The sequence below is a fragment of the Nicotiana tomentosiformis genome, chromosome 7 (assembly GCF_000390325.3).
Source record: "Nicotiana tomentosiformis chromosome 7, ASM39032v3, whole genome shotgun sequence".
NCBI classification, from domain to species: Eukaryota; Viridiplantae; Streptophyta; class Magnoliopsida; order Solanales; family Solanaceae; genus Nicotiana; species Nicotiana tomentosiformis.
The window spans coordinates 74,090,661-74,162,749 of record NC_090818.1 but is presented as its reverse complement, the minus strand read 5'-3'; the positions used below and the strand labels follow the sequence as shown (position 1 = coordinate 74,162,749).

The 72,089-nt window shown below is 38.4% G+C and overlaps 4 protein-coding genes across 4 annotated transcripts; 1 reads left to right on the top strand and 3 right to left on the bottom strand.

Annotated features, from left to right (window-relative positions):
• Positions 1-3,605: 3,605 nt before the first annotated feature.
• Positions 3,606-3,965, top strand: LOC138895818 (uncharacterized). Its single transcript, XM_070180555.1, has one exon. It carries the CDS (start codon positions 3,606-3,608, stop codon positions 3,963-3,965), a length of 360 nt encoding a protein of 119 aa, XP_070036656.1.
• A 30,170-nt stretch (positions 3,966-34,135) lies between these two features.
• LOC138895817 (uncharacterized) lies at positions 34,136-34,708 on the bottom strand. The gene has a single exon (XM_070180554.1). It carries the CDS (start codon positions 34,706-34,708, stop codon positions 34,136-34,138), a length of 573 nt encoding a protein of 190 aa, XP_070036655.1.
• Positions 34,709-35,405: 697 nt separating this feature from the next.
• On the bottom strand, positions 35,406-35,915 carry LOC138895816 (uncharacterized). The gene has a single exon (XM_070180553.1). The coding sequence runs from the start codon at positions 35,913-35,915 to the stop codon at positions 35,406-35,408; it is 510 nt and encodes a 169-aa protein (XP_070036654.1).
• Positions 35,916-63,791: 27,876 nt separating this feature from the next.
• On the bottom strand, positions 63,792-66,413 carry LOC104112653 (omega-3 fatty acid desaturase, endoplasmic reticulum). The gene is made up of 9 exons (XM_009622639.4): positions 66,277-66,413; positions 65,404-65,730; positions 65,193-65,282; positions 65,045-65,111; positions 64,877-64,969; positions 64,616-64,801; positions 64,468-64,548; positions 64,246-64,383; positions 63,792-64,165 (listed from the first exon to the last, which is right to left on the bottom strand). The coding sequence occupies exons 2-9, from the start codon at positions 65,697-65,699 to the stop codon at positions 63,977-63,979; spliced, it is 1,140 nt and encodes a 379-aa protein (XP_009620934.1). The 5' UTR covers positions 65,700-65,730; positions 66,277-66,413; the 3' UTR covers positions 63,792-63,976.
• Between the last annotated feature and the right edge of the window lie 5,676 nt (positions 66,414-72,089).

The following is a 72,089-nucleotide window of genomic DNA, read 5'->3' as shown; positions in this document are numbered from 1 at the left end:
CAACCGCATACTTATTGATGACGGTTTGGATGTCAACATCATGCCAAAGATGGTGCTAAAAAAGCTTGGGATCTCTATCGATAAACTGTCCAAAAGTAACCTAACAATCCAAGGTTTCAACCAAGGAGGACAATGAAACATAGGAATGATCCGGGTAGGATTATCCATTGGTGAGATAAAGTCAAACACCCTGATTCACACCATAAATGCTAAACATCATATAACTTGGTGGTTGGACGTCCTTGGATTCATGAGAATGGAGTGGTATCATATACTTTGCATCAATGTTTGAAGTACAGAAAAGATGGAGAGGTAGTCAAAATTGATGCAGACATCAATCCTTTCACTGAGACAGAATCATACTTTGCAGATGCAAAATTCTACCAAAATTCTTGTGAGCCGAGTGTGGAGAAAAAACCATAAGTCGACAAGCCCGATGTCAATTTAAAAAAGGAAAATAAGGCTCAATAGAGTGCCGTCAAGCTATCTAAGAAGAGAACTGAAGAAGTCTCCATTAAGCTATCATCACCTGAAAGTGACATACAGAAAAAGACTGGTAAGGAGCATCCAGTTTTCCGCTGTGTTCCGCGTGAGCGTCGAAAGAAAGGACAACATCTGTTAGAAGAATGTACTCCAAAGAATAAAATGAGTCACATAGCGATCCAAGATTTGAAGGAGCATATGACCGTCCTAGTTGCACAAATCCCATCCGTGACTTGTGAGTCTGCTGAAGGAAATCCCCAAGCTGATAAAATAAAAGGACACTTTGATCCTACGGCCTTCATACTGCTTGAAAATTCTGGTTACAACTTCTCCAATACATCAATACTAGGAGAACTCAAAGACTAAGTCATTAGTGAAAAGATACATGGGCTTATTGAGTCCCAAATGAGGTTGAGAAAGCAAGGGCACTATGTCGCCACTCCTAAGTTTGGGTTAGGGTTTTGTTTGGTAGAGCCTCTTCGAATTTCATCTAAAAGGAGCAAAGAGATGGGTTTATCACAACACACGTCGGTAGAGGAGGCGAATGAAGCTAAGGACAAGAAAATAAAAAACGGGATTTAGTGTTTGATCGCATTGGAGGCTCAACCCACCGTGTCTCGGTGTTTGAAAGGCTGAGTCACAAGGGTGAATGTGTAGCTTCCAAACATCTAAAGGAAGTTCTCACCATATCAAAGATCTCCGTCTTTTGTCTCCTGGGAACTATAAAGAAGTCACCATCTAGAAGGATACTATCAAAACATGAGGATCAAGGCCATGAGGAGAGAGGTCGTTATGAAGTTGTTGATGACAAAGAAATTTGTACTGCTTTCCCATCAAGTATGGAGAGGAAGTATATTTTGTCAATATCCACAGATGGTCCACTAAAGGTGCAAAGGAGAACCATTGTTTACACTTGCCAGCCTTGTAAAGAAGCAGAGAAAGAAAAAGAGGCCATGCCAACCATCCAAGGATGTCAAAGAGAAAAGTCAGACTTTGTGGAAACATCCTATCACATAATTGTGGAATCTAGCCCATGTCTTGACGTTGATGATGAAGTCCACGAGGCTCCCCCTCAACTAGAAGATGGTGGGAAATCAACTGTAGATGAACTTAAGAACTCAATTTAGGCATTCTGGAAGATCCACGCACCACCTTTATTAGTGCACTTCTTACACCTCAGGAGGAGGCGGAATACTCCAAGTTATTGACCGAGTACAGAGATGTCTTCGCTTGGTCATATAAAGAAATGCATGGTCTTTGTCCTAAGGTATCCGTTCATCATTTAGGGATCAAAAGTGGAGCACGCCATGTGAAGCAGTCGCAATGCATGTTTCAACCCAAGCTAGTACCACAAATTGAAATCGAAGTCAACAAGCTCATCGAGGAGGGATTTATTTGAGAGGTGAAGTACCCATCATGGATATCGAATATTGTACATGTCAAGAAGTAGAATGGTCAAGTATGTGTTTGTGCTGACTTTCGAGACGTAAACAAGGCATGTCCGAAAGATGACCTTCCGCTACCAATTATTGAACTCATGGTTGATGCTACAACAAGGCATGAAGCTATGTCATTCACGGATGGGTCCTCCGGATACAATCAAATCAGAGTGTCTCCAAAAGATGAAGAGTGTACTGCTTTTCGAACCTCAAAAGGGATATACTGCTACAAAGTGATTCCCTTAGGTCTGAAGAATGATGGTGCCACCTACCAACGCACAATGCAAAAAATCTTTGACGGCATGCTTCAAAAGAGGGTTGAATGATACGTCGATGACTTGGTGGTGAAGACGAAGAGTAGGCATTACCACCTTGAAGACCTTTGAATTGTTTTTGAAAGGTTAAGAAAATTCGACCTGAAGATGAATACACTCAAATGTGCATTTGGAGTCACCTCAGGAAAGTTTCTTGGCTTCATTGTGCATCATCATGGAATTGAAGTAGATCCCGCAAAGATTGACGCCATTCAAAAAATGCCCGAGCCAAAGAACTTGAGGGAGCTTCGAAGCCTCCAAGGAAACTTAGCATTCATCTGGAGGTTCATCTATAATCTGGCCAGACGGTGTCAACTCTTCAATCATCTAGTGAGGAAGGATATCCCTTGGGATTAGTCATGTCAAAATACTTTTGAAAGCATCAAAAGATACTTTCTGGATCCGCCTGTGTTAGGGGCGCCAATGCTTGGGAAGTCATTGATACTCTACATCGCCACCATGGACAATGTTCTTTAATGGATTTGCACGTCGTAACGGTGTGGGGGCGGGTGTTGTGTTGATCTCTCCAGAAAGACAAGTTTTGCCATCCTCTTTTGTTTTAGGTGAAACATGCTCCAACAATGCTGCAGGGTACCAAGCTTTGATCGTCGGTCTCGAAATGGAATTAGACATGAAGATTCTATAGTTGGAGATCTACGATAACTCTAAGCTGATTAGCAACCAACTTTTGGGGAGTTAGGAGGTAAAGAAGGAAGATTTCTTGCCATACCATCAATATGCTTCTAGTTTACTTTAAAGATTCGACCAAGTGTTCTTAAACCACACCCCAAGAGAAGAAAATCGCAAGGTTGATGCTTTGGCTAACTTGGCCACGACGCACTTGGAGAGAATGAGTCGACAAAGGTATATGTTTGTCATTGATGGGCTATTCCTAGACTTCTTGATCTTCAAATCAACGGAAGCCATCATACATTTGTTCGAGTGATTGAAGAAGAAGATTGGAGGCAATCACTTATAGAGTACCTTGAACATGGAAAGTTAACTGAGGATCCACGACAAAGAACAAACATCAAGTGAAGGGCACCATGATTCATCTTTTGAAGGACTATTCTTGCGATGTCTTGACAAAGAAGAAGCCCACCAAGCGATGGAGGAAGCGCATTCTGGCTCATGTGGAGCACACCAATCTAGTCCTAAGCTCCAATTTTGCTTCAAGAGGATGGGCTACTAATGGACGACAATGGCGAAAGATTGCATGGAGCATGCCAAAAGATATCATGGGTGTCAATTTCATGCCAACTACATCCACCAGCCTCCATAGGCTCTTCATCTAACTATAGCTTCATGGCCTTTTGATGCATGGGGACTTGATGTTGTTGGACCGCTTCCAAAGTCATCAACGGGATAGATGTATATATTAGCTACTACGGACTACTTCTCTAGATGGGCTAAAGTTGTTCCACTCAAAAAGCTGAAAAAGGAAACTGTTGTCGATTTTATCAAGCCAAACATAATTTTTAGGTATGGTACACCAAGATACACAATCACTGTTAATGAGACGCCATTTGAAAATAAGCTCGTAAGGAGTCTATGCGAGAAGTTTGGTTTCAAGCAACATAAGTCCTCTGTGTACAATGTGCCTGCCAATGGCCTTGCTGAAACTTTTAACATAACGCTTGGTAACCTTTTGAAGAAAGTTGTTGCAAAGAACATGAGAGACTGTCATGAGAAAATTGGTGAAGCTTTTTGGGCATACCAAATGTCATGACCCACTTTCCCTCCGTAGGATGTCGTGATGGCACCTAGTCTCTAAGACTAGGTAAGACTAACAAGAATGCGGAATAACTGAAATATTAAACTAAGACTCAAAACGTCAACAACTGTAATAAATAAAATTTGCAACTCAAAGTATAAACAACTCCCAAAACCCGGTAAATATAAGTCACAAGCTCTAGATACAGTGTTGCAAATATCCTATATATCACTCTCTATCAAAACATAAAGAAATAAGGAAAAGACGGGATAGAAGGAGACTCCGAGGCCTACAGACGCGGGCATGTGTACCTTGAAGTCTCCAAGCAACAGCACAACCCTCTAATATCGAGGCTGATACGATGCACGTGGATCTGCACAAAAACATATGCAGAAGCGTAGTATGAGTACACCACAATGGTATCCAATAAGTGCCAAGCCTAACCTCGGTAGAGTAGTGACGAGGTCAGGTCAGGGCCCTACTGGGACTAATAACAAACAAGGCAGAAGATATAATGACATAATAAAGTGACATGGAGGTGTAACAATAGAAATTTACGGAAGATAGCAACACGGAATCAAGAAGACAAATACAATACGTAAGGAAGCAAGAATCTTACAAGTTAAAGAACAACAACAACAACAAACAATACAGCAAGTGGAGGAAATCAATAGGGGCACTCCAGAGGTACCGCCTCGTAGTCCCAAAAGTAAATATCTCACCATATCTCTTTATAATAACAATCGCACGACAGAAATCTCGTGCCACAATAACAATCCACACGGCAGAAACCGCGTGCCATAATATCAATCCGCACGGTAGAAACCTCGTGCCACAATAACAATCCGCACAAAAAAGACCTCATGCCACAGTAACAATCCGCACGGTAGAAACCTCATGCCACAATAACAATCCGCACGGCATAAACCTAGTGCCATAACCAAACAAATCACCTCAACAATAATCACGAGAACCAAAATATAACAAATGAAACAACGATATTTCAGGCAAAGAATTCCACAGTTAAATAATGAATACAGAATCAAGGAAGCAGCTAATTCAACTAATCATGTTGTACAAATTGCAAATAAGAGATAAGACATGTAGACATATGAAATTAGGCTAAACATAATGACTACACATGCCGGAGTAACTCAATTAAGAAAATAAAAGGAAACTAGTTAGCAGAAACTGGATTTTAAACATTTAGCCCGAGTACGCACTCGTCACCTCGCGTACACGACCTTCACATATTACAAATTACCATAACAGTACCAAATCCTAAGGGGAATTTCTCCCACATAAGGTTAGACAAGTCACTTACCTCAAACCTCGCTCGCTCAATCAATAAGAAGGCCTTTCCCTCGACTTTACGACTCCGAACGGCTCAAATCTAGCCAAAAACAATTACATACTATAAATATAACTATAGAAAACTAATCTAAATAATGAAATTATGATTTTAGCAAGAATTGGAAAAATCGCCCCAAAAGTTGACCCGGGCCCACATCTTGGAACCCGACCAAAATTATAAAAATCCAAACACCCAGTCAATATCGATTCCAATCATACAAGAATGATCAAAATCCGACCTCATTTAGTCTTTCAAAACCGAAAAACTCGGTGTAAGAACTTCTACACTTTTCCCCAATTTTAAACTCCAAAACCATAATTAAAAGGTATAATTAACAGTAGATTCATGGGAATTAGTCAAAAACGAGTCAATAATCCTTACCCAAATGCTTCCTCTGAAAATCCCTCAAAACCTCGCCTCAATCCGAGCTCTCAAAATCACAAAATAAAAATGCGAGCAAACCCTCGATTATTCCCCTTTTTGGCCCAGTGATTCCGCATCTGCGGCCCAAGAAGAGCTTCTGCGATGCCGCACCTGCAGAAAAACCATCGCAGGTGTGAAAAGCACTTAAGTCCAGGGGTACCGCTTTTGTGGTCAATGGCTCGCACCTGCGAGCCTGCTTCTGCGGATGTAACGTCGCACCTGCGACCACTGGCGCTTCTGCGCACCCGCCATCGTAGAAGCGAAGGCGCTTCTACTGATAAACTTTTTGCTCCTACGACCACTGATGGGCAAGGCCAGCTTCGCATCTGTGACTCAAGCTCTCTTTTGCGAGTCCGCACACGCGGCCAATCCCACTGCAGGTGAGATGTCACCAGAAGCTGGGAGCTTCAGCAATTGCATAAGTCCAAAAAGGATCCGATATCGATCCAAATCGCCTCCCGAGGCCCCCGGGACCTCAACCAATTATACCATCAAGTCCTAAAATACGATACGAACTTAGTCGAGGCCTCAAATCACATCAAACAATATCAAAAACACGAATGTTTCATCGATTCATGCCTAATAAACTTTAGAACTTCTAACGTCCACATTCGATGCCGAAACCTATCAAATCAAGTCTGATTGATCTCAAATTTTTCACACAAGTAATAATTGACATTACGGACCTGCTCCAACTTGCGGAACCGGTCAAATCTTCCAAAATCTTCCAACCTTTCCAACTTTCGCCAATTAACGCCAAAATGACCTACGGGCCCCCAAATCAACATCTGGACACACTTCTAAGACCAAAATCACCCTACGGAGCTATTGGAACCATAAAAAACTCCATTCTGGAGTCGTCTTCACACAAATCAAACTACCGTCGACTCCTATGACTTAAACTTTTGATTTAGGGACTATGTATCCCATTTCTCTCTGAAACCAAAAACCAAACCTCCCGGTAAGTCACGTAACCACAGTATAACACAAAGAAGGAAATAAATAGGGGGTCGGGGCTAATACACTCAAAAACGACCGACTGGGTCGTTACGTCCTCGAACGAGTATAGAGACATACTTGAAGTGGTGAAAAGATGAGGATAAGGGCTACGCATATCATGCTCGATCTCCCAAGTCACCTCCTCGACTGGTTGACCCCTCCACTGAACCTTCACTGAAGTGATGTTCTTCGACCTCAACTTTTAAACCTGCCTGTCCAAAATGGCCACCGACTCCTCAACATAAGATAGATCCTTGTCCAACTAGATTGAGATGAAGTCTAACACATAAGATGGATCGCCGTGATACTTCCGGAGCATGGAAACATGGAACACTGGATGAACTACAGAGATACTAAGTGGTAATGCAAGTCTGTAAGCCACCTCTCTAACCCTCTCAAGAATCTCAAAAGGTCCGATATACCTAGGGCTCAACTTTCCCTTCTTCTTGAACCTCATAACACCCTTTATGAGCGACATTCGGAGCAAGACCTGCTCCCCAACCATGAAAGTGACTTCGCGAACCTTCCAATCCGTATAACTCTTCTGTCTGGACTGGCTGTACGAGGTCGATCCTGAATCAATTTAACCTTTTCCAAAGCATCCTGAACCAAGTTTGTACCCAATAGTCTTGGTTCACCCAGCTCAAACCAACCCACCGTGGACAGGCACCGCCTACCATACAAAGCCTTATACGGGGCAATATGAATGCTCGACTAATAACTGTTGTTGTAGGCAAACTCCGCAAGTGGCAAGAACTGATCCCAAGAACCCCTAAAATCCATTACACACGAACGAAGCATATCCTCCAATATCTGAATAGTACGCTCGGACTGTCCGTCTGTCTGAGGGTGAAATGCTGTACTCAACTCCACCTGAGTACCCAACTCATATTATACGGCTCTCCAGAACCGCGATGTAAAATGCGTACCCCGGTCAGAGATGATAGATACTGGCACGCCATAAAGCCTGACAATCTCGCGAATGTAAACCTGAGCCAGCTGCTCCGAAGATTAAGTAGTAACCACATGAATGGAATGAGCTGACTTGGTCAATCTATCCACAATCACCTAAACTGCATCGAACTTCCTCTGAGTCTGTGGGAGCCCAACAATGAAATCCATAGTGATCCGTTCCCATTTCTACTCCGGAATCTCTAAATTCTGAAGCAATCCACCAGGCCGCTGATGCTCATACTTCACCTGCAGACAGCTTAAGCACCGAGCTACATATTCCACTATGTCCTTCTTCATCCGCCTCCACCAATAGTGCTGCCTCAAGTCCTGATACATCTGTGAGCCTCCTAGAGAATTAGCTCACACAAGCCATCTAAATTGGCCACACATAGCCTGCCCTGCATCCGAACATAATACACCGTCCTCTCCAATAGTGACCTCTTTGGCATCACTGTGCTGAATCATTTCCTTAAGGATAAGCAGATGGGGGTCATCATAATGAAGCTCTCTAATACGATCATACAGAGAAGACTGAGAAACCACACATACCAAAACTCGTCTTGGCTCAGAGACATCCAATCTAACAAACTGGTTGGCCAAGGCCTGAACATCCAAGGCTAGTGGCCTCTCTGCTACCGGTAGATATGTTAAGCTGTCCAAAATCTCCGCCTTGCGACTCAAGGCATCGGCCACCACATTGGCCTTTTCGGGATGATAGAGAATGATGATATCATAGTCCTTAAGCAACTCCAACCACCTCTGCTGCCGCAAGTTAAGATCCTTCTATTTGAACAGATGTTGTAGACTCCAGTGATCGATGTAGACCTCACAAGGAACACCATACAAATAGTGCCGCCATATCTTCAAGGCATGAACAATAGCTGCTAACTCAAGGTCGTGGACATGATAGTTCTTCTCATGCATCTTCAGCTGTCTAGACGTGTAGTCAATCACCCTACCGTCCTGCATCAACACCGCACCGAGACCATATAGGACCCCGAACTAGTAGGCAATACCAATACTGGGGCTGTACTCAAAGCAGTATTGAGATTTTGAAAGCTCTCCTCACACTCCTCAGTCCACCTAAACAGAGCACCCTTCTGGGTCAGCCTAGTCATAGGTGCTGCAATAGACGAGAAACCCTCTACAAATCGACGGTAATACCCCGCCAAGCCAAGAAAACTCCGGATCTCCGTAGCTGAGGACGGTCTGGGCCAACTCTGTACTACTTTAATCTTCTTCGAATCTACCTTGATCCCCTCACTCGATACTACATGACCCAAATATGCCACTAAATCTAGCCAGAATTGACACTTCAAAAATTTTGCATATAACTTCTTTTCTCTCAAGGTCTGAAGCACAGTCCTCAGGTGCTGCTCATGATCCTCCCGACTCCGCCCGGCTCCGGGAGTACACCAGAATATTGTCAATAAACACAATAATAAACGAGTCAAGATAGGGCTGAAGTATACTGTTCATCAAGTGCATGAATGCTGCTGGGGCATTGGTCAGCCTAAAAGACATCACAAGGAACTCGTAATGACCATACCGAGTCCTGAAGGCAGTCTTCGAGATATCTGGCTCCCGAATCTTCAACTGATGATATCCTGAACGCAAGTCGATCTTAGAGAACACTCTGGCACCCTGAAGCTGATTAAATAGGTCATCAATACATGGCAATGGATACATGATCTTCACTGTAACCTTGTTCAACTGGCGATAATCAATACATATTCGCATAGAACCATCCTTCTTCCTTACAAATAAGACTTGAGCACCCAAAGGCGACATACTGGGCCGAATGAATCCCTTATCAAGGAACTCTTACAACTGTTCCTTTAACTCTTTCAACTCTGTTGGGACAATACTATGGGGTGGAATAGAAATGAGCTAAGTGACTGGTAACAAATCAATACCAAAGTTGATATCTCTATCGGGCGGCATTCCCCAAAGATCCGCTGGGAATACATCTGGATAGTCCCTCACTACCGGAACTGACTCGATGGTAGGAGTATCAACACTAACATCCCTCACATATGCCATATATGCATCACACCCCTTCTCATCCATCCCCTGGGCCTTTAGAAATAAAACAACCCTACTAGGAACACAATCTAAAGTACCTCTCCACTCTAACCACGGTAAACCTGGCATAGCCAACATCACCGTCTTGGCGTGACAATCAAGGATAGCATGATAGGGAGACAACTAGTCCATGCCCAAAATGACATCAAAATCCACCATACTGAGCAACAATAAATCATCTCTAGTCTCAAATCCACTAAGAACAATCAAACACGACTGATACACATGGTCAACAACAATAGAATCTCCCACAGGCATAGACAGATAGACAGGAGAACTCAAAGAATCACGGGATACCCCCAAATACAGAGCAAAATAAGATGATATATAGGAATAAGTGGAGCCTGGATCAAATAAGACTGATGCATCTCTATGACAGACGGGAACAATACCTGTGATGACAAAATCGGATGTAACTGCCTTCGTCCTAGCAGGAAGGGAATAATATCTGGCATGACCTCCACCTCTAAAGCGACCTCTACCTGCTTGACCTCCACCTCGAGCTGGCTGTGCAGGTGGAGTGGTAGTTGGTGCTGTAACCATAGCCTGAGGACCCGGTGGAGCACGCGGTGCCTGAGTGGTCTGTGGAGGTACACCCCTCCTAAGCCTGGGGCAATCCCTCACATATGACGAGTGTCACCACACTCAATACAAGCACTCAGAGGACGTGGCTGTTGTGGCTAGTTCGGGCCGGATCGGCTAGACTGACCGCTGAAAGCACCCCGTGCAGGAGGTGCACTAGACAATAGTGGTGCATAATAGGGAGCATGGGACCTAGGAGTGGCCGGAATACCACTGGTGGTTGGAAGTGCTGAATGAACAGAATGACTCACATAGCCCCTACCCTGACGGGCTGCAGCTGGAGCATGAGTACCACTATAAGTGCCGGACTCTCGAGACCTCTTGGCCTCTCTCTCCCGAGTCAGCATGCCCTCCGATATCCTAGCAATCCCCACTACCTACTGGTATGCAATGTCCATCTCTAACTCTCGGGCCATGCTAAATCTGATACTGGGTTTGAGCCCCGCGATAAATTAACGGACCCGCTCTCTAACAGTAGCAACCAAGGCTGGTGCATATCTAGCCAAATCACTGAACTGGACCGCATACTCCGACACGGTCATAGAACCATGGCGCAACTGCTCAAACTCTGCACGCCATGCATCTCTGAGACTCTGGGGAACATACTCCCTCAAGAACATATATGAGAACTTAGTCCAAGTGAGTGAAGCTGCCTCGGCCGGACTACCCAACTCATATGCATGCCACCACTGATAGGCCACTCCTCTAACCTAGAACGTAGTGAAAGCAACCTCACTAGACTCCGCAACACCCATAGAACGGAGGATACGGTGGCACTCCCCAAGCAAACCCCGGGCATCCTCTGACGCCAAGCCATTGAAAGTAGGAGGGTGGTACTTCTTGTGCCTCTCGAGCCTGAGATGCTCCTCCTCAAAAATCGCTGCCTTAGCCTCGGGCTTAATCTTTGTCTTTATAATTAAGCGTTGGACATGCCCGTATATTGTGGCTCTTACTTCCACACCAAAAACAAACACTTGTTCTTACACGATAGTGGCCGGCATGTGCCCGACCGCACTGATGACACACTAGTCGAGGCAACTCTACTCTACCTGTACTAACCCAATATTCTACAACCTACCACCACCCGGTAATCCTCTATAATTATCAATCGTCCTGGCCCTCTTAGTCCATCTCATAGCTTCATTAAAATCATCTCTTGAAAATATAGACGGCTTTCGCTCTCTGAACTCCTTAGGTTGTGAATTTCATGAGCCTTTAAGGGCTTTATTACTATTAGGGGCCCTCCGGTGATGCCAATCCTATGAGATTACCATCTGCGTCAATACTTGTACTGCTTTTCTCACATGCTGATCTCTCAAAGCCGCTGGTGGAACTCGCAGAGCTAATGATGCTAGAGCCTTCATCAGCTCCTCTAGTACTAGTTGAACCGGGGCTATCTGAAGGGGGACTCACCCTGGTCCTCGGACAGATCTATCTCAATAGAGGACGTACGTCTCATACCCCTTCCCAATCCTTCCTTAACATCCCGACTAGTTGCAGCTCTTCCGGGTAATGACATATTTGTATCACCTACATCAACGTATAGGTTAGACTCGATTACCTACAACTTCGCTCTTTTGCACGATCGCGAACATAAAAGGAAGATAACCATCCTAAATTTCCCGCAGCCTCCTGTTTATAAGTGTGACATGCAACACACCCATAAATAAGACTTTACTAGACACAGCTTGTAGACATCCCTAGGACAGACCTACTCTGATACCAAGTTTGTCATACCCCAACCTTGGGGGGTGTGGTCGGCACCCGGTGTCACGACCCAAATCGAAGGGCCGCGATGGGCACCCGGTGCCTTACTCAACTGAGTACCAACATAATATATTTTTTTTATCATTTTATCATGTGTAAATGGGCCAGAAGGACATCTTGAGATAACCAAAATAAAATATAAGGGAATACTCGACATAGGACGACCCAACATGATATACAAACTTATACATGTGATATACTAGCCTATAAGGCTGACATGATCATTTGTACACTCAAAACAGAGGCTGACAAGGCCATATAAGTATCCATATACATGAAATCTGTCTACAAGCCTCTAAGAGTACATAAACATTATAAAGGATGAGATAGGACCCTGACATAAACGTAAATATATGTACATAAATATACTGACTCGAAAGGAAACTCCGAGACAAGGGGAGTGCAACAACACTTCCTGTTGCTGGTAGCCTACTGGGAGGATCATCAATCTGTCTATCTAGACCTGCAGCATGACATGCAGCATCCATAAATAAAAGTGATATCAGTACGAATAAAGTACTGAGTATGTAAGGCAAGAAAGTATAAATAAGAATAGTAATATAAAGAGAGATAAAGAAGATACAACCTATAACATCTGAGTGCCTCTGAGAACGATTGATATGAAATTCATAATACACACACACACACACACACACATATATATATATATATATATATATATATATATATATACACATATATACTTTTAAAATCATACTCCTTTATGGGCCTCATCATCATCATATCGTACCCGGCCTCGAAGAGGACTCGGTAAAAACGTGCTCAGCCATCATAAGGCTTAGTAGAATCGTACCCAGCTACGTGGAGCTCGATAAAATCCAACTGATAAGTGGTTTCACAATAGGTGTCATACCCGGCCGACTATAGCGCGACTCGGTAGAGTAAAATAGGTACAAATATATAATGAATGTTGGACTAATGGAAATAACATTTTAAACCTTTCGGAGTGATGTAAGGTCGGTAACCTCCGTATACGTTATTAGGGCTAACTCTTCATCATGAATCTTATAAGAATCAGGAAATACCAACAACATTGATAACATAAAAATAAGAGAAGCAACATCAACATCAATCATTCCATAATAAGGGAAACAATATAAGTACTGCTAGCTTTTAGGAGTGGAGTATCTTTGGAAGCTCGTTCGATACATTATGTACAATAGGGGTCGTGCAAAATAAAGAAAGGGATAGCCTCAAATACCTTGTATATACTTGCCAACCTCAATCTATTGAAATTTCACGGCTCTTAGTCTACAATAAGAGAAAATGATACTATCATTATCGTTTAAACGTCGTTACAATTATATATCGACTGTAACCTATTTTACGATAAAACAGGCAACACCTACCCTATTTATATGAATTCCCACAAGTTAAAACAATCACCAATCATCCCAAACAACATCAATAATAATCATATTAAGCCTCCCAAACAGTCCACCAATCAATAACATTACTAACAAGCCTTTCGATAGATATCTCACAAGTTCTAGTTTCAACGACTTAGCCGCAACTTAGATAAGCTTAAATACATGTAGAGTAAGAGGTTACTTACCTTTAAACAGATATAAAAACTCCAATTTGAGATTACTTCACCATGAAGTATCCTTCCAATGCAGCCACAGGAAACAAGGAAGCGAAACTAGCAAGCACTTCGGGTTTGTCAACACTAGAATCACTTTGGAAGACTTGAAATCATCTTGGGTTGATATGAAAACCTTGGGAGAGTATTTTATAAAACTTAAACCACTTAAAACCCCTCGGCATGAGCTATAACCACACCAAATTCAGCAACCATAAGAAGAACAAGAAACTCACTAGCGCCACAGGATTCCCGACACTTGATTTGTGTTGTTTGTCCTTTGTTTGGGTCTTAAATCATGAGATAACTTAGAGAGAAGGTTTTTAGGTGTCTAGGGTCTGAATAGAGTGAAAACGAGTGAGTGAAAATGGGTTGTAGGCGTCACATATATATCAAGATATCTCAACTGCCTAATTGGGTCCTATAGGGAGCTGCTTGTGCAGTCTCGTGAAAATGCAAATATTTCTCTACTCTGACGTTGTATCGATAAACAGTTTAACTCGTTGGAAACTAGACTCATTGATCTTCAATTTTATGGGTGGATCACTCCATAAAACCAAGTATAATGAGAGAAAAGCTCAGTGACATTTGACCTAAAGTTCATTAAAATTTATGAACGTAACTTGTGACGACTTTCGTCGACATTTGTTTCACAACTCGCTTGACTTCATAACATAACACACGACTGTCATATGACTAAAATACCTCATAATATTACCTTCTTATCATCTTAATCACCCTAGTCTCACCCCACAAATACGGGTTATAACAATCTGAACTTGCCGACTTTCTACAAAACTTATTTTCTTCGATTCGATTAACTTCTTAACCTTCCAACCCTCACGATACTTCCTTAAAACTTGTTTTAACCCCAAAATTATCTTTGGAAAGGTCCTTCAACTCTACGGCTCATATTGATTCACTTAAGATGAATTCTAACATGAAACTACGGGGTGTAACAATATTTCATGCTTTCATTCTTTCATTTTCAAGGGTCATCATAAGTCCTCAACATAAAGAACATTTGGAAATCATGACTGTAAATACATGAGAAAAAAGAGTCTTAAACACATTGATTTTTTCATCCCAAAAGAGAGCACAATGATTTTCAATTGAAGCATGGATTCAACTCATAAGCATTAGATATAATAGTCGTAATTGAAACATTTTCCTAACAGAGAGTTACATGATAGGGCAATTAGAACATGATTGATTACATAAAAATTCGGATAAACAAATTGGTAGATGCAATTCGGAAACATAAGAATAGGGGCTAGAGCAACCCACATTTGGATTTACAAGGAACTCATGGATTCCGATTCTATAGAAGGAGTTTAGCCAACATACTTCAAATTCACCCATTAATGATACTACAATGATTCACTACACTAAACAACTTCAATCTACAATAACAACATCCAATGGGACACATAATCGCCTACTTCGGTACTACAAAAACCTCGGGTTCTAGGTAAACTTTTTCGGGGCCTTACAGTTAGCTTCGGTCATGATTCTCTCTCGGAGACCATCCATATTTGGAACACATAATCTCCCTTGGCACCTTAACGTACCATCATTTGTGCCAAGAGAAAAAGCCATGGTCTTATGTTTGTGAACCCCCTCCTTCAACTGCACCTATAACGGATCATCATATTGTTTCTCCTTGACTTCTACTATGAGTGATTATTTAGTCTTTTCTTGCACAATCACCCCACCTTCACTAGAGTCCGTAAGTCAAACTCCCAAACTAGCCAACCGGTGAATTTCCTTGGCCAACGGCCTTTGGTATGCCTCCAAATGAGCCAAACTACCTATGGATTTCCAGCTAAGAGCATCTGCCACAACGTTAGCTTTCCCCAGATGATATAGAATATCGATGTCGTAGTCCTTGAGTAACTCAAGCCATCTCCTTTGTCTTAGATTCAACTCTTTTTACTTGAAAATATATTCAAGACTCTTATGGTCCGTGAATATGTCCACATGGACCCCATACAAATAATGATGCCAAATCTTCAATGCGAACACCATCGCCGCAAGCTCTAAGTCATGCATTGGTTAATTATCCTCATGGTTCTTGAGTTTCCTAGAAGCATAAGTGATCACCTTGCCATGTTGCATTAATACGCCCCCAAGTCCAACCCTTGAATCATCAAAATACACAACAAACCTATACGTACCTTTCGATAAGGTCAACACTGGCATCGTGGTCAACCTTTACTTCAACTCTTGAAAGCTCTTTTCACAAGCATCCGACCGCTGGAATTTAGCTACCTTTTGGGTCAATTTAGTCAATGGAGAGGCAAGAGAAGACAACCCCTCCACAAATCTCATGTAATACCTAGCTAAGCCCAAGAAACTATAAATCTTAGAGTTCTAGATATGGGCCAATTCTTCACAGCTGCAATCTACTGAGGATCGACCTTGATTCCCTCGCTGGAGACAACGTGTCCCAAGAAACTGACAGACTCGAGCCAAAACTCACATTTCAAAAACTTTGCATACAACCTGTGTTGATGTAGAGTCTGCAAAACTGCCTTGAGATTATCAGTGTGGTCCTCTCGACTCCATGAATACACAAGAATGTCATCAATGAAAACTATCACAAAAGAGTCGAGGAAAGGCTTGAAGTATATTCATAAGATCCATGAAAGCTACCAGGGTATTCGTTAGCCCGAAAGACATCACCAAAAATTCAAAGTGACCATACCGGGTTTTGAAAGCTATTTTTTGGAATATCATGCTCCCTGATCTTCAATTGGTGATACCCCGATCTTAAGTCAATCTTGGAGAAGTACTTAGCACCTTGCAACTGAGTAAACAAGTCATCTGTCCTTGATAACGGGTACATATTCTTGATTGTGACCTTGTTAAGCTACCGATAGTCAATACACATCCTCAACAAGCCATCCTTCTTCCTTACAAAGAGAACTGGTGCACCCCAAGGTAGAACACTCGATCGAATGGAACCCTTCTCTATCAAGTCCTTCAACTGCTCCTTTAGTTCCTTCAATTCTACCGGATCCATTCTGTAAGGTGGAATTGATGTAGGCTGCGTGCCTGGCAACACATCGATTCCAAGAGCAATCTCTATGTCTGGTGGGATCCCAGGAAACTCATCAGGAAAGATCTCTAGATATTCCTTCACAATTAGCATATACTCAAGTGTTGGTGCCTCAGCATCAATGTCCACGACTCAGACCAAATGGTAAATACACCCTTTATTTATCATCTTCGCGGCCTTAAGGTAAGAAATATACCTACCCTTTGGCATAACATCATCCCCTTTCCACTCAACGACTGGATCATTAGGAAACTCAAACCTGACGGTTCTAGTTCGGCAGTCAAGCTTAGAAAAATATGAATAAAGCCAATCCATCCCCATTATTACATCAAAATCCACCATCACCAATTCAATAAGTCGGTCATGGTGTCTTGACCATGCACTATGATAGTACAATCCCTATAAACTCGTGTGGCCACAATAGACTTACCAACTGGAGTAGATACGGAGAACGACTTATGAAGCTATTCCGATTCTATCCCGAATTCCATATCAACATAAGGAGTGACATATGACAAGGTAGAACCAAGATCTATAGAAGCATATGCATCATGAGATTGGACAATCAATATATATGTGACAACATCTGGAGAAGCCTCTGAACTCTAGCGGCCCCTCATAGCATAGAATTACCAGGTCCTCTCGAGCCATGTGCACCACCTCTAGCTGCACCGCACAAAGCGTTTGTTGGAGTACCTCGAGCCGAAGGAGGTGATGCAGAAGTAGTAGCTGCTAAATTGGTCGGCAGCGCCATACCCCTACCAACATTTTGACGGGATGAACGACAATCTCATTAAATATGACCCCGAAGACCACACCTGTATCATATGGGAAGGTCCATGTAACAGACTCCCGAGTGCATCTTCCCACACCTAGGGTAGGAGGGCCTCCGATGCGGTTGAAATCTCCCGCCCGACTGACCCTACTTCTAAGGTCCCATGTTTCCCTGACTAGGCCTAAAGCAACTCCACTGATGCTGAGCTGGTGCTGATGGCAGTGCACTAGCTGAAGACTAAGCAAAGGACTTTGTCTGTCCAGATGACCCTCCCCTGAATACTAACCTTCCGCTACTACCACTACTGGAAGAACCATAAAAGTTACCCACGGATCGGGCCTTCTGTTACCCTCTCTCTCCATTATGTTCTTCTACTTTTGGGTCTCCGTGGATTGAGCAAATACCACCATCTTTCCATAGTTCATATCAAAATTAAAGGCTGCCGTAGCGACCTCATTAATAACTAAAGGGCTAAGGCCCTACACAAACATGCGAACCCTAGTGTCCATAGTGGGCATCATGTAGCTAGCATCCTTGGAAAGATCTGAAAACCTGAGATGGTAGTCCTATAAACTCATACTACCTTGCTTCAAGTTCTCAAACTCGGCGGCACGGGCTGACCTAGTCTCGGCAGGCTAGAAACGATCAATGAAAGCATCCGCAAACTCACTCTACTTTGCTGGAGGGCTCCCCTCCTCATGGGACTCCTCCCACACTTCAAACCATAAATACACCACTTCCTTCAGGTGATAGGAGGCCAATTCCACTACTTCTATCTCAGTGGCACACATCACGCGAAGGGTCTTGTGCATCTCATCAATAAATGCCTAGGGTCCTCCTCGGGCTTGGTACCCGTGAATACTGTAGGATCTAAATGAAGAAACATGTTCACCCTTGAACTAGCTGTATCCCCTTGTTGGCTAGAGGAAGTAGGTGTACCATTCAATCTCTAGGCCTGGGAAGCAACGATCTGAGTCAGCATTTGTATGGCTCCCCTAAGGTCCCCATCAGAAATACTAGGACCGGATGTTGAGGCTGGAGGTGGAACTGGAATATCAGTTGGAGGAGGAATCGTTGTATTCTCAGCAGGAGTAGGAATCGGTGCATTCCCGACAAGAGTAGTAGAATCAGGAGGTGTTGTGGTTGGGGGAATATCCCCACCCCTCGGGTGCTCAACCGCAACATCATGTATAGTATCAATAGCCACCCCTTGGGTTCCATTGGCCCTTTGGACACTCCTTGCCTCCTTCTTAGGTTCCATGTACTGAAAGATTAGAACAATGCATGAGTTTAAACGAGGACAGTCGTACAATCAAGCTCTTTTGCACGATCTAGAATATCAAGAAGGGTGGCATTCCTAAATGCCCAAGTAGTCTCTTAATTATAGATGTGGTCGATAACACATCGATAAGAAGGACTCTACTAGACACGGCTCTGAGATATCCTAGTACACCTTTAAACCATAGGCTCTGATACCAAGCTTCCCATGCCCCATGTTTGGGGAGCGGGACCAACATGCAACCGAAATACCCCAGTCGAGCAAGCCTACTCGATGTCTACTATCCAGCCTTACCCATGAACGATTTGAGAATCAATAATAAGAGATAGTCATGAGAGGATTAAATGTGAAGTACCAATTTCATTACTTGTAGGAGGTTCGTTAATAATTACAAAAATATTACAAGTCCATAGTTTAAAAGTGGAAATATCACCAACGACTACAACATTTCTAATTTGTTTTAACCAAATCAAAATGCAACCCACAACATGTCTACGGAGCCTCTAAGTGAACATGAGTGCAAATATGGAAGTGCCGGTGGTAAGGCACTGGCTATACCTTAAAAGTAACATACATGAAGAAAAATATACCATATGGGCCCCGGTATAGAATAGGGATCACCAAAATCCATTGAGAAGAAAGTATGATGCTATCAACGATCACTGCCACCTGCTGATGTACCACCTGCATCCATTAAAGATGCAGCGCCCCCCACAAAAGTAAAGAGACGTTTGTACATATGGAATAGTACTAGTATGTGAAGCTAAATACCTTCTCATGGAATGGAATGCCAAGATAAAAGGATGAGAAACATAGAAAACAGTAAGTAAATCAATCATATTTAAAATGCCACATTAAAACATATAAAGCTTCAAGTGAACATTTGCATTTTACATTGGGATATCTTTAGCACTGACACACCACCACATCCATGGCATGGAGTCTGATCTTTGCTCAATCATCTAGTCCATCACACCCCAATGTATGCGGGTTGACATAAAAACACAATACCACCATGTGCACGGCGTGGCGCCCGATCTCTACCCGATTGGCTTGGCCGTCTCACCACAATGATGTGTGGGTCAACATGTCCTCTCTATCTATCAGCTCATCCCAATTAAGGGGAATAATGTCAATATAATATAATGGGGAATCACCCCTCAATCAACTTGTAGACCAGCAATTGTAGTTTTGGGCTTTGGAATTTATAACCCAGCCTTCTTTGGTGATCTAACGACACTCCCTAAAACATATGCCATATAAAAGAATTATATTTGCTTCAAATCCTTTTGTACTTCCTTTCATTTCATTGGCACTACTGCCCACACATGTAAATCATCATTCTTCGCACGATGGCCGCATTTCATATTTCATGCTTTCATTCTTTCACTTTCAAGGGTCATTATAAGTCCACAACATAAAGAAAATTTTGAAATTATGACTGTAAATACATGAGCAATAAAAGTCTTAAACACATTGAATTTTTTCCCAAAAAAAGAGCACAATGATTTGCAATTGAAATATGGATTAAAGTCATAAGTATTAGATTCAATAATCGTAATTGAAATATTTTCCCAATGGAGAATTACATGATAGCGCAATTAGAACATGACTTGAGCACATAAGCATTCGGATAAACCAATTGGTAGAGGCAATTCGGAACAATAAGCATTTGGGCTTGAGCAACCCAGATTTAGAATTTACAAGGAACTCATGGATTCTGATTCTATAGAAGGAGGTTAGCCAACATACCTCAAATTCGTCCCTTAATGATACTACGATGACCCACTACACTAAACAGCTTCAATCGACAATAACAACATCCAATGGGACCAATATTAGTAACAAATTCCACAATTTATGAAATTTATCAAACACCTAGTAGGCATGTATCTCTACCACTCTTAACCATAGAATTTGATCATCCAACTACCACCGTTGACCAATAATTTATCCCACTATCATACTTAAGTATTTTATAACTTCTAACATCACATGCATATCCAACCATCCACACCCAACAAATAAAATCCCATCAAATAATCACCCTGCAATCTCTACAATACCTATGAATTTAAATTGGGAACTAACGGCTTCCAATCACCATACCATAAGTTTCAATGCTTAATTCATACATATATACTCATAATAAATCCATGCATCTAAGTCTAAGGGTATAGAATTACCTTACGGAAGAAATCTTGCAAAACTATCCTTTGAGTTCTTGAAGAAATTTCTTAAAAATCTAATGATTTCATGGTGGATTAAGTTAGTTCTAGTGTGGAATTGATGGAATAAAATACCAAACTAGTGGGTATTACTCACCTTGAAGATAGGAGAAGTTGGGGGTCTTCAGAGAGAGGAGAAAATCTCATAAAATCATCGAAGTTAAATGGGAGAAGTGGGCTCCCGAAATGCCCCTTTTTATAAAAATCTGATGGTTGTGTGTCCCATGCGTAGCTATGCAAGGGTCAAATACCTGAAGCCCTCATTTTTCTACATTCTATTTTTGCCGACGCATGTTGCATAGCCCTCATGTGTAGCTACGCAACTGTGTGGCTGCACAGGTACCTTCCGGTAAAAGGACCATAATATTTTATAGAAATATCCAAATGACAAACGGTTTGATGCATTCGAAACTAGACTCAATGGTCTATGATTTAGTGAAACAATTCATTCAAAATAGCTTTGTATTATTAGAGTTATTCACATTCAAAGTCAGGTGATATGCAAATTAGGTCTTATTTTCCACTTAATATTCCCAACTCATTCCAACAACTTCTTTCCACTTACAGACCTCCTTAATATGTTTAAAAATACCTTAAACATATATTTTCATTTCAAAAAAAATGTGGTTTTATCCTATGGATCTCCTTTAATACTCAAAACATTATTCCCAAATATTGTTAGTGCACTTTAAAATCTTAAATCATTAGGAAAGTTTTATGGGGCCTTACATCTTTATCATCTGGGGAAGGCCAATGTGGTGGCCGATGATTTGAGTATGAAAGATGAGAGCACGGGGAGTCTTTCTTATCTTCCAATTGGGGAGAGACGTTAGCATTGGATGTTTAGGCTTTGGCTAATCGGTTGGTGAGGTTGGATATTTCGGAGCTTAGACGGGTTCTTACTTGCGTGGTTTCACGGTTTTCTTTGTTTGAGCACATCAAGGCACGTTAGTATAATGATCCCCACTTGCTTGTCCTGAAGGACACGGTGTAGCGCGATGATGCTAAGGAGGCCTTTATTGGTGATGGTGGGATATTGAGGCAACAGGGTCGAATATGTGTTCAAATGTGGATGGGTTGCGTGAGTTAATTCTTGAGGGATCCCATAGTTTGCAGTATTCCATTCATCCAAGTGATGCGAAGATGTACAAGGATCTGAGGCGGCATAATTGGTGGCGGAGGACGAAGGTGGATATTGTTAAATATGTTACTCAGTGTTTGAGCTGTCAGTAGGTGAAGTACAAGCATTAGAGACCCAGTGGTTTGCTTCAGAGACTTGATATTCCGGAGTGGAAGTGGGAGCGTATCACTATGGATTTTGTAGTTGGACTTCCACGAAACTTGAGGAGATTTCATGCAGCGTGGTATTGTGGACAGACTGACCAAGTCTGCACACTTCATTCCAATCATGACTACTTATTCTTCAGAGTAGCTGGCTCGGATTTACATTCGTGAGATTGTTCGCCTTCATGGTGTGCCCATGTCTATTATCTTGGATTGTGGCACTCAGTTCACATCACATTGTTGGAGAGCAGTACAGCGAGAGTTGGGCATATAGGTCAAGTTGAGTATATCATTCCATCCCCATATGGACGGGCAGTTCAAGCGCATTATTCAGATCTTGGAGGATATGTTACATGCCTTTGTTATTGATTTCGGGGGTTCATGGGACCAGTTTCTTCCGTTAACAGAATTCTCTTACAACAACAACTATCAGTCGAATATCCAGATGGCTCCTTATGAGGCCTTACATGGGAGGCGATGTCGTTCTCCGGTCGGTTGATTTGAGCCTGGGGAGGCTAGGTTGTTGGGCACAAAATTGGTCTGTGATGCTTTGGAAAAGGTGAAGTTAATTTAGGAGCAGCTTCATACAGCATAGTCCAGGTAGAAGACTTATGCTGATAGGAAGGCTCGTGATGTTGCATATATGGTTGGGGAGAAGATTCTACTCAGATTTTCGCCCATGAAGCGTACGATGAGGTTCAGGAAGAAGGGAAAGTTGAGCCCTAGGTTTATTTTCCCTTTTAAGGTGCTTGAGAGAGTGGGAGAGGTGGCCTACAGGCTTGCCTTACCACCTAGTCTATCGGGGTTTCACCTAGTGTTTCATGTTTCCATGCTCCGAAAGTATTATGGTGATCCGTCATATATTATGGACTTTAGCACGGTGCAGTTAGATGGGGATTTGACTTATGATGTGGAGCCAATGGTCATTTTAGAACGAAAGGTTCGAAAGTTGAGGTAGAGGAATATAGCTTCGGTGAAGGGCATTGAAGAGGTGGAGTCCGGGCAAGAGATGCGAAGCAGATATTCTCACCTTTTTGAGACTCCAGGTATGATTCTAGACCTGTTCGAGGACGAACGTTTGTTTAAAAGAGGGAGAATATAACAACCCAGCCGGTTGTTTTGAGTATTTTTTTCTCCGTTTTTCCTATTTTATGCTTTACATATGTATATTTGTGGTTACGTGACTTTCCGAGGTGGTTGGATTGGTTTTGGGGAGGTTTTGGGGTGAATTGGGACACTTAGAGCCCGTTTAGATGGGCTTAAAAACTGGTCAAACCAGCTTTTAAGCACTTTTTAACTTTTAGTAGTGTTTGGCAACCAAACAAAGGACTTAAAAAAAGTTAAAATCTGCTTTAAAAAAGCCAAAACCAACAAGTTGGGTAAACCAAACTTTTTCGAAATTGGCTTAAAAGCCACCTTACTTTGACCAAGGATATTACATTCTTATCCCTTATAACTTTTTTTAATTCCGAAATTAACCCTCAGTAAAAAAATCCTAAAATACACGATATCTTTCTTTTCTCCCTTCTTGTTGCAGACTCTGCGTTCTTCTTCCTCTTCTTGTTGCAGACTCTCCCCAACTTCAGCTCCAATTTGAAAGCCTCTGCAGTCCAGTAAGTTTAATCTTCCTGTTGAATTTCAATTCCTAGTGTGTTTTCAAAGTTTTGAATTAATTTTAATGGGAAACCCCCTTTTTATTTGGCTTTTCCTTGGGTTTTGACATGAATCTGTGACTAATTATTTGGCTTTTTCTTGGATTAATTTCAACTATGTCACCCAAAAAGTTTTCAAACAATGAAATTTTGGGTACAATGAATATAGTTTTCAGTCACCCAAAATATTTTGTTGATAAAAATTAGTATTATATTGGTTGTTTTATTTTCTTTCTCATATAAATGTAGTATAAAAATCGGCTCTGCGTCGTATTAGCCGTCTTATTGCTAGTAAAGTGCTGAGTATCTCAAACAACACAATTTTTTCAAAAGTTGTTTCTTGACTTTTATTTGCTTTTTTATTTTCATGAGTTGCATATGTGTGGTCATTGATTGTACTGTTTCAGCCTTGTGTTTCTGTAGAGTAGCAGCCAGATTTTGTGGAATCACCTACATGATCCATCACATTTTGTTTAAGAAGTTAAATAGAAATTATAATTAAAAAGGAGACAAAGATGAAGAGATACAACTGTTACATAGCCACGCAATATCTATTTAGTCGATGTTAGGTATATATATATATATATACCTAACATAGATATTCAATTCGAACTATAGATATTCAATTCGAACTATAATAACACTGAGTTAAGATCTAAAGTTAGATCACTGTCATGTGTGATTTGTGTCATGCAGCTCAACTGTTAAGGGTTCAGAAATCAGTGTTCTGAAAATTTGATGCAATGATTTTATATTCTGAATCTTTATTAGTTATAGGAACAAATTATTTTTCTTTCCTCTTTTGTACAAACTAAAAATGAGCGTTCAAGAATTATATTTGTAAAAACTATCTTAAGTAATCATTTAAATTGAAATTAAATTATAATATAAATTATTTTTTATTTGCATTAATTATATGAATAAAATATATTGTAGTAATCAACTCCTCTATAATGTAAACGGTTTTAAGGATATTTCTGTCTTTTTAACAGGAAAAAGTTCTTACCAGCACTTGTTTACTAAATACTTCAACAACTTTTTTTAAGCTTCAACACTTTTATCCAAACAGGTAACTGCTTATTTATAAAATAAGTTTCAGCACTTAAAAGCTGCTTTTAAGCACTTGTGCTTAAAAGTTACTTTTTTCCAGCTAATCCAAACGGGCTCTTAGTCCCAAGGTTAGAAGCTTAAGTTATTAGAGTTGAGCGAAGTTTGATTTTTGTGTAGACGACTCCAGAATGGTGATTTGATGATTCCAATAGTTTCGTATAGTGATTTTGGACTTAAGCGTGTTTTCGGATTTGAATTTGGAGTCCGTAGATTGATATGGTGCTTTTGGAAAAAGTTAGAAAATTAAAGGTTTGGAATGTTGATAGGTTTGACCAGGAGTTGATTTTGATGGTATTGGGTTCGGATTTTGATTCCGAGAGTTTGAATAGGTTTGTTGTGTCATTTGGGACTTGAATCCAAAATTTGAGTTCATTCCGAGTTGGTTTGATGTGATTCATCATGAGTTTTGGAAGTTGGAAGTTCATTAGTTCATTAGGCTTGAATTGAGGTGTGATTCATGATTTTGATGTTATTTTGTGGGATTTGAAGCTTTGAGTAGGTTAGTGTTATGTTTTGGGATTTGTTGGTATGGTTGGACGGGGTACCAGGGACGTCGGGTGTGTTTCGGATGGTTATCAAATACATTTTTGAACTTAGTCCATTGTTGTGTATTTTCTGATCTATGGTGCTTTCGTACCTGCGAAGGATTAGTCGCAGAAGCGACGCCGCAAATACGGCCCTAATGGCACAAGTGCAGAATTGGCTGGTAAAGGGCAAGGACCGCAGATGCGGTTAGCTGGGCGCAGAAGCGAAAGCGCATCTACGGTGAAGGACCACAGGTGCGGGTGCGCAGATGCATAGGGTGGACTGCAGATGCGGTAAGGCAGATAATGGAGGGAACTCGCAGATGCGAGCTTGAGACCACAAATATGGTACCGCATGAGCAGCTAAGTGACCGCAAATGAGGAATCATTGGGCATAATTTATGTTTCTAAGGGTTTGGTCATTCTTTCATTTTGGGAGTTGTGGAGCTCGGCTAAGGGCGATATTTTGGGAGACTTGCTTCAATTGAAGAGGTAACTGAAGTTTATTCAATTTTGATGATAGATAATGATTACCCATTTATTATTATACCTAGTTTATGTGAATTTAAGGTGAAATTTGAAAATTTTAGACTATGTTATAGGAGAGTGAAATTTGATGATTTGAGGGACGATTTGTGGTTGGAATTGGATGAAACACACATATTTGGACTCATATAGGAGTGGGTGTTCGGAATTTGTGAGTTTGGTAGGGTTTCGGGGTGCGATCCTGGGTTTGACTTTTTGGGTTAACTTTGCACAATTGAATAAAAACCTTAGCTTTATTGTTTGGGATTGTGTCTTATGACTTCTATTGATGATATTAAGGATTTTTTACTAGATTCGCTCGGAGGCAGATTCACGTGGATAAAATTTTTTGGAGTATTGATTCGCGCGTTTGAGGTAAGTAACAAATCTAAACTTGGATTTGAGGATATTTATCCCTAAAAACTATGATACTTGAGATGTGTTAGGAGTGATGCACGCGCTAGGTGACGGGCGTGTGTGCGTGCACCGGGGTATTCATGATTCAGGTGGACTCTAGACTACTCCTGCTCTTTTGAGCCGTTTTCCTTAACTATAGTTATATACTCAATCATAATTCTTCATTGCATGTCATATCTCAGTCTCTGCATATTATTTGCTTGTTACATCACATGATGTTGTTGTTTTCTTTATGTGATACTGTTTGGGTTGAGTTCTATGAGATTGTGAGCCCTTGAGACATGATAGGTTGATGACTGATGTACGCCATAGAGCCGCGTTATGAGTGATATTTTGATCGGGTTGCACGCCGCAACGGATTGTTATTTGGATCGGGTCGCACGCCGTAACAGATTGTTATTTTGATCGGGTTGCACACTGCAACAGGTCATATTGACTATTGATTAGCGCTTGGGCCAGGATCTACCCCTCCGGAGTTTGAATTTACAGTGAGCGCAGGCACAATGATATGTATACGTGCTTTGGTGAGGGGCATTTATGCCAAGCACCCGTACAGTGCTGAGTGTATTTGTGTGTGATGGTGAGGGGCCTTGTGCCAAGCACTATTAGCGTGTTGAGTGATTATTTTTTATGGTTTCACTGTGATGATTATGAATTGACATGTATATTTTACATGTAGGTATAAAGATGTACTTTTCTCATTCTAGCTGGTAAATGGAATTATTTTATCCGTGTTGGGTTTTAACTGTTATACTTGGAAAGCATGTCTAAATTCCTACAATGTGAACTAGCTTAACATGATATCATCGAGTTATTTACTGATATTGCTTCCTTTATATCTTGAGCTATTACTAGTTATTGATATTGGTCACTGACTATTTCTTCTGAGCTCGTCAGTACCTTCAGCCCAAGGTAAGGTTTGTTACTTATTGACTATGTGGGGTCGATTGTAGGCGTATCGATTGCTAGAGTTCGCAACCGGTACTAGCTTAGGAGACTATGAGGTAGCTGCTCTGTCGTTCGCACACCTTGGAGTTTTCTTTCATATACATTTTTTGTTACTATTCTATTGTTCAGGCAGTTGTATTGAGGATTTGGCCTTGTATTTTGACATTCAGTAGTGCTCATGTACTTGTTGACACTAGATCTTTGGGATGGTTATAGTAGTATTATCGTTGTTTTTCTCAGATATTTCATCATATTTCCACTGTTGAGATTGTTAAGTTCTGCTTTACTGAGCTTATTGTTATTGTGAATCTGTTGGCTTGCCTAGCAAGTAGTGTTAGGCATCGTCGCGGCTCCAGCGAAAGTTGGGTCGTGACATAAGCAAGTGCATGACGTCACCCTTCGTGCTTTTACTCTCTTCCACACAAGATAATATAATGCAATGGCACAACAACACCCTTCGTGATTTTCGCTCTTCCTCACCAAGCAATTACAACAATACAATACCAAGTAAGGTGGGAAGCAATCCAATACCAATAATGACATTTGAACACAACTCATTATATGAGGTTCTTTCAACATTAGTGCCAACAACTAACCAACAACATCCACATTCTTATCACCCAATAACACAACAATCTCTATATAAGAAATCACATGAAAGCGAGTAATTAAAGAGTTAACAATCTATCTAAAGCATGAAAGACTTAATACACGGAAAAACATAGTTGTACAAATAAAGATTACACCCGCATGCTTATCCCATGGCCCGCGCATATACACTTGTCACCTTGAATATATGATGTCCCCAAGACATAAATCACATAGCAAATAAACTCAATTTGAGGTTATTTTCCTCAAACCAAGGTTAACCAAGACACTTACCTCTTTTCGCAACAAAATCACAATTACTCACGGCTTTGCCTTTCGAACAAGCCTCCAAACCAACCAAATCTAGACAACTATCAATCAAATAATCCAATATATGCTTTAGAAACTACCCATGAATTAAAAAGGTTTAATTTTGATCATTTTTTAAAAAGTCAACAAAAATCAACCCAGTCCCGCTTGGACGAAATCCGAGACTCATACCAAAACCCAATTACCCATTCACCCCCGAGCCCGGTTATGTGATTTGTTTCGAAATTCGACCTCAATTTAGGGTCTAAATATAAATTTTACAAAATTCCTAGATTCCACCAAAATCCCGTAACTTTTACCATGAAATTTATAGATTTTATGTTAAAAATTCATGAAAAGTAATTAAAATTGATTGAAAACTAGTTAATTACCAATGAATTTGGGAAGAAAACATTCTTCAGAAATCGCTTCTAGAGTGTTTAGAGTTGAAAAATGGTGTAAAATGAGCTAAGTTCCATTTTCCTCCTCTTTTACCCAGTTGCAGACGTCGCATTTCATAACATTTGTTGGCAAATGCGATGTCTGCAAATGCGACACATTGATCGAAAATGCGATAAGTGCATCAAGACTACAGAAGTCGCAAATGTGACCTATCATTCGCAAATGCGAAGTTCCCTCTATCCCAAATGCGCACAAAAGTTTTGCATATGCGAAGCTGGCTCCCTAACTGATGTATTGTAAATGTGACCTGAGATCGCAAATGCGGTCTCAGCTCAGTTCACAAAAGCGAATTACTAGCCCCCAACCCAATTTTGCAAATGCAATCTTTTTTACCGTAAAAGCGCTCGTAAATGCGAGATCTGTAGGTTTGCACCAGCAACTGCTGAGCACCAGCAGTTACAACCCATCTGTAACACATTCAAAACTCACCCAAGCCCTTCGGGCTCCACACCGAACATGCACACAAGTGTAATAACATCCTACAAACTTGTTCCCTACCTCAAATCATCCAAATAATATCAAATAACAAAAATTGATCCTCAAAACTCACGATTTCAACTTAAAAATGTATTTTTCATAATCTTTCACATGACCGAAATGCGCTCGGGTCACCCTTGACCCCAACCAAACATTCGTACAAGTCCAAAAATATCATACAAACATACCATAATCTTCAAAACACCGATCTGAGGTTGTTTACCCAAAATGTTAACTGTGGTCAACTCTAGCCTCATTTTAAGTCAAAAATCACATTTTCATCAAAAATTCACATAAAAGCTTTCTGAAAAGTCACTCGGATCATGCACGCAATTCAATTAATATTAAATGAAGCTACAAGAGGTCTTGGAGAATGGAAATTAAGTCTAGTACTCAAAACCACCTATCGGGTCGTCACATTCTCCACCTCTAAAAGAAATGCCACATTGTCTACCTCAAAAAGAAACAATCATCCTCGAACGGACATAGAAATGTACCAGGAATTGTAAAAAGGTGGGGGTATCTACTCCGCATATTGGACTCGGACTCCCACGTGTCCTCCTCAGTCGGTTGACCTCTCCATTATGCTTTCACAGAAGGAAAACTATTAGATCTCAGCTTACGCACCTACCGGTTTAGAATAGCCACCGACTCTTCCTCATAGGCCAAATTTTTTTCAAGTTGCGTCATGCTGAATTACAATACATGTGATATATCCTCATGGTACTTCTGAAGCATGGAACATAAAATACCGGACGTACCCTTACTAGGCTAGGAGGTAATGGAAGCCTATAAGCAACCTCCCCAACTCTCTCCAAGATCTCGAACGGTCCAATAAACCTCAGGCTCAACTTGCCCTTCTTCCCAAACTGCATCACGCCCTTCATAGGTGACACCCGAAGAAGAACTTTCTCACTCGCCATGTAGGCCACATCTCGGATCTTTCGGTTCATATAACTCTTCTGCCTGGACTAAGCTATATGAAGTCGTTCCTGAATTACTTTAACCTTCTCTAAAGTATCACAGACCAAATCAGTGCCCAATAATCTAGCCTCACTTGGCTTAAACCAACCAATCGCCGAACAAAATCGCCTTGCGTATAAGCCTCGTATGAAGCCATCTAAACGCTCGACTAGTAGTTGTTATTGTAGGCAAACTCTGCTAGAGGTAAGAATTTGTCCCATTGACCCCAAAATCCATAGAGCATGCCCGCAACATATACTCCAATATCTGAATAGTGCGCTCGGACTGTCCGTTCGTCTTATGATAAAACGTGGTACTCAGCTCAAATCGCGTGCCCAACTCACGCTGCATGGCTCTCCAAAAATGCGATGTAAATTGCGTTCCTCAGTCACAAATGATGGAAATGGGCATGACGTGCAGTGGATAATCTCCCGAATGTAAATTTGAGCCAACCGCTCTGAAGAATAGGAAGTCATCACTTGAATAAAGGGTTCGGACTTAGTAAACCGGTCCACAATAACCTAGACCGCATCATACTTCCTCAAGGTTCGTGGTAAGCCTACCACAAAATCCATAGTAATGCGCTCCCATTTCCACTACGGTATCTCCTATCTCTGAATCAACCCACCCGGTTTCTGATGCTCATACTTCACATGTTGACAGTTCAAACACCGAAATACATAAGCAACAATATCTTTCTTCATTCTCCACCACCAATAGTGTTGTTTCAAGTCATGGTACATCTTCATGATACTTGGGTGAATAGAATAGCGCGAACGGTGAGCCTCCTCAAGGATCAACTCTCTCAACCCATCTACATTTGGAACACAAATCCAGCCCTGAAGCCGCATAACACCATCATTACCAATCACAACCTCCTTAGCACTACACCGCTGCACCGTGTCCTTCAACAACATACAAGTGAGGACCATCAATTTGGCGAGCCTTGATATGCTACAACAATGAGGAGTGTGCCACAACACAAGCAAGAACCTCCAAAACATCCTACCTCACAAACCGATTAGATAAAGCCTAAATATCCATGGCTAGTGGCCTCTCCACTGCCAGTAAATATGCCAAACTGCCCATGCTCTCAGCCTTCCTACTCAATGCATCAACCACTACATTGGCCTTTCCTGGATGATATAATATTGTGATGTCATAGTATTTCAACAACTCTAACCATCTCCGCTGCCATAAATTAAGGTCCTTCTGCTTGAGTAGGTGGTAGAGACTCCGATGGTCGGTATAGACCTAACATGGAATGATGTATAGATAGTGCCTCCAAATATTCAGCGCGTGAACAATGGTTGCTGTCACAACCCAAAATCCCACCTTGAGGATCGTGATGGAACCTAGTCCCTAGGACTAGGTAAGCCTAACACATTCTGAGTTATTAACAGATTTAAATCATTTAACCATTAAACATGAACCAGTAAATGACATACATAGCTAAAAACGATCAACAGTTATGCATTTTTCAAAACCAGTACTATGGAATCATAAGCTCTACTGAGTCTACTAGAAATATCTAAGTACAACACTGTTTTGGAATGAAGGTAAACAGTAATAATGAAGAACAACAAAAGGTGACTCCGAGGCCTGCGAAGGAAATTGCAAGTATACCTTGAAGTCTCTGCAGCAAATCTCCAATAGCTCACTAATGACTGGCACGCTCTGAGGTATCTGGATCTGCACAAAAATGTGTAGAAGCATAGCATGAGTACACTGTAGAGGTACCCACTAAGTATCAAGACTAACCTCGATGGAGTAGTGACAAGGTTCAAGTTAAGACACCAACTAGTGAAATAACCTGTGCAGAATATAAAGATAGAGCTAATAGAGAAACGATTATCAAAACGAAGCTAAACATGGAGGATAACAATTTGAAGCTAGCAATGGAAGGTGAAAACAACAAAAGACAACAAGGAGTAAAACAGGTGATAATGCAGCAAGTAATCAAAACACAGTTAAAGTACCAGTGAAACCAATTAAGGAAAACAAATGACAACCAAACAATCAAACCGTTCTATCACAAGGTCTTCACAAGAATCACCCCGAGGTACCACACCCCATACCAATACTACAACAATACATAGCCCACGACTCAACAACACTGAGTACAAAATCAACAGCAATAACACAAGAGTACGGAAAGTAAATCAACACAAGAATTACAAGTACACAATGAAACGGAAGAGTAAGCTCAACAATAAAAGAGATAACATGTAATAATGACTTTAAATAAGAATAACTCAACAAATAAAGAGGTAACGTGATAATAAAAGTGGTAACAACTTCAATTAAAGCATATAAAGGTAGGCTTGACAATGAAAGATAGAAGATGTAATAACAACTTCAATTAAATGCATGTCAGACACCTAAGAATCTAAACCGGTCAATTTTCATAAGGCTGTGTACACTCTCGTCACCTCGTGTACATGTCTTCCACGTAATTCAAATAATGCAGTCAAACCAAATCCTAAGTACAAAATCTGAAGAAAATACAATATTATATGGAAGACTGAATAGTAATAACATATATAAAGAGGGGACTTCTAGGCCTACTAACGAAACAATAGTTCTACCTCGAAATCTCCAACTAGTTTGGATCCGGCTCACTGGCAGCTACCATGATTATCACCATCTGGATATGCACATGAAGTACATAGTACAATGTGAGTACAACCGACTATATGTACTCAATAAGTAATAATCCTAACATCGTGTTGAAAGTAGTGACGTGCTTGGCAAGTCCCAATACTCATTTTTAATAGCCAACAACAATATTAACTGCATAATAATAGTAAAGGAAAAGCAGCTCAACAATATCAGGTTCAACTCTATCACATTGAGAGGAAAATAAGCACGCTTCCGAATATATCAGTCAAGGAATCAACTTTAAAGACATCAGATATCAAATAGCATGAGAAAAATACAACTATATGCTTGCATGATAAGTATTCATGCCAAAATCAACAACAACACAGTTTAGTCATCAAGTAAACACAATCTCAGCACATGCATAGTGCCTGGCATAAATACCCCTCAATCATACTCTCAACACGTTCATGGTACCTGCCTCAAAGCCCCTAAATCATCATACACACCCACACTCAGCACTGTATGGGTGCCTGACACAAGCCCCTCGGTAAGCATATATCAAGTGTCTGAACTCACATGATTATACCTGACTCCGAATGGGAGGATCCTAGCTCAAGCATTAATCGGATTAAAAGTCAATGATTAATATCACTCAACACAATATAGGCCTGACACAATGTCCCCTCACAATCAACATCAACACTAAACAAGCAATGCCGCTTAGCCCAATATGAGGCCTGGACGCAAATGTCACCTCACAATCAATAACAACACAGCTCTATGGCCCAAAATTAGTCATCACCCGCTCAAGTCTCAGTATGCTCACATCTCACAGTACCATAATCAAAAATACCGCATGGAATATACCAATGTACTATGACTCAGCTCACACCCATGTCATACAAATAATTATACCAACAACATGTGCGATAACATATAATGAGTGCACAGAGACAGAGGTGTAATACACGAATATATTATCATAACTAAAAATATGACTCCAGTTAAGGCAAACAGCTCAACATAGCAAAAATATCCCAATCATGTCTCAAACAGATAAGCACATAGCCTAGAGTTTTCTTTAAAGTACCCAGTGTTGCCACAGTGAGTGCAAAGCCAATTATCAGGTACAGTAACGTACTTGCTATGAGGGTTGTAGGGAATCGTTTCCCTTTGGAACCCAATCCCCTGCATGTTTCCCCCATTGTTGGTCTACATGGCAGTGATAGCATCAGAGGACCAGGTCCACTTGAGTGATTTTTCAAGGTCACTCTTCACTCTTCCTAGTTCTTCATGAAGTTGTTTGCTTTTCTTAAGCTCAGAACACAGACTAGACTTCACTGAATTTAACTCACTTTCAAGCTTAATGTATGCCTCACTTGAAACTTCCTTTCCCTTTTGAGAATTTTCAGGCCTACTCTCTATTTTAGGTTCCCCAATTGTTTCCTTCAAGTCCACTACCACTACTAATAGGTCATTTCTCTCATGCTCAATGTTAGCAACTCTCTCAGCTAAGACTTCTTTTTCCTTTCTTACACACTCAAAGGTCTCTTTTAGGTCTACCACAATGACCATTAGATCATCTTTTTCATGTTCAATAAGTGTAATTTTTTCATCTAAAGCATCTTTCTCTTTCTTCAGGTTCTCAATTGTTTCCTTTAAACCAACAACAATGATTACTAAGTCATCTCTAGTTTGTTCTGCTTCTCCTAACTCCACAGTTAAAGCATCTTTATCATTTATAAGACTGTGATAAGCATCAATTAACACATTTTCCAAAGACATGAGTTTTTTAGGAGAATAAGATTTTAGATTTCTCTGAACATCCAGAAAATTTACCTCATCATTGTCGTCATCTTCATCATCATCAGACTAAGCCATCAAGGCAAAGATTGAGTCATACTTAGTTTCTTCACTTTCCACTGCCATCATTGAACTATCACCACGATCATTTTCTTCTTCAGATTCACTGGAGGAGTCTCCCCATGCAGCAAGAGCTTGCTATACAACATTGTCAGCGGCATTCTTTCTCTTGAAGCATTTGTCAGGAATCAGTTTCCTCTTGGCTGCGTTATCAAAGTTATTTTTGTACTGATCTTGCTTTAGGAGAGGGCACTCCTTGATGACGTATCCTGGCTTGCCACATTTATAACAGAGGTCATAATGTTTTGGCTTGCTAGAACTTCCCCTTTTTGGAATGCCTCCATTCCTGCGAACCATCTTCTGGAATCTTCTTGTCAAGTATGCCATATCACCATCCTCACCACTTGAATCATTGTTGTCTGTCTTGAGGACCAGGTTCTTCTCCCTTTTTGGGTTCTCTTCTTTCATTGTCCTTCTTCTTCTTCATTTCATATGTTTTCAGCTTGCCAACAAGTTCATCTATGGCCAGTGTCTGCAAGTCCTCTACCTCTGTAATGGCGTTTACTTTGCTTTCCCATGAACTGGGCAGTACACTAAGGATTTTTCTGACAAGCTTGTTTCATAGAATGGTTTCACCAAAAGAGTGAAGCTTATTAATGATGGAGGTGAAGCGAGTATGCATATCTTGAATGGATTCATCATTTTTCATCCTGAAGAGCTCGTATTCAGTTGTGAGCATGTCGATCTTGGATTGCTTAACCTGTGTTGTTCCTTCGTGAGCTGTCTGAAGAGCCTCCCAGATTACTTTTGCTGATTGGCATGCCAATATCCTGTTATATTCATTAGGACCAATGCCACAAACAAAAATTTTCTTTGCACGAAAGTTCTTTTCTATGGCCTTTCGATCAGCGTCATTGAATTCCTTCCTCGTCTTGGGAGTGCCTACAGTTGGGTCGCCAAGATTCTTGATGGGAACAAAGGGTCCGTCACATATGACATCCCATAGCTCAGAATCTTCAGCCATAATGAAGTCGTGCATCCTAGTTTTCCACCATCCATAATACTGTCCATTGAACCTAGGTGGTCTGTAAGTAGACTGGCCTTCTTCGAAGTTTGGAGGAGCAACCATGAGGATCCTTTCTAGGTGTTAACCTAATAGAAAGAACTCGCTCTAATACCAATTAATAGAATATAAGGGTCCACCAAACTCTATAAAGAACCAGGTTCTCTATCAGTTCCACTAGAACACACGCACACTGCAGTAAGTAAATGACAAGAGAATTTTTACGTGGAAAATTTCTAGCTCAACGGGATTAAAAACATCGACCTACCCTTGTAGAATTTCAACTTCACTACTGAGCAACTTTTAGATTACAACCTCTACAACCTAGGAATTAACCTCTTAATCCCTCACTAACTTGTAATACTCTATTACAAGACACTTTGTAATAACTCTATTACAAAGACTTTAATACTTGACTAACTCTAGCCAAGACTCAAACACAAAGGTTTAAGGTTTACAAAGGGTTTCCTACAGAATACTTCTAAACAAGCTAAGTAGAAATTACAATTGAAGAACTATTACAAAGCTATAACTCAACTAAGGACATATAATGACTTGTTGTGGGGAACTGGTCCATAGTAGTGTTGTTCTTTGTTCTTGATGCACTTGAGAATTGATTGCTTGATGATCAATGACCGTGTGAGATCTTGAATGAATTCTCTAAGTGTTCAACTGATTTGTTTTACCTTCCTTGATGTTAATAATACACTTGTGACATCACTTGGGATGATGTACGCAAGGTAGGTAAACGAAACTCCCCATAAAGTTGATTGTTGCACTGTTTTTGCACTGTACCGTGTACAAGCAGCAACTTTACAGCTGGGGCAGTTGACTTGTATTGTTTTCTCGGGAAACGATAGTTATCTGTTCCCTATGGTGTTCCTCTGACTCAGAAAAGTTGAAGCATATTCCAAGCTGGAACCTTTCGATATTAAGGTCTTGAGGATATGTAATTGGTTCCTTATCTGGTTCTTGACAGTAAGTTTGTTAGATCATCAAAACATAAAGCAAGGTAGTTGTAACCTATCATTTTCCATCCCATTGATTCTCATAAGGATTTTGCAATATGACATTCCCAAAAAATGTGGCTAATGGATTCATTTGAGGTTTTACAAACTGGACATACCGGGTTGATATTTATCCCACACTTATAAAGGTAATCACTGGTAGGGATTCTATCATGATAGCATTTTCACAGGAAGAATTTTATTTTGTTAGTGAAATTAAGCTCTCGTATCAATTTGAAGTTTTTTTCCTTGTGCTTATTATCTTCCCAAAGATTGTAACAGGAGCTCATTGAAAATACTGTTGTTATTAAGACTCCATAAGAGAGTATTTGTTGTATTTTGATTAGGGTTCAGGTCAACTGTGTTTATGTAATTAATGATGTCATTTGGGATATCAAAAGAAATTTTTCCTAGATCCCAATTGCCTATTCCACCAATATCTTTTATTCTCAAAAAGGTTTCCTCTTTATTTAAAGGCCCTATGACATGTTGCCTAAGGTTGTTGAAGTTGGGGATCCAATTATTATCCCATATGTTTAGAAGAAAATTTTTGTCAACTTTCCATCGAATACCTTTGCTGCAATGGAACCATCCTTTTAAAAGATTGTTCCAAGTGTGTGAACTTGAGTTTGTAATTCCTTTCTTACCATATTTGTTGATCAAGACTTTAGCTCATAAGGCTGATGGGTTACTAAGAACTCTCCATGTTAGGCTAGTTAATAGGGCCAAATTTTTTGACTTAGCTTTCCTGATGCCAAGGCTGCCATGCTCTTTTGGCTTGGTAATCGTGTCCCAACTAACTAGGTGCATTTTTTTTTTTGGTCGTGCTACCCCATATAAAATCTCTTTGGATTTTATCTATGGTATTAAGAGTTTTTCTGGGAAGAAGCGATAATTGCATTATATGGTTTGAAAGAGTGTTGAGTATGGAGGAAGCTAATGTGCTTCTCCCAGCCATACTGAGCCACTTGGCATTCCAATTGTTCAATATGGACCTCATCCTATCTATAAGGAATTAGTAGTCTTTAGCCTTTGGCTTGTTATCAGTTATTGAGAAACCTAAGTACATTCCGAAGGAGTTACTAATATTAATATCGAAGAAGTTTGTCAGGGAATTTTTGATTTGTGGATGACAATTTTTTGAAACCATTATTTTTTATTTGGTTGTATTGATGTTGTGACCTAAGAGGGTGTAGATGTTCTCCAGACATTGTTGGATGGAGAGAATTGTTTTATTATTTGCCTACCCCATTAGGATTAGGTCATCAACGAAAAAAAAGTGGGATAAAGGCAGGCTAGCATGGTTTATTTTTATTGGATCCCAGCTCCTTGTGTCCACATGATTGTTAATTATTTTAGAAAGCATGTCCATACAAAGTATGAATAGGTAAGAGGACATAGGGTCTCCTTGCCTAATTCCTCTTGTAGGGTAGAAACTCTTGAATTTGTTACCATTGACAAAAATTGAAACATTACAAGTTATTATGCAATTTAAGATTAAGGAGGTGATAATTGGAGAGAATTTGAAGAATTTTAATGTTCTGTAGATCAAAGACCATTCTAATATATCGAAAGCTTTTTCTAAATCGATTTTTAAAACAAAGCTTGGTTTACCCTTTGATGTGTTTAACTTTTTTATGATTTTCTGGATGATTATTGCGTTATCACTAGCCCTCCTATTTTTTAAGAAGCTAGATTGTTCTTGGCTAATTAGGAGATTTAGGAAGGGCTTGATGCGGTTGGAAATTATTTTAGTAATAATGTTTTATATGGTATTGCACAGACTTATTGGTCTACAGTTTTTTAGATTATTAGCATTTTTTATTTTGGGGATGAGACATAAATAAGTATAATTTCCCTCATGAACCTCATGAGCTCGACTTTGAAGGGGTCATCTCGTTGTCATTCCTAGATCCTCTACTGACCCTCTGGCACCATCAATACCGACCTCCCCTCTTGGGGTGTTATTATCGACTCTTTGAGCCGTTTGATTTGCAGGAGCGCTAGAAGGAACCGAGCCCCTTCTGTTTGTATTTTTGGAAGCACCTGACAATGCTTGTTTTAACTCCGTCATTACCCGGTCCTGCCTTGAGAGATGACTCATGATTGCCTTCTACTGTTCTCTTATGATTTTCACTGTTTCCACGACATGTTCCTCCTCCGCGTCATCGGGAGTTTGGCTCCTACACATGTTGGGGGTATTTCCCTTCACGAACCGAGGTTGCTTTGTCCCCTTCGTTATGGGAATCGCTAATTGAATCTTCATATTGAGGCAAATCTTCGTGTCCCTCAATGTTGTGCGTGATGTTGACATCATTAGCTGATCTTCTTGCTAGGGAAAAATCACACAAGTTAGTAACAAACGTAAGGATCAAAGCAGTTACCCAACTGTCCAAGCCCTACGGTGGGCGCCAAACTGTTTACCCATAAAATAGTATAATAAAATTTGTTACGTGGTTTATAGACAAGTGAACTGATTTGATCCAAAAACTATAAAGAAATAAGATAAAAATTAGACTTACCAATAGAAATTGAAGAAGATGACATGCCTGGCTCCGAACGCAATATCTCCGAGGAAAAAATAAAAGCAATGACAAAGAGCAAAAAAAGTTATTTAATAGAGAGCGAAAGTAAAATATAGCATGTGTTTCTCCCAGAATTTCATGTGTTACAATGGATGTTGAGCCTGCTATTTATAGCTATACCAAGGGAAACAAATGTAACATTCTGAAAATCTGAATTAGTTGTGGATGCATTAAATGAGTATTAATGTAACCTTATAGACATGTGAAGTCCTATCGGGATGAGTATGGGTGTAAACAGTTGTTTTGGAATCAAGACCGAGAATGTGGTGCATAAACCTCGATAGAATCGACTAAGTTTATGGGAGGTCCATCTTACAGCCTTAGACAGTGCAAGACCATGAAAACTCAAAGCCTTAGACAATGCAAGGCCATGAAAACTCACAGCCATAGACAGTGCAAGGCACTATCCAGGGCATTAACCTCAGCGCCCCTAACAGTGCATGGCACTGTAGTTTTGGTGCCTCTGATGGTGCCTTACACAGTTATTTTGGTGCCATATATGATGCCCCACACCGACGATATTTATCCGAGCTACTTTTATTTCCTCCTCAATATTTGGGATGCGTACACTTATTTAAACCCTACCTCATTCCCTACAACCCCAAACATGTCCATTTACTCTAGAAAGGGTAGCTCTCAAGAACCTAACTCCCCCAATGCCCCTCCATCATCCAAGGTAAGTTCTAATGATGATTCTAAATTAATTTCAATTCTCTAACACCTTATTAACATGGGTAAATCCTTCAAATCATTAGATATTCGATCGAGACATTATTGTTAAGAAAACAAATACCCTAGAACTCGAATTCAAGAGGATTGAACTTCAAAAACGTAATGCTTCTACTCCCTAATCATTTAAAACTATGAACTAATGAGTTTTTGGGAGAATAGTAGATGATTTTGATAAAGGGAATCAAATGAACTATGCTGGGGTTTTGGGTTGTTGACTTAAGATTGTTATAATCATTTGCGTGATAAGAAATGGTGTTAGTTATATATATTTGAGATTGTAGAATCACCTAGACGTAGTAGAATCGGAATTGGGTGAAGAAAACACCATTAATGAGGGCTATGAGTCTTTATGCCATAAGGTGTTTGATACAATGCCTCAGTGAAGGAAACATGAGCATTAGTGCTAATATTGGTTCCTCTTGATATATATTTCCATAGATTATCATTGAAAGAGGCGATGAACATTGTAATACGCTTAAAAAGGCTAGAGTCAAGGTATGTGAGGCTAACTCTCTATGTTTGGGAATGTTAATGATTCTCCCTACACTACGTTTCTTTTACGATGTTATTAATTGCCTCAGAAATATATAGTTAAGCCTAGTTCCTTGAATAGTTTCAGAACTTCTATTCTCTAGCTGCGTAACTCATTCATGACTTCCATTCTGAATGTTCTGAGCTCATTGCGTAATCAATATAGACTTAGGTTTGATGCCCATGAGTCTCAGTCAAGATTACTCAGCATGTCATAAACAGTTGAAGTTTTAGTTTTCATAATCAGTTCATGAATACATGTCTCAGTCTAGTCCTATTCAGTAATCCAGTATCATGTAACTCAGTGTGATTCAGTATTTCAGTATCATGTATTGCAGTATGATTCTCAGTTCCTGATTTTAAATTCCTGAATGTTGAACAGCTGTATTTGGGCCCGAGGTCGTAGTTTATGCTTTATGCATCTTTGGGCCTGGGATGCAGTTTATGCTTTATGCATCTTTGGGCCTGAGGCCGCAGTTATATATGCGTATACTTGGGCCGATGCCGCAGCTTGTGCACATATATATTGGGCCTGAGGCCGCAGTTTAATATTCAGATAAATATGTGGTTCATCATTCAGAAGAGAGAGTATTCATATCCTTACTTTCTTTGTTCAGTTCAGTTATCAGTAAATAGTTATCATTTCAGTTATCAGTTATTAGTTATAATTTCAGTTTCAGTTTCAGCAGTTATCATTTCAGTTATCAGTTATCAGTTATCAGTTCTCAGTTATCAGCTCAGTTTCAGTTTCATCATTTATAGTTCTTTCTTTTAGTTGCTTTACATACCAGTGCAATTAAAATATATTGTCGTCACTTTTGCCTGGGGCTTGCATCTCACGATACAGGTGATGATGTCCAGGTTGACGATTCATAGCGCTAGGATTCCCGTACTAGCTATTTGGTGAGCCCTAGTTCTTTCGAGGAATTATCATTATTTTACAGTCTTCTAGTATTTACAGACAGTTGGTGTTTTCAGTATTTCATTAGAGGCTTCATAGACTAGAGTAACAATTAGACAAAGTCGCAAGATTTTCATGTTAAGCAATATTGGCCTCAAATATGTTTCAGACCTATATTAGTATTTTCAAAATTTGATTTATATCATTCAGAGTTTCAATATATCAACATTTACTAGTTTAGCTTCCGCATTCAGCATGTTATGATATCACATGTTGATTAAGTTAGCCAGTTGGTTCGCTCGGTCACATGTAGTCAAGCACCGGGCGTAGTGTTATGTCCAGGCCCAGGTTCGGGCGTGACAAAGCTTGGTATTAGAGCACTAGGTTCAAGTGTCCTAGGGAGTATATGAAGCCACGTCCAATGGAGTTTCCTTTATATATGTGTGCCGGCCACGCATATAAATGGTTAACTACCAAGACATTCAGGATTGTCTCATTTCTTTCTACTCTAAATCGTGCCATGAAGCGTAGAGAAATAGTTAACTTTCTCTTCTTATCGAATTCCAGACGTATCGAATGCCCAATGACGGGCAGTAAAAACCCAAGGTCCTAGAGAGGATGATCGCCTATTGGGGTATAATTATGGAGTACATGTTGTTAAAAAAATGAGACTTGAGAGGAAGTTGAATATGGGATACAATGGATAGTAGTACCTATTAAAGCATAACCTTATCAGGAAGTGCGAAAGCAACTATCATGTTTTATGGTTATAAGTTTACCTTAGTTACCAGTTATACAGTCTCTCAGTTAGCAGGTTTATGATTATTCAGTATGCTAGTATTCAGTTAGTTAGTTACCAGATCTCTAATTTTCAGTGTATCCAAATTCTGGTGACTTGTGAGTATACAGTGATACCTACGGGTGCCAAAAGAAAAGGTAATTAACAAATATAGCAAAAGCTTCGCACATTTTAGGTCTAGATTAAGACTCAGGAGTAGCCAGATGGTGCAGGAAGTGATATATCAGATAATGGTATACTCTGAAGGACATATTTGTGTATAGTAGTGTATCCGTATGTGTTTTACATCATAGAACAATTTCATTTTAATTCTTGGAAATAGAGCCACAAGTTGGAGGATGATAGTTCAGATGTCAGACCCCACGGTGTAACAGGTTAAGAACTTAATTGCAGCGGGCATGAATTGATCACTATAGTTTTGGACACAAAACAGCCTAAGGGCAAAATAAATAGGAGTCAGAAACGTTTGTTGTTACCAAAGATGTGTTTTTTGCACGACTCATGCATATGACTAAGAAGATATGGTATACGAAAATGAGAACATATAGCAACTGATATTGAATTTTAGGGAATTATTTTAAGTTGTTTAGATTTATTGATATTAGAATTAGAAAGTATCACGTTACTAAGTTACTATGAGAAGCATCTATTATTGTGAGATAAAGGATATGACAGTTCCCCTTATGTTATATGACTAAGTGTTTACCCTGATGTTTATAGTCTGTTATGATTTTGAAGTTTATAGAAAGTTTGGGGTTATATATTCTAATTTTGTTAAAGTCGGATGAAATTACCCTAAGTGTGATCCATGTACATAGTTAAAAAAAAAACGTGCGCGACCGTAGAATAGGGTCAGATGATGAGGGAAGTTAGGAATGACCTTATCTTTCACTCTAATTATTCAAAGCAGAATAAGAAAATATGATGCTAGTAGGTGATTAGTAAAATAATAGTAAGTGAGTTTTGAGTAGATACAGTGAAATAACAATTTCAGCAGAGCTAGTAGAGGTACGATTTGATTTACTAAGCCAGGTTAACACTAGTCAGTGGGTAACAGTTTGAAATATTGAATGTGTGTTAGCACCAAAGAGTTTAAGTTAAACCCGAAGTACATTGACAATGGAAGGAAAAAAAAGAATCAACTAAGCAGTAAAAGAGTAAGCTATAGAAGAATCGCCTTTAAGAGTTATCCAAAAGGGGTTTTCCCCAAGATTGATAGTGTGAGCAGAGTTAAATCATTTAAGATTGTGTATGATAGTTGTGAATACGTTAGCTTTCTGTTTATTTAAGTAATTTAGTTTTTCCTAGTAAGAAAGATTTCTCAGAGGTAACTCGGAAGACGAGTCGTCATTAGCGTAAAGTGCGAAGAATTGCAGAAGATAAGGAAAGTTGTTCGGATCCCAACAAAAGAAAAGGATCTGCAAGTACAAGACATTAACCTTTGGTCTAAGGCAGAGATGTGAAAATTGTCAGTAAGTCCAGTTGGAGATTTGAAACCAGAATAGTTAGCATGGGATATGAAAAACAAAATCAATTCGGTAATGAGCGAAAAATGATATAATTGGCACAAGGAATATTCCTAGCGTGTGTAAGAAATACAAAGTGAGTAGAATGATCACCGAGCTTAGTTAGTGATGATAAAGTGATCACAAAAAATGTATAAAATCATGCCTAGTTGTGTATTACAAGGGTAGTGCCATTGCACGAGACCCTAATATTCAGAGTACTGGTCAAAGACTTAGCTCACAACAATACTATAAATGTTTTCAGGAAGTGTTTAAGAAGATAATCAAGTATGGGAAGTATAGCTCATGATTGAGGCAGACAAGAGAACTATGGTGAAATAAGTTCACCACTTAGCCAAGCAATGAGTTCGACTTTCGGACTCCGAAGATGGTGGAGTTGTTGTCCAGAATAGGACTTGTTCCTCCTTACTAGCCGAAGTGAAAGAGAAACAGTTTGATGATCCCTACTTGTTGTAGCTGAAATAGGGGATTCACATGCATAAGACAATGGCTTTTGAACAAGGGGAGATGATGGTACTTTGAGGTACCAAGACAGATTGTGTGTTCCAGACATAGATGGACTTAGAGAAGGAGGATCATGTTAGAAGCCCATAATTCCAGGTATTATATCTACCCAGGTTCCCCAAAGATTTTTCACGCCCCAAAACCGTGGAGCGCGACCGACGCTCAACCGAGTGAACCCGACCGAGCAAGCCTGTTAGATTTCTTCTACCCAAACTCATTCATGAATAAAGAGAATATATATTTTCCTTAATTAAACAATAAAGTGGTCGTGTCTGCAATTACCAATTTCTTACCCTAAGTTTTCACCATTTTTAAAGTCTCAAATGGACAAGTAATACAACCACAACATAGCATAGTTTGTCTTTCCCAGTACCAATACACAACCCACACTATGTCTATGGAGCCTCTATAGATAAAGAAGAGTACAATGATAATGCCGGAAACAAGGCCCCGGTTATACCTCAATCATAATACATATAGAACAAAAGATACATGATCCCGGGATGAAGTGGGGCTCACCAAGTCAGCTGGGAAGAAGGTGTACTGCTATCACTGATCAATGTCTCCTGTTGTGGAACCACCTACATCCATTTAAAGATGCAGTGCCCCCGACAAAAGGGACGTTAGTACCGTCGAATAGTACTAGTATGAAAACTAAACACCAATTTAAGAATTTAGAAATACAAGATAATTATGATGAACCAGTGCGACAATAGAATAATATAGATAACCGTCTCAACCATAGCAAGCTTATTAAAAGCTATCAACAACATTTATAGGATTTAAGATGGGATCCTCTATAACCATCTTCACACAAAGCTACCCTGCCGCCTTACCCGATGTATGCAGGTAGAGGTGTACGTACAATACCACAACTCTAATCAAGCAGCCCTGCCGCCTCACCTCAATGTATGCGGGTGGATGTATAACTACAGTACCAAGAACCTACACAAAGCGGCTATGCCACCTCACCCCAATGTATGCGGGTGGAAATGCATCAACGATACCAATACCAGCACAAAGCGGCTATGCCGCCTCACCCCAATGTATGCGGGTAGTGGTGCCGCAACAATACCAAAACCATACACAAAGCAGTCGTACCGCCTCACCCCAATGTAAGCGGGTGGAGGTGCAGTCCCACAATATCATAATCCCTACACAAAGCGGTCATGCTGCCTCACCCCAATATATATGCGGGTGGAGGTGTATCACAATCACAATCTCTATACCATAATCCCCACACAAAACGGTCATGCCGCCTCACCCCAATGTATACGGGTGGAGGTGTATCACAATCGTAATCTCTACATAACTTGGTATAATAACTTTCACATAAATCACGACTAGAAGTTATAACATGTGGATACGTAATCCATAGTTGGGGACACATCCTCAATTTATAATGCAATATGATAAGATCATTTGAAATACAAATTGAACATATATATTCATCACAAAACTTATCGGAATACTCGATTTATAATCAACATCTCGGAACTTACAAGGATAATGAGAATTCCAATTCTTAAAGAAGAGTTTAGCCGACATACCTCAATTGAGCTTCCTTAAACTCTAAAACGTTCCGGAATTCTTAGCAACTTCAATCTATTTTAGAAATATAACAAATTGAACCACAATTAGGAAGATGATTATGTCTCTAGCTCATTTGAGCATTTTATCAAACACTAAGTGTGCATTAAGGTTTCAAGGCCCTTTTTATGGAGGATTCCATCATCCCACAACCCAGTCTTTACCATTTTTAACTCAACAATCTTCCTACATCCTTTGATAATACATGCATATAAAATAACCAATCCTCTTGCCCAAAAATTATCTTGTTTATTATCCATTTCTACACAAAAATTCGAAATTGAGGGTTAGGGTGTAGAACCTTACCTCTAGGATGAAGACCTAGTGAGTTTCCCTTCTTAATCATCCAAAACTTGGGCAAGAATTGAAGGACAAATATTGGAGAACACCTTCTCACTCTAGGGCACCCTCTCTCACTCTAAAATGTCAGATAATAGCTCAAAAATGAACCAAAGAGTGTATTTAACGAAATAGGGTCGGGATTTAAAAATCCAAAAAAGGAGCTCCGGAACAAGATGCGATCGCATAACCGACATGCGGACCGCATATCGGTCGCATAGTTGGTTACAAAATAGCCAAAAGAACTATCTGTGTATGCGGTCACTATACGGTCCGCATAACTGTTATGCGATCGCATAATGCACCGCATAATAGTTATGCGGTCGCATAGTCAACCGCATAGTTGCTTCCAACTGACCCAATTAACTGCCTCACTCTGCAGCCATTATGCGGTCCGCAGAGTGGTTCTGCGGTCGCATAATGGACCGCAGAAAGGCAATTTTCTGCCAAAAGTTTTTCTTTACTTTCCGGTGCATTGTTCAACCTAAAAAGTCCGAGCCTACAATCCTCAAACACGTAAGCCTAATCCGGCACCATGAAACAGTTTGATGATCCCTAATTGTTGTATCTAAAACAGGGGATTCACATGCATAAGACGATGGATTTTGAATAAGGGGGAGATGATGGTACTTTGAGGTACCAAGACAGATTGTGTATTCCATACATAGATGGACTTAGAGAAGGAGGATCATGTTAGAAGCCCATAGTTCCAGGTATTATATCTACCCAGGTTCCCCAAAGATGTGTCATGATCTCAAGGAGATTTATTGGTGGAACGAGATGAAAATGAACATCGCAGACTTTGTGGCCAAGTGTTCGAATTGTCATCAAATGAAAGTCGAGCAGCAGAAAGCCCAGTGTTTAACGGTAAAATACACATATCCTTTAGTGAAGATGGTAAATATGGACCTTATAATAAGATTAACTGGCTTATTTTGAAAGCATGATTTGTATGGGTGAATGTGTAGATTTCCAATTGGTTGGTTCGATGTTGGCAAAGCTGAGTTATTGGGACCAGATTTGTTCAATCAGGCTATGGAGAAAGTCAAGTTGATTCAAGAGAATTTGAAGACGCCTCAGAGTCGCGAAAAGTCCTATTCGGACGTGCAGCGTAGAGACCTAGAGTTTCAAGTTGTTGATTGGGTGTTTCCGAAAGTTTTGCCTATGAAAGGTGTTATATGATTTGGGAAGAAAGAAAAGCTCAGTCCTAGATACATCGGGTCGTATAGGACCCTACGGAGATCAGGAAAGTAGCTTATTAGTTAGAGATTCCACTAGTATTGGCGGTTGTACACCCAGTATTTCATGTGTCATGTGATAACATTCTAGTATTCGGATCTTATGTCACAACATTTATGCTTGCAGTATTCAGATCTCATGTTATAACATTCGTGTTAGACCAGTACTCAGATATTGATGTTAGTTCAGTGCTCAGATATTCATATCAGCTCGGTACTCAAATATTCGTGCCAGTTCAATATTCATATATCCATGTTAGTTCAGCATTCACGTATCCATCACAGACCAGTATTCACGTATATGTTTCATGTTATGAGTATTATGATGCTCTATGAGGCTTGTGTTATGCTTTGTTAGCTGGTAGGTGTTTTGGAGAAATGTTGAAGGTAACTAACCTTTTCATTAAGACCTTATATTATAATCTCCATGTCTTTCAGTATTCAGTCAGCTCAATATTCAGTCAGTTCAGTAGCCATTTAGTTAAGTACCTATTCAGTCCAGTATCTCAGCAGTTCAGTAATCATGTATTCATTCACACTAGTACGCATGTGTTCATGACGGTTCAGCTTTCACAGGTGTCCATCCGTCCCGTTAAGCTCCAGAGTTAGTTGTAGTTACAATCAGGACAATCATTCGAGGACGAATGATCCCAAGGGGTAGATAATGTAACACTCCAAAAATTTGAATTAGTTGTGGATGCATTAAATGAGTATTAATGTGACATTTTAGACATATAAAGTCCTATCGGGATGAGTATGGGTAGAAACAATTATTTTGGAATCAAGACCGATAGTGAGGTGCATAAAATTCGATAGAATCGACTAAGTTTATGGGAAGTCTGTCTTACAGCCTTAGACAGTGCAAGACCATGAAAACTCAAAGTCTTAGATAGTGCAAGGCCATGAAATCTCACAGCCATAGACAGTGCAAGGCACTGTCTAGGGCATTAACCTCAGTGCCCCTGACTGACAGTGCAAGGCACTGTCCAGGGCATTAACCTTAGCGCCCATAATAGTGCAAGGAACTGTAGTTTTGGCGCCTCTAATGGTGCCTTGCACATCTATTTTGGTGCCCTTGATGATGCCTCGCATCGATGATGTTAATTCGAGCTACTTTTATTTATTCCTCAATTTTTGGGATGCGTACACTTATATAAACCCTACCTCATTCCCTACAACCCCAAACAAGTACATTTGCTCTAGAAAGGGAAGCTCTCAAGAACCTAACTCCCCCAATGTCCCTCCATCATCCAAGGTAAGTTCTAATGATGATTATAAGTTAATTTCAATTTTCCAACACCTTATTAACATGGGTAAATCCTTCAAATCATTAGATATTCGATTGAGACATTATTATTGGGAAACAAAACCCTAGAACTCGAATTCTAGAGGATTGAACTTCAAAAAGGTAATGCTTCTACTCCCTAATCATTTATAACTACGAACTAATGAGTTTTTGAGAGAATAGTAGATGGTTTTGATAAAGGGAATCAAATAAACTATGCTAGGGTTTTAGGTTGCTGACTTAAGATTGTTATAATCATTTGCGTGAAGAGAAATGGTGTTAGTTACATCTATTTGGGATTGTAGAATCACCTAGACATAGTAGAATGAGAATTGGCTGAAGAAAACACCATTAATGAGGTCTATGAGGCTTTATGCCATAAGGTGTTTGATACAATGCCTCAGTGACCGAAACATGAGCATTAGTGCTAATATTGGTTCCTCTTGATATATATTTCCATAGATTATCATTGAAAGAGGCGATGAACATTGTGATACGCTTAAAAAGGCCAGAGTCAAGGTATGTGAGGCTAACTCTCTATGTTTGGGAATGTTAATGATTCTCCCTACACTACGTTTCTTTTACGACGTTATTAATTACCTCAGAAATATATAGTTAAGCCTAGTTCCTTGAATAGTTTCAGAACTTCTATTCTTTAGCTTCATAACTCATTAATGACTTCCATTCTGAATGTTCTGAGCTCATTGCATAATCAATATAGACTTGGGTTTGATGCCCATGAGTCTCAGTCTAAATTACTCAGCATGTCATAAACAGTTGAAGTTTCAGTTTTCATAATCAGTTCAAAGAATACATGTCTCAGTCTAGTCCTATTCAGTAATCTAGTATCATGTAACTCAGTGTGATTCAGTATTTCAGTATCATGTATTGTAGTATGATTCTCAGTTCCTGATTTTAAATTCCTGAATGTTGAACACCTGTATTTAGGCCCGAGGTCGTAGTTTATGCTTTATGCATCTTTGGGCCTGAGGATGCAGTTTATGCTCTATGCATCTTTGGGCCTGAGGCTACAGTTATGTATACGTATACTTGGGCCCGAGGCCGCAATTTGTGCACATATATATTGGGCCTGAGGCCGCAGTTTAATATTCAGATAAACAGGTGGTTCATTATTCAGAAGAGGGAGTATTCATACCCTTACTTCATTTGTTCAGTTCAATTATCAGTAATCAGTTATCATTTCAGTTATTAGTTATAATTTCAATTTCAGTTTCAGCAGTTATCATTTTAGTTATCAGTTATCAGTTCTCAGTTATCAGCTCAGTTTCAGTTTCATCATTTATAGTTCTTTCTTTTAGTTGCTTTACATACCAGTGCAATTCAAATGTACTGACGTCCCTTTTGCTTGGGGCTTGCATCTCACGATGTAGGTAATAATGTCCAGGTTGACGATTCATAGCGCTAGGATTCCCGTACTAGCTATTTGGTGAGCCCCAGTTCTTTCGGGACATTATCATTACTTTACAGTCTTCCAGTATTTACCGACAGTTGGTGTTTTCAGTATTTCATTAGAGGCTTCATAGACTAGAGTAACAATTAGACAGAGTCGCAGGATTTTTATGTTAAGAAATATTGGCTTCAAATATGTTTCAAACCTATATTAGTATTTTCAAACTTTGGTTTATATCATTCAGAGTTTCAGTATATCAATATGTGTTAGTTTAGCTTTCGCATTCAGTAAGTTATGATATCACATGTTGATTAAGTTAGCCAGTTGGTTCGTTCGGTCACATGTAGTCAGGCACTAGGCATAGTGTTACGTCCAGGCCCAGGTTCGGCGCTTGACAAAGCTTGGTATTAGAGCACTAGGTTCAAGTGTCCTAGGGAGTCTATGAAGCTGCGTCTAATGGAGTTTTCTTTATATGTGTTGTGTCGGCCACGCATATAAATGGTTAGCTACCAAGACATTCAGGATTGTCTCATTTCTTTCTACTCTAGATTGTGCCATGAGGCTTAGAGAAATAGTTAACCTTCTCTTCTTATCGAATTCCAGACGTATCAACTGCCCAATGACGGGCAGTAAAAACCCAAGGTCCTAGAGAGGATGATCGCCTATTGGGGTATAATTATGGAGTACATGTTGTTAAAAAAAAATGAGACTTGAGAGGATGTTGAAAGTGGGATACAATGGATAGTAGTACCTATTAAAGCATAACCTTATCAGGAAGTACGAAAGCAACTATCATGTTTTATGGTTATCAGTTAACCTTAGTTACCAGTTATACATTCTCTCAGTTAGAAGGTTTATGATTATTCAGTACGCCAGTATTCAGTTAGTTAGTTACCAGATCTCTAATTTTCAGTGTACCCAAAGTCTGGTGACTTGTGAGTATACAGTGATGCCTATGGGTTCCAAAAGAAAAGGTAAGTAACATATATAGCAAAATCTTCGCACGTTTTAGGTCCAGATTAAGACTCAAGAGTAGGCAGATGGTGCATAAGTGATTTATCAGATAATGGTATACTCTGAAGGATCAAGACCGAGAGTGAGGTGCATAAAATTCGATAGAATCAACTATGTTTATTGGAGGTCTGTCTTACAGCCTTAGACAGTGCAAGACCATGAAAACTCAAAGTCTTAGATAGTGCAAGGCCATGAAAACTCATAGCCATAGACAGTGCAAGGCACTATCCAGGCCATTAACCTCAGCGCCCCAGACTGATAGTGCAAGGCACTGTCCAGGGCATTAACCTTAGTGCCCCTGATAGTGCAAGGCACTGTAGTTTTGGCGCCTCTAATGGTGCCTTGCATTGTTATTTTGGCGCCCTTGACGATGCCCCACGCCGACGATGTTTATTCGAGCTACTTTTATTTCCTCCTCAATTTTTGGGATGCGTACACTTATATAAACCCTACCTCATTCCGTACAACCCCAAAGAAGTACATTTGCTCTAGAAAGGGAAGCTCTCAAGAACCTATCTCCCCCAATGTCCCTCCATCATCCAAGGTAAGTTCTAATGATGATTATAAGTTAATTTCAATTCTCCAACACCTTATTAACATGGGTAAATCCTTCAAATCATTAGATATTCGATCGAGACATTATTATTGGGAAATGAAACCCTAGAACTCAAATTCTAGAGGATTGAACTTCAAAAAGGTAATGCTTCTACTCCCTAATCATTTATAACTACGAACTAATGAGTTTTTGGGAGAATAGTAGATGGTTTTGATAAAGGGAATCAAATAAACTATGCTAGGGTTTTAGGTTGCTGACTTAAGATTGTTATAATCATTTGCGTGAAGAGAAATGGTGTTAGTTACATCTATTTGGGATTGTAGAATCACCTAGACATAGTAGAATGAGAATTGGGTGAAGAAAACACCATTAATGAGGTCTATGAGGCTTTATGCCATAAGGTGTTTGATACAATGCCTCAGTGACGGATACATGAGCATTAGTGCTAATATTGGTTCCTCTTAATATATATTTTCATATATTATCATTAAAAGAGGCAATGAACATTGTAATACGCTTAAAAAGGCCAGAGTCAAGGTATGTGAGGCTAACTCTCTATGTTTGGAAATGTTAATGATTCTCCCTATACTACATTTCTTTTACAATGTTATTAATTGCCTCAGAAATATATAGTTAAGCCTAGTTCCTTGAATAGTTTCAGAACTTCTATTCTCTAGCTTCGTAACTCATTCATGACTTCCATTCTGAATGTTCTAAGCTCAATGCGTAATCAATATAGTCAGTATCATGTATTGTAGTATGATTCTCAGTTCCTGATTTTAAATTCCTGGATGTTGAACACCTGTATTTGGGCCTCAGGTCGTAGTTTATGCTTTATGCATCTTTGAGCCTGAGGCTGCAGTTTATGCTTTATGCATCTTTGGCCTGAGGCCGCAGTTATGTATACGTATACTTGGACCCGAAGCCGCAGCTTGTGCATATATATATTGGTCGTGAGGCCGCAGTTTAATATTCAGATAAACAGGTGGTTTATCATTCAGAAGAGGGATGTAACACCCCGGAATATCATGAATATCTTCCTAATAATGGTTTAATTTTGTTATGTCTCAAAATAGATTGGGATTTCTAGAATTTCTGGAACGTTGTAGTAATTTAAGGAAAGCTCAAAGCAAGGTATGCTGGCTAAATTTTCTCTCTTAGAATAGATATCCATAATGTTTTTGTAAGACCAAGTATAATTGGCTCAAGATTCCTAACTTCTATATTCTGGATTATTCCCTATAAACTTGTTTATTCCGAATGAGCCCTATGTCGAAAGATAGATGTTCAAAGTATGATTTGCATATTAAAATGTTGTGGCTTTGAGTCGTGTTTTAAATGAGAACTAGTATACCAATTAGGTGAGAAAATCTCAATATTCTTAAGACTCGAAATTGCTCATATGTGTACCTAAAGTCTGGATTGGAAATGTATTATTGTTGATAACTTGTAGTTGAAAATGAAATAAGTGAATTGGGATATAAAGTGTGGCCAATGTGCAAGAGTGAAAGTTATACTTGTGGCCAATTGTGCCAATGAAATGAAATGATGTGAGAAAGGTTATGAAATGAGCCTCGACTCAAATGTTTTAAAATGACTTCGAAAATAGAATTGCTTAAAAGCTTTCATACTCAAGTCATGCCATAAGTGGTTGTTTTAACAAATACTATGCTTTGTGAGTATTTCCAATGTATTTTGTGTTCTTACATATTCGTGAGTGGAAATTGTGTATTATCCTTTTGGGGAAAAGTATTTCAAGAATAAATTGTGTGTTACTTGTTGATGATTTTAACTTGCGCATCAATTGCCAATTATATTACTCCATTTCTCGGAAAAAAATCTATTGTGCTTAAATTGTTCATTTCTAATGAACTTAAAGTTGTGATTTCCGGAATATTATATGTATGTTGATATTTATGATGATGATACATGAGAGGGAAGAAATGAAAGTGTGAAATATCAAATATGGCCACCGTGCCTTGAATAAAGAATCTTGTGAATGGCCAAAAGAGCCAAAAAAAATATTGTCATTGTGAATGACTAAAAATACTAGTGGAGATTTATACAATGTGAAAGATGATGAGGTAAATATATTTGCACCTATGTTATTTTTGTGAATTATTCTCCTTATTTAGGATAAGATTGATGTGATAAAATTATTCCTCTTAATTGAAAGTGAGATTGTGGTCGATGTCTTCAAATAAGACAGCCTAGCAGGTCGGATCGTGATCGGACTCCGTACTAAATTTACGGTGGTAATGATATTTATAGTAATTGTGGTTGATTCTCTAATGAGATAGCCTAGCTGATCGGGTCGTGATCGGACCCCGTGCTAAACTTACGGTGGTATTGGTAATGATAGTAATTATGGTTGATGTCTCTAATGAGATGACCTAGCCGGTCGGGTAGTGATCGGACTCCGTACTAAATTTACGGTGGTATTGGTACTGATAATAATTGTGATTGATTCTCTAATGAGAGAGCCTAACCGATCGGGTCGTGATCGGACTCCGTACTAAATTTACGGTGGTATTGGTATTGATAGTAGTTGTGGTTGATTCTCTAATGAGATAGCCTAGCCGATCGGGTCGTGATCGAACTCCGTGCTAAAAGTACGATGGCATTGGTATTGTGAACACTGGTATTATGAACATTGGTATTGTGAATAATGGTTTATCTGTGCTAATCATCTCCCAACTAAAAATTATTATGTTTTAATTGGACATTTGGATATTGTGGATTTTGACTTGTTGTTTCTATGTGTTGCCTTTTCTTATATGGGCATTCTATTTTGAAAGAGGATTTTTAGCTATACATACTAGTGCTATTCGACAGTACTAACGTCCCTTTTGTCGGGGGCGCTGTATCTTTAATGGATGCAGGTGGTTCTACAGCAGGTGTCATTGATCAGTGATAGCAGTACACTCTTTTCAGCTGATTTGGTGAGCCCCACTTCATTTCGGGGTCATGTATTTGTTTCTCATGTACTGTGTTTTGAGGTATAGCCGGGGCCTTGTTGCCGGCATTTCCAATATTACTCTTCTGTTGTACTTAGAGGCTCCGTAGACAGGTTGTGGGTTGTGGTTGATGTTGGGAACTGAACTAGATATGTTGGTATTTGGAAATCATGTTTTTCATTAATTCTATAAACTCGTAATATTTTGGAAATTATGAAGGAAGCTGCGGAATGAAAAAGAAAGTTGTTAATGAAATCTTTTCAGTGCTTGACTAATGGAGTACATATCCTATTATTTCATGAATGAGTTTGGGTAGAATGAAATCTAACAGGCTTGCTCAGTCGGGTTTACTCGGTTGAGCACCGGTCACGCTCCCCGAGTTTGTGGCATGACAAACTTGGTATCAGAGCCTAAGGTTTTAAAGTGTCTTAGGATGTCTCGGAGCCGTGTCTAGTAGAGTCCTTCTTATCGGTGTGTTGTCGACCACATCTATAATGAGGAGGCTACTTGGACATTTAGGAATTTCACATTTCTTTGATACTCCAGTTCGTGCGATAGAGCTCAAGGTAGGAAGCTAAATTCCTCATCATGTCTTATTTTCCATATGAGTAACCCACGGGGTCGAGGCAGCGAGGAGGTATTGAAAGAACCAGTTGCTAAGGGAAGTGTCTTTGTCCCTATTAATGTTATCGTGCCACCGGATCATGTGGTAAGAGCACCTAAGAAACGAAAGAGGGTTGTTTGTACCAATAAGCTGGAATGTTTGATTTGTAAGAAACGCCATTTGAGGATGTGTTGAAAGACTCTTGAAATATGTTATGGTTGTGGAAAGAGGGGGCACAAGAAGAACAAATACCCTAGGTTGGGTACACCTAGCCATGTCTGCCCGATATGCAGGTAGGAACATTTTTTTGTCATGTTGTGAGTATGCTCAGGAGCGTGTTAGGGATGGTAGGATTGGGGAATTCCAAAGACCCATAGAGCAAACTGTTACAAAGATTGTTACTCCCGCCGTGAATTCCTGGGGGAAAGATAAGAGGGATTCTTATGACTTATGCAAAAAGGGTAAATATTAGGTCGGTGGGGTGAGTTAGTTTAACGGGCCTAATCCTCGTTGTTTGAAGTGTATGAGATGTCATTTGGGTGTATGTCACTATGGTAATAATGTATGTTTTGGATGTGGAGTAGAGGGACATTAATTAAGGTACTGCCCTGTCAATCTAAAGTCATCAAGTAAGTCACTCCTTAGTACATCATTATGAACACCGCATTATTTTCCTTGTTGTATATGTACATCCATATTGAAGAATCCTACATAAATATGGTCTTAACCAAAGCGTTGAATCACAAAACATTGCATGTATCTACTCTTTAAATGAGACACATTATTCGTGAATCCACTCTATCATAAATTCTCTTATTTACAACCTCTTGTGGAATTGAGATCTATAATTATATCTTTAAATTGAGTTATAACTCTAGGATTAATACTTCCCACTTGCTTTCCTAACTTCTCAACAAGGGAATGTATCTGATGAATTTCTTAAAAAACCTTTTGATTCAAATGGATAACATCTGCTCACTTGTGCTTATGCATGCACAGTCATAAAGTTCACCTATGTGGTATCAAATCCAATGCATAGTGGCCTAGTGTTGAGGTCCTTCTTGAGCCACTCTTTTTCTCTCCGGTGCATATGGCTCCTATGGTTGGAACATTTACTTTACTCCTTTATGAATAATATCATGAATCCTTTTCATTGTCAAGTAACATGAGGGCATATCTCTAACACCTATTATATGTGTGCGTGTCAATTGAAATGGTCACTTATTTGTATAAAGTCTCTCGAGAATTTGAGGTTTTCGTGAATTTGTCACAAGAAGATCTTTTTGTTCACCCATCTCAATATGACTTTCATATCCACCTAGATCATGTCCCAGTGTGTAACTCACTTTGCTCCTAGAATTATAGTTACCCATGAAGTAGCCTGGTATTGTAGCTGGAGAATTATTATGGGAGGAACATGTCTAGCTCATAGCAAAGTGTGCATTCTCTCTAACCAATACATGATTTCATCCAAACATTAAGATGTCTTATCTACATGATTTCACTTGTGTGTGGTTGAAAGTTAAACAGCCTTATGATGAGCATATTGATTTGAAAGACAAAACTTGTCGTATCTCTAGTCCTATCATATAGGATCAATTATTGGTAAAGGTTAAGTTGTCAGAATGATAATAATCTCACAAATGATCAACTTCTTTTTCATTCTCATGGGTGTGGCATAAATTTCTTATGTCAAATACAGTTAAAAGTGTAATGCAACTTTGTGTATCTTGAAACCCATATCACATTCAAGGTGCTAGAATATTCTAATTTCGAGTTAAACTGATTTTCACTACATTCCAAGAGGCGACCGGTGGCACATAAGTGTTATCTCTCTTTGAGGCCTACCATTGCTAAATAAGGCACGAATGGAATGAAACAATTGTTGATGTCCTTTTCATGACTCATTTCTTTTAAATTTCAGAATCATGAACATTTTCCCTACGTTATCAATGCCTACTAGGCAACTCTAAGCCTCATTTGTCGAATCAATGATGTCATCACAATGATTAGCCATGTCAGCGCTATTGGTAGTAACCTTCATGTCTCTGAGGATATAACCTCATGAAATATCGTGCTCGGCATATTGATGGATTCTTAAATAATTCCAGCCCAATCTTGAACCTCGTTGTTCCTATTATAGTAAACCTATGGGAGGTTAAAGGTTCAATCATGTCAAAGAAGAAACATCATCCCATGATCAAATATATTGGATAGAAAATTTTATGGTCATATTCATGCTAGCACATCTTAGAGCAATTGTTGGGGGTCGCAAAAGTTTTAGTTTGGGTGTTTGGTGTAGAGATTTAGAATTGAAGAAAGTGAACGGGTTATTCTAAAGATTTTCTCTATGAATATGTTATGTGAATTGCTAATAAAGGTAAAGTATGTGTAATCACAATAGGCCTTATGAAATCTTGAAGGAAATAGGCTAAACTATGAGTATGATGTTTCCCTATTATTATTCTCCGTGTACCCGGTGTTTCATGGGTCTATGTCTAAGAAGGTGATGTTAATGGATAATTGGATTATGAGGAGCAACTATTTGCTATCCGTGTTAGATAAGTACGAAAGTTAAGATTGCCTTCGTCAAGTGCTATGGCTAAGTCTGTGAGTCCAGGAGATCACCGCGTAGTCTAAAGTGTTGAGGAAAGGAAATATTCTCACTTTTTTGTAGAGCTAAATGGTTGTGGTTCAAAAACGTACCTTCTATGCATTATGGTTTAAATGTGTACATTTCCTGTAAAGATACCACTCTGGTTAATGTAATGCCCTATTGTTGAGATAGGTGTTGTTGATATATACTGTGATGCGTTGTTGAGTAATGGTTATATTGTTATGATTTGATTTTTGGGATTCTCTGACGGGTGGATATGCCCAGTTATAGGGGAAACTCTGTCGAAATTTTTAAGAATTTGTAAAGATAGCCAAATCTTAAGGTCCATAAGTATGTTGAAATTTTTGAAAGAATGTATAAGACCGAGGTAGTCATAAGTGCCTATGTATAACGGTTGGAGGTAAAATGATGGTAACTCTATTCTTATAAAGGACTTTTAAAATATTCGAGGACGAATGTTCTTAAGTGGGGGAGAATGTAACACCCCGAAAAATTTCGAAGTACTTAAGTGCTATTAAGAAAGTCGAAGTGCGCAAATTATATTATTTTGTGTGTAGACAAGGGCTATTATATGAATAATATCAATTGATCATGATAATATATGTATGAGGTACATTAAGAATGGTTTATGGTCTAAGAAGGGCCCCAAGGCTAAGTCAAGTTGAAAATTTTATGATGGGATAAAGTTTCAAGTGAGTTTGTACAAGACCTAAATTCAAACGATCATACTTCTCATGATATGAAGAGTTATATGGTTAATTATCAAATTAAATCCCTTTGAGTCTAGTTTCCAACACTTCAAACTGTTCGTAATTTGGACATTCCTACAAGAAGTTATGACCAAATTACCAAAGGCTGGACAAATACGATTATGCGACCAATTCTGCGATCGCATAACCATTATGCGATCGCAGAAGTAGTTATGCGACCGCAAAATGGTCGCAGACCTATCCAGTGAAGCCCATTTCTGGGCATCGATTTTGCGGTGTATTTTGCGACCCGCATACCCATTCTGCGGTCCATTATGCGACTGCAGACCTACTTTCGGAGGGTTAATTTTTTTATTTTCATAACCCGACCCCATTTTGATAAATAGCCTTTGAGGCTTATTTTGGGGTGTTTTTCTGAGGGTTTTAGAGAGAGGTGAGAGCATTTTAGAGAGAGAAGAAGGGAACCTAACATTATAATCATCCAATCTTGCACCAATCTTCAAGAATCAAGGAAGCTAATCACAAGATCTTCATCTAAGAGGTAAGGTTCCATACCCTAGTTTCCAATTTCGAATTTGGGTAAAAGATGGTTGATTTGGAGTATGATTCTTGGGTATAATAGCATTATTTATACATGCTTGTACTAATAAGGTCTGTGGAAAGATTGTTGTGCTCAAATAAGTAAAGATTAGGTTGTGGAGTGAAGAAAATCTTGTAGAAGAACCTTGTAGTTAGATTTGCACACCTAGTGTTTGATAAAATGCTCAAATGAGCTGAGATCATGAATATCTTCCTAATAATGGTTCAATTTTGTTATGTCTCAAAATAGATTGGGATTGCTGGAATTTTTGGAATGTTGTAGTAATTTAAGGAAAGCTCAAAGCAAGGTATGTTGGCTAAACTTTCTCTCTTAGAATAGATATCCATAATATTTTCGTAAGACCAAGTATGATTGGCTCAAGATTCCTAACTTCTATATTCCGGGTTATTCCCTATAAACTTGTTTATTCCGAATGAGCCTTATGTCGAAAGATAGATGTTCAAAGTATGATTTGTATATTAAAATGTTGTGGCTTTGAGTCGTGTTTTAAATGAGAACTAGTATACCAATTAGGTGAGAAAATCTCAATATTCTTAAGACTCGAAATTGCTCATATGTGTACCTAAAGTCTGGATAGGAAATGTATTATTGTTGATAACTTATAAAGGTAGTTGAAAATGAAATAAGTGAATTGGGATATAAAGTGTGGCCAATGTGCAAGAGTGAAAGTTATACTTGTGGCCAATAGTGCCAATGAAATGAAATGATGTGAGAAAGGTTATGAAATGAGCCTCGACTCAAATGTTTTAAAATGACTTCGAAAATAGAATTGCCTAAAAGCTTTCGTACTCAAGTCATGCCATAAGTGGCTGTTTTAACGAATACTATGCTTTGTGAGTATTTCCAATGTGTTTTGCATTCTTACATATTCGTGAGTGGAAATTGTGTATTATCCTTTTGGGAAAACGTATTTCAAGAATAAATGGTGTGTTACTTGTTGATGATTTTAACTTGCGCATCAATTGCCAATTATATTACTCCATTTCTCGGAAAGAAATCTATTGTGCTTAAATTGTTCATTTCTAATGAACTTAAAGTTGTGATTTCCGGAATATTTTATGTATGTTGATATTTATGATGATGATACATAAGAGGGAAGAAATGAAAGTGTGGAATATCAAATATGGCTACCGTGCCTTGAATAAAGAATCTTGTGAATGGCCAAAAGAGCCAAAAGAAATATTGTCATTGTGAATGACTAAAAATACTAGTGGAGATTTATACAATGTGAAAGATGATGAGGTAAATATATTTGCACCTATGTTATTTTTGTGAATTATTCTCCTTATTTAGGATGAGATTGATGTGGTAAAATTATTCCTCTTAATTAAAATTGAGATTTTGGTTGATGTCTTCAAATAAGACAGCCTAGCCGGTTGGGTCGTGATCGGACTCTGTACTAAATTTACGATGGTAATGGCATTGATAGTAATTGTGGTTGATTCTCTAATGAGATAGCCTAGCCGATCGGGTCGTGATCGGACTCCGTACTAAATTTACGGTAGTATTGGTATTGATAGTAATTGTGGTTGATTCTCTAATGAGATAGCCTAGCCGATCGGGTTGTGATCGGACTCCGTGCTAAAAGTACAGTGACATTGGTATTGTGAACACTGGTATTGTGAACATTGGTATTGTGAACAATGGTATATCGGTGCTACTGATCTCCCAACCAAAAATTATATATGAAGTTTGTATTTTAAAAATTATTATGTTTTAACTAGACATTTGGATATTGTGGATTTTTACTTGTTGTTTCTATGTGTTGCCTTTTCTTATATGGGCATTCTATTTTGAAAGTGAATTTTTAGCTATACATACTAGTGCTATTCGACAGTACTAACGTCCATTTTGTCGGGGGCGCTGTATCTTTAATGGATGCAGGTGGTTCCACAGCAGATGTCATTGATCAGTGATAGCAGTACACTCTTTTCAGCTGATTTGATGAGCCCCACTTCATTTCGGGGTCATGTATTTGTTTCTCATGTACTGTGTTTTGAGGTATAACCGGGGCCTTGTTGTCGACATTTTCATATTACTCTCCTATTGTACTTAGAGGCTTCGTAGACAAGTTGTGGGTTGTGGTTGATGTTGGGAACTGAACTAGATATGTTGGTATTTGAAAATTATGTTTTTCATTAATTCTATAAACTCGTAATATTTTAAAAATTATGAAGGAAGCTGCGGAATGAAAAAGAAAGTTGTTAATGAAATCTTTTCAGTGTTTGATTAATGGAGTACATCTTTTATTATTTCATGAATGAGTTTGGGTAGAATGAAATCTAATAGGCTTGCTCAGTCGGGTTTACTCGGTTGAGCGCCGGTCGCGCTCCCCGAGTTAGGGGCGTGACAAGGGAGTATTCATATCCTTACTTCCTTTGTTCAGTTCAGTTATCAGTAATCAGTTATCATTTCAGTTATTAGTTATAATTTCAGTTTCAATTTCAGCAGTTATCATTTCAGTTATCAGTTATCAGTTCTCGGTTATCAGCTCAGTTTCAGTTTCATCATTTATAGTTCTTTCTTTTAGTTGCTTTACATACCAGTGCAATTCAAATGTACTGACGTCCCTTTTGCCTGGGGCTTGCATCTCACGATGCAGGTGATAATGTCCAGGTTGACGATTCATAGCGCTAGGATTCCCGTACTAACTATTTGGTGAGCCCAGTTCTTTCGGGAGATTATCATTACTTTACATTCTTCCAGTATTTACAGACAGTTGGTGTTTTTAGTATTTCATTAGAGGCTTCATAGACTAGAGTAACAATTAGACAGAGTCGCAGGATTTTCATGTTAAGCAATATTGGCTTCAAATATGTTTCACACCTATATTAGTATTTTCAAACTTTGGTTTATATCATTCAGAGTTTCAGTATATCAACATGTGTTAGTTTAGCTTCCGCATTCAGTATGTTATGATATCACATGTTGATTAAGTTAGCCAGTTGGTTCGCTCGGTCACATGTAGTCAGGCACCGGGTGTCGTATTACGTCCAGGCCCACGTTCGAGGCGTGACAACAAGATCTTATGATCAAGCGCCACTTAAATGATAATAAAAGAGTCATTAATGAATATGTAACGGCAGACCATGAATACAAATATTTTCTGTACGGTTGCTCATTAATGTTAGAGAATATTCTCTCATTGAATGTTATCCGATGACAAATACTCGATTTGTTCCCGTTGAACATGCTCCCTTCGGGACTTACCCGATGTTGATTGTAGTTATTGTTTCCGGTACTGGTTGTTGCTTGACTCGCCTTTTACCTGTCTTCGTTTTCACGTGTCATGCTATCATCCGGCCATTTATTATAAATTAATTTTACCCCATACAATAAGTTTTAATTTAAAAAAAAAAAAAACAAAGTACCTTCACTTAGGAAGGTACGGAGTGAGTAATAACTTCGTTACCGAGGTTAAAAACTTACCATTAAGAAATCATAACAAAAGTAGATGCAGATGTGTGGCAAACTGAGAAAGTGTGTCAGGAGCGAAGCAAGGAGGAGTACTTAAATATAAAAACAATAGAGAATTCCTTCTGAAGATGTTGGGGTTGGTGGATGCAGCAGTTTTGTTTGGACTTCCAAGAAAAGCACAGATCCACATAGAGAGTCAGCAGAGGCACAAAGGTGGGCGTAGTGGTTCACTATGAGAGGCTAGTGTTTCCCCTGTTTCACCTGCTTTTCTTTCTTATTTATGGAACAGACAAGCAACAACTAGCTTCAGTGCTTCCACTTGTATATTCTCGTTCTATCACTATCCTGTGGTACCGTTTGCATCCTCGAAAACAATTTATGAGTTTGGAGAGGGCAATGATTCTGTATGATACGACAATATATTTCTGGACCATTTTTGGCAATCGTCTCTTTCTAAAGTATTTACTTGTTTTACACACACATATATATATATATATATATATATATATATATATATATATATATATGGATGCCCTTGAATAACTAAACTAGGTAACCGGTTCACACCAATTGTTCTTTCCTAAATAATCGTGTAGCTCGTCACATACAATTCACATAAACTAAACTCATTTTCTATGTTTAAGTAAAACAAATTATATTGGCGTTAAGGTCTTGAGATTATAATACTAGAGAAAACAAATCATCTTCCCTAGTTGCTTAGGTAGGAATTAAATAACTACGTTAAATAATGGGAAGGTACTTGGACAGTCCTCATCTAAAGCTTTGCCTACACCGAAAGGACAAACGTATTCACCCTCTTTTACTTTAAATTACCCTTGTGACAATAGCCAGAAGTACACAAAGACTACTCTTTAGCTAATGGAAGCAAACAATATTTTACTGTCATTTCCCCTCTCCTTGGAATTAACCATACGGTTGCTGAACCAAGAAAGAAAAAAGGGAAAGCCAAGATTGACGGAATAGAAATAAACCATGAAACATGTAGGCACAAAAGGCGTAAAAAAGAAAGCCCTGTTCTTTCTTGTAGTTTTGTTTTCAAGAGAGAAATAATGGGAACACAATCTTATCGACTAACAAAAAGCTCTCAAACCTATTTTTTCAATAGGTTGTAATTATAAAACTATAGCTAATACCAAGTTTCTGAAACTAGTTAATGAGATTCTTTTGATTTCTGTTTCTCACTCATTCATCCTTTGGAGCAGATCGGAAGATGTGTGGATCGGTCTGATAGAAAACAATCTCCCCGGAATCGCTAACATAATGATCCTGCTTCATGCTCCTTGTTAAATCCTTAACCAAGTGAAAAGGAATTGGCCCTGATTTCTTGGGTTCCCTGTAATACTTGCCAAGTACTGGCTTTGCTGCTTTGGTCTGCAACATATTTTAGAATCATCAGCAGGTTTCAGTATCAGAATACTAGATAGTAGAGTATTAAGTTTAGAACAACATACCGCTTCTCTCAAGTGATAATGTGGTATCTGAGGAAATAGATGGTGGATAACATGTGTTCCAATGTCATGATGTATGTTGTTAAACAATCCGTAGTCTCTATCAACTGTGGTTAGTCCTCCTCTAAGATAACTCCATTCCTGTTCAATTTTTTACTAGGTTTAGCATTTGACAGTTTACATACACGATACAACAACATAAGTATCAAAATTGATGTGTTAGACCTTGCCGCGGTACCAGGGAAGCTTCTTCTCATAACCATGGTGATGCAAGTAGGTAACAAAATCCAGCCACATTACAAAAATCTGAAAACAAGATGCAAAGCTAATTAATGAAGAAAAAGCAAATTAAGTAGAGATTAGTGTGACTGACCAAGTAAGGAGCGCCATAAATCTTAAACATTTGGAGAGAACCGAAGGCAGTGCAGAGATAGAGGAGGAGAGCTGCCATGACAGTCCAGCACAGAGTTGATGTTACCACATACTTCCTCTCATGGGGTTGGAACAAATCACTATATGGGTTGAAATGAGAACCAGATTTTCCTGGACTTCTCTTCATCTGCATCACAGATGAAAACTTTAGACTAGTAGTATCTACGTTACGTTTCAAATGTAGATAGATGCAATCTCTTACCAGGTACATTGGATATGCTAACAAGGGAAAAGGGATCTTGTATCTTAGGAACTTGGTTGAATAGCCCACTTTGTTGTATAGCTTTTCAGGCATCTGGAGGAAAAGAGATTATTATATATTTACTTTTTATTTATAGGTAAATAATTGGCAGTAATATAAGGAACATACCGGCACCCAAGACTCATCAGTCTCCACATTTCCATGGTTCTGATGGTGAGTTTTATGGCTGATTCTCCTGTTAGAGAAAAGTATCCATACATTAACTTATGAAAAAGAGGACATAAATAAAGAGAGATAATTAAGTTGAAGCACCAACCAGCCATGGTAGGGTACCAGAATGGCAGAATGAAGTATGTGACCAACCACATTATTTAGCAACTGGCTGTCTGAAAAGCTGCCATGGCCACTACAAAAAGAAAAGAAAAGAAAAGAAAAGGGGAAAACACAAAAATAAAGCAACATATTCAAACAATAATGTTGACTAAGACAAGAAAGAAACAAATTAAGGTGTACAAATTAGTAGTTACCAATCATGTCCAAGAACAAAGATTGCCCAAAACATGGTGCCTTGGATAGCCCAGTAAAGTGGGTAAAATAACCAACTATCCAAGTGAATTGCTATGCCAATCAAGGTAGCAACAAATATTACGTCCCTCACAACATAGCTCAAGGACCTAAGTGGATCTTTAACCCAGCAATGCTTAGGGATGACATTTCGTATCTCAGCCAGCCTAAACGGAGGAGGGGCACTCGGGTCGAATTCAAACTCCATCTCGTTAAAGCTGTTCTTATCATAAATCTCACTTATTCCCAGAGACCCCATTGATTGTCGTCCAGAGTCTTCAACCCTGAACCTGTTTTGATTTTGAGTGGAGAATAACAATGTATATTTTATAATGCAGAGGGAAACATAAGAATAAAGCAATTATTCGGATATTTTACACCGTCCAAGTAAATAAATATGCATTTCGGTTAACCAAAGTCATGTGAAGAGAATCTTGAAAACAATTTAGCAGATTATGATACTAATATTCTGGGCGAAACCAACGGCTCTTCTTGTTTACTTACTTAGTGGCCATCACATGCAGAGTTACACCATTTTCCCATCTCAGAAAAAACAAAGAACAGAAATAAATGGTTAAAGATTGTATGAACGGTAGAGTAATAGAAAAATGGTTTTTTTTTTCCTTTTCTCTAGATTTGTTCCAAAACAAGAACAAAGATCCAAAATATTATATTCCAGATTTTCAGAAACTCTGTGTTCAATACCCGGAAAAAGAAAAACGAAAATCTATAGCACCAAATTAACAATTTCTTAAATTGATAATAGCTAGTTCTCAAGGAAACAGAGATGGATGAAGAAAGTTTCCGAGGAAAGTGGACATTAAGGTAGCATTTACCTTTTGACAGCTCTCCGTATTCCTCTACACTGCCTCTCCTTCAGTTTCCTTTTGTGCTGTCTAAAAGTATATTTATAGAAAAAAGAAACTAACCCCGGGGAATATGGGGATACATGGAAGTTAATGGTCACAGGCCAAAAATGAACTATCTAACTCAAGCTTGGGATTTTTTTTATTCAAGTATTTTTCTTAATTATAATCCGCGATTGGTTATCGTACCCCAAAAAAATCAATTTTAGAGATAACTATATTCTTTTTTGGATAACCTTTTAATTAATCACTTCTACAAACTGTCAAAAAAATTGATCTGATAAGTTAACCCAAAGGGGTGCTTTGGTTACCAAAATAAGGATACTAATTCCGATATAGAATTTTAGGTTGTATTAATTACTACATATTTGGCTATGGGTATAAGCTTAATATTGTGTTATTTATACATTATATCCTTTTATAATTTATAATTTCAGAAAATGACCTTTTTAGATCTATTATATATGTAAAACACAAATCTTTTTATGTAAAAATAAATTTCTCATGTATAAAAAAAAATAAGGTCATAAAACTAAAAATAAATTTTTAAAGAGTCACAAAATCAATTGACATACACTTTATATCAAAACATTGATATTAGTTGTACACTTTGTTTCGACAATTGAACCAAACGACCCCATAGGTTAAGCTATTTGCTTGCGTGGTCCTTGGTATAAAAATATGGTAATATCGTGGCTCTCTCTCTAGTGCGGAATATCTTTTATCTTTTTCTTACCAATTTCCAATTCTAACTAATTTACTAAGACTAGCTTGCCTGCATTTGCATTTGCATTATGCACCATCCTTTTTTCCGAGGAAGAACGATGATATTTTTTTTTAGCATTCTATATAAAAGAAATTCATGAATGGAATAATTAAGATTCTTATTTAAATTATATACAAACTAGTGAATATGCCGCGCTTTGCGTGATCGTGAAAAACATAATTAGAATAGTCCTATAATCTGTCACAGAAGAGATTAAAACACTTCACTTATGCAATAAAAATTAATTATCTATGTTTGAAGAAATAACAATACAAAAATTGGAGCTTGGATAAATAACATTTTAAGCTATCAAAAATTCTTTCGGAAAAGAAGAAATAGAAAAATATTTAAGCAAAATGTTCAGTTTAAAATATATTTATATATATATCTTTGGGCGGAGAAGAAGTAAATACATGGTTCTCTCAGTCAAATATATATTAAGGGTCTATCTAAAAGTATTTTATTTTGTTACTCTGGCTAACTGAAAAAATGCATTACCTGTAACTGTAAGGAGAAACATTAATATTTTTACATTTAGATCACACAAAACGGACTTTTAGCTTTCAAAAAATCATTCAAGTTAAATCAGATTTGAAACTACTCAAAGTAATATTTGTTACTTCCAAAAATGCTTCTAAGATAGAGGACATTAGTTTATCAAATGCAAAAGTTCTTCTGAGTCTTAAGCAAAATCAATTGAAGATACTCAGTGAAAGAATTTGGTGAAGGAATATAAGTTGAAATGAAAAAGCAAATAAAGAGCTACTTGCACTGAACAAATATGTGGTCATACAACCACTTCAAGTTTAAAAATAATACATAAATATGGATTACAAAAGCAAGCTTTGATGACAGACATATAAAAGAAATTACTTTATCATTAGTAATATTTATCCAAACCGATTCATTAAGTAACTCTGGGATAAACTATTAAATTAAATAGAACTGTCGGTAAATACTAAGTTCATTAACTATTAAAATGGAGATAATTCAAATGGAGAAGGAAAAATAGATTTAAGCAGTCATAATAGAGGCAACCATAATGAAGCATCGCCTCCTGTTCACTAATTTGTTTAATAGAAGGCAGGCTCTTCATATCAATAAGCTCCACATCTTGCTGAAACAGCCATGTTCTCGATCCCTTTGCTTGCCGCAGCATTCTAGCAAATTACATTAGGTCATGATTCACACTTTTTTGCATATAAGTTATAACCAAGGAAACATGGAAAGAAAATAACCTAAGGTCTTCTTGTACCTATCTGTTAAGTCAAATCCTAGGAAGTTCTCAACCACCTAATTCCTACTTATTTTCGCTTGCACTTGAAGCCTATACCAAGATATTGAGGGACTTAGTTAACTATCAATTGCTTCTCCAGCTAAAAAATGCTTCATTACCATCTTTCTATACCAAATTGGTCGCTTCGACAGTCTTTATAAATTTTATTCCAATCCTAAGCTTAAGCCATACAAATACTTCAAGCGAACTTTTAAGCACATGCACATGATTTTGATTCTGAAGTTTGTGAAAATGTTAAGGTTCCATACAAACAAACAAATGACTCTATTAGATTTAAGCGATGGAGAAGAAAATAGATATAGGCTTTACTTAAATAGAAGTGCTAGAGAGCACTCTCGCCTTCCTTGTTCTTCCAATTAAAGGTGTTGCAGCAGGCTATTAAGAGGGCTCTCAATATTTTGTTCTGCAAAAGAAATTACAGTTAGGATAAGGTAAAAATATTAAATAAACAACGAAGGGAAGGCGGCGCAGAAAATTTTTGAATCTCCTAATAGACTTTGGACAAACAGAAGAATCGTTCGACAATCAAGAGCTGAAGACATTTTGTCCTGCAAAAAGAAAAATGAAATAATCATGTTAAAATGAAAGGAAGGTGGCTTTTCTGATGACATAACATTTACTATTTTTCATTGAAAGACTACACGCATAGTCAAATTGCTGCGGTATGAAGGAGATTGTTGTTCATGCCTATACTGTGACTTGGTTATCATTTTCTAGTATTAACTCTTTATTACCCTATTCTATTACAAGTTACAAGTTACAACAACAAATAGAATAATTATAGATAATTGTTATAAGAAAAAGGGAAATAATCAAAACAATTACAAAGGAGAAAAAAGATTTAGAAGAACGATTGAAACACTTTATACGAAATAAACTATATGTTGGGCATCCAAAATATATAATTTTATACTCACCTCATATTATACAGAAGAATTAAGATTGAAGGTTGTAAAGCAGAACTTTTTACGAACCCAGTTAAAGTAAGTTGTTGATGTATTACAAGCATAGAGTAATATATATATCAAAAGTCATAGCAAAATTGAAAATTGAAGCTTAAAACAAACAGGAAAAATGACGAACACAGGGATGGCCAAAGATGACGTATAAATAAAAAATATCTTCAAAGCCTAATCCCACTGTCAAGACAAACACTGAAAATCCCAATAAAATGAAAAAGAAGTAAGAGTCGAAAAATTCACAGGAATCCAATGGTTGGACTGATACTCTGCAAAAAATTAATGTAAGAAGCCGGTAAAAAAAAGTTTAATAAGGAGACACATGATCAAACACCAATCAAACATGAAGAATTTGTACCTCGGATATTTTTACAGAGAGAAATTACTCCTCCTCAATTGATTTCTTCCTCTATCTTTAATTTATTCTCCATCCTGGCTGCAATTGGAATTGAAGACCTTAAGGTTTTGGTTGAAACGCTAATGTGTTTAATTCTTTCACCCCTGGTGATTTATTGGTAAAAGCAAACGGCTGCCTTATTAGGGAAAACAAACGACGCTTATTACAGAAACGGTTTAAAAAGCTAAAATTGGATAGCAACCGTTGTTCATTCATCGAGAAACCCCAAAAAAAAGAGAAAAAAGAGAAAAACAAATCCTGATAAGTGAGCCTAGCCACGTCACCGGAGCTATGCCCTTCTTTTATGTATTTATATAGATTTCTTTCAAAAAGTACTTTTGATACTATTAATTTATGTTCAGGCAAAAAATAAAATAAAATTTCAGTAAAAATTATTTATATTTTTTAATTTTGATTTAAAAGTAAAATTCACCCTCCGACTTTGAACTATACTCATGGTCCCCTCGAGTTCTATGCAATATCTATATTTCCCTCGATATTTTCAGTCTCCACCTATGTAATACCTTTTTATTATATATGATATTTTAGTTTATTATATATACTAGTCTTAGGGTACGCGCTTTGCGCGTGTACCTATATCAATGAGCATATAATTTTAAAAAATTACGTAAATATTATTAAATAATATATTTGAGTTATTGAATGAAAATTTAAAAAATAATTTATTTATTTTTGCATTTGGGATTTGTGCCTTTAGAATGATATAGAAAATAGAGATATTTTTTTAAACTCCTTCTTACTCGAATAACATCTTTTTCTCTTCATCGATGTTTTCGCATAATATTTAAAAATTACATTTAATTATTATAAAAATAGTTAATTAAGTACATACATCTTAATTTATTAATAAGAATATATAGTATCCCCCCCTTAGAATTACAAGTTCAAACATATTTCATATAGAAATTAGCGTAAATAAATATAAGCAAAAGATAATGTAATATTATTATCTCCCAAACAATATTTATGTTAAGACAATGTAATACTATTATTTCTCCCAAACAATATAAGTAAAAGATAATAGATCTTTGTGGCCCGACCCTTACACGGACCCCGCACATATGAAGAGTTTAGTGCACCGAGTTTTCTTTAATATTTATATTAAAGTCCTAAATATTAGGACTTTCCTACATAATTCAACACAAGAAAAATTTTATAACCAAATTAGTTGATTTCAAGGTACTATATATTGCGATAATAACTAAATTACGATTTTGTCTAATGTGAAGTTTAATTTTAAATAGTAAAAAAGGCGAACGATATTTCATTAAGGGCCTTCGTGCTTTTAATATAAATAGATAGATAGATATGTAAGTTATTCTATATTATAGAAATTAATCAATTTAGTAGTGTACTTGATTAATCTTCTCTTTTTTTAGTGTTTTAATCTGAAATACTACAAATGATATGGAGATTATACGTGGTAAAAAGCTAGTATTGTTTTTCCTTTTGAAACACAAGTCTTTAGTGTATTAAAATCACGTCTTCCTATTGCAAATAAAATTGTAATACAATCTAATAAGGAAAGATTAACAAATAAAATTCTAGTTGATTTAAAGTTCTAACTTTAGGAAAATTAGCATAAATGGTAATTGAGTGTTTATTCTTAAATATTAGGAAGGCAACTTAAGTTACAATTTTATTTAGTGTAAAGTCTATTTTTTAAGGGTAAAAAATGCGAACGACATTTCGCTAAGGGCGTTCATGCTTTTAATATGATATAGATAAGTTTTACTTTCTCTATTATTCTCGATAGTGTATATGAATATTTGAGTATTGATTGCTTTTACCAAAATTATCGGCACAAGTACATTATTTAACTTTAATAAAGAAATATTATTGACGTATATGCTTGATTACTATATATTTCTCACTCTTTTTTATTTTAAAAATAATATTTATTTATTCTATAAGTAAGTACATAACATAACTAAAACGAATATCATAATACTAAGGAAGTAAAGATATTTTTTTTATATATAATTTATAGGGTACAATAGGCATTTAAAATAGTCAAGTGGAATATGAGGTGGAGAACGTCATCTATTGTTCAAAAATGGAAAGGGAATTTGATTTTTATAAAGTTGAGGTATAAATGACTTTCACCCTCTATATTCTAATTAACTTTCTTTTAATATCCTAACTTCGTAATTCCAATTCATAATTCCTTGCACATAATCAAAAAAATTTATATTTAATGCATCTTTAAAATTTATAATCTTCGATCCACTTTAATTGATTTTTTGGTTATTTTCACATATATTTAGGGATTTACCATAACATTAGCTAACAATGAAATTGACCATATTAATATTTACTACTCTTTAATTTGTTCATTAAAAA

What these genes read in the sequence shown, in the direction of transcription:
- LOC138895818 (XM_070180555.1), top strand. Translation starts at nt 3,606, where the DNA reads ATGTATATATTAGCTACTACGGACTACTTCTCTAGATGGGCTAAAGTT.
- LOC138895817 (XM_070180554.1), bottom strand. Translation starts at nt 34,708, where the DNA reads ATGTCTTTGGAAAATGTGTTAATTGATGCTTATCACAGTCTTATAAAT.
- LOC138895816 (XM_070180553.1), bottom strand. Translation starts at nt 35,915, where the DNA reads ATGGTTGCTCCTCCAAACTTCGAAGAAGGCCAGTCTACTTACAGACCA.
- LOC104112653 (XM_009622639.4), bottom strand. Translation starts at nt 65,699, where the DNA reads ATGGGGTCTCTGGGAATAAGTGAGATTTATGATAAGAACAGCTTTAAC. An exon ending in TTTGTTCTTGGACATGATTG is followed by an intron (nt 65,283 to 65,403) that starts GTAACTACTAAT and finishes TTCTTTTTGTAG; the next exon opens with TGGCCATGGCAGCTTTTCAG. An exon ending in CTGGTACCCTACCATGGCTG is followed by an intron (nt 65,112 to 65,192) that starts GTTGGTGCTTCA and finishes TTTCTCTAACAG; the next exon opens with GAGAATCAGCCATAAAACTC.